Genomic DNA, 72,089 nt, shown 5'->3' on the forward strand with positions numbered 1-72,089 from the left:
TTATACTCTCAAACATTACTGCATTTATATCTTCTCAACAAGTCGTTAGTGACATGATTACGTTGGCAAACAAAATGTTGGCACATTTTACACGTTACATCGTTTTTTAAATGTTACAAGTGAAGACCTGTTTTTATCTCCTGATAAGGAACATAACTCCTGAAATATACTCATAAATTTATTAAAAACACAGTCATGCATGCAAAGCTCAAATTGAAACTCAAGCTCAAAATGAAACCAGATTCAGGATATAAATATAAGATATAACTGAACGGAGACCAAAACAGCACAACAAAAAAGATATTCCTCATAAACCATGGCATCAAACCGATTCATAGAGTAGAAAATTAAAATAAAAAACAACCTATACGAAATTGAGTAAAACGAGGTCAGGATTTGGTATCGGCGTTTTTGTTTTGTTGATATAGTAGAAAAAACTCTCTGATGGTAGGACAACATCTATTAATAAAACATTTGCGTGATTCTCTGTATAGCCTTCACTAAATAGCAAATACATTGTAAGTCGCGACCATATTAAAAAAACAATTCAATTCAGTTATGTTTCGTCGACGCACATATCTTTTTATACACATTAGAAAAAGTCACTGACATAACCTTCGTTTATCGATAGTATAAATATGTAGATGTGTACCAGCATCAATTAAAGGAAAGCATTCAGCTAGTAACTATTCTGCTATGGAATATCTATTTCTGGTGTATTAAATACATCTGAATTATCACTTATATCAATATAAATGTTTCATATCCTGTCATTTGTCAAGACAAGTTGCAACGGAGTATTTTAAGAAAGAATATTTTATGACAACTCCACAAGATATAAAAGAATGGTTCTTGGCATCTAACGAAACTATACGCAGTCGATAGGAAAAGAATTTTTTAGAAACGGAAAAAATGTACGACCTTGAAAGGAGGTGTTCTAAAAGTCATTTCAAAAGTATAGTCGTTAAATGTCTCTTATTTAAAGATAGGTCATCAAATCACCAAGACATATAAGAAGAAGAATAACTAATTATTAAATTCTATTGGGTATAAAAATGTAAATATCGGGTATACCTACATGACATCTTTACGCCGAGGCTTGTTCTAAGAAGGCGTCTGCAACTCCAGAATATCTTTCTTTTGTGGATCACCTGCATTGACTTGCAGGTCATGGGAACGTCTCCATCATGTATTGTTGACGATAGTCTTTCACAAGGCGAACTCTGTGTGGCATTGTCAGTCAATAGGATATGCCGATCTGTCAATGGATGGGCAACGGAATGCGGAAGAACTAAAGGTCGAATAATCTGATCGGGTTCTTCTGTCCATTTAAAGTTCAGTCAAGGTCATGCAAGCGAAGCATACAATTTTGAGAAAATAACCCCAATCAGTACCAATGCCAATATCAAATGCTGTTATGGCCAGAATGTGGTTCCGATGTTATCCTCTTCTTCTTGGTATCTTAACACGGGAAAAATGCGCCCTTATGAACGACGATCATGTTGGAGATTGGAAACTGATGAAATGATAATTACAATTATGAATAATTGCTTTCAAAAAATGCTTTGTTCAGAAATTGGAATTATAAGTTTAGCCCTTCTGAACTTGGTGAGTGAGACTTTCAATGAATAAATGTTTACATCAGTAAGCTACTTATCTTGGTATGGCTATAGCTACATATACATTTTAAAAACTGAATATGGTCTTTATTTACTGTGATTATTACAATAACAAGAGATTCCTTATTTTGATCGTTATTTTGGGTTTTAAAAGTCGGACATTTTACCTTCTTTTCCTTCCGCTTGATATTCAATGCATTGGGTCTTGCAAATAAGTCAATGTCATCAAAAACAAAAAAAATCTGGCATATTTACATGACCAAATAGCTAATGGAGAATAAGGCTTGGTAAGCAAAGAAAAACGTGAACTAATATCACACTATATCAAAAAAAACTTATCGAGTTGGATAATTTATGTAAGATATCTGGATGCAATATTACATGATAAGTCTATTTATAAAAAAATATCAGTTGGCTAATTTACTCCAGATACTATTCTGCTGCTGAGTATGATCAATGACACCCAAGTGGTGATATATACTGCTTCCGGTAAAATGGCATTAGTTCTGACGTTTTATATAAGGTTGTTTGTTTTAAAGTGTTTTATGAAAATCTGTGTGTATAAATGATAATCAAATAATTCTTGTTATGTGTTTTCTATACTTGCATCGACTTGTGTTTTCGTTGAGGTCATTTCAGATTTGTTTTAGTGCATGGTCACATCAGAGACATAACTTAGAAGCATACTCGGTGTCGAACTATTACTATTTTGGGTCATTAATTCAGAGTAAGGTGTATTCAAGACCGATCCCAGTAAATGTAGAACCCCGAAATTATCCTGTAGACATGTATATGTCCGAAAGATGCATAGTATTCGACAAGGATCGAGTAACAAAAAAAAAAAAAAAAAAGTAACCGTTCGATATTAATCAGTACATATCATTAAACTGATTACGTCAAATATTCCTTAAGAATCTGGAATCAAATTCAATCATAACTAGAACATTTACCTTTAATTGAGACACAAGATTTAACTGATTTATATAGTGACTTAATGACAGATAGCATTTCCCCCTCGAATATCAAACTTTGTTAGCTTGCACCATAAGCTTATTCTATCGACAAAATCAAACGTTTTGCGAAAGTCTACGAAACAACGTTAATGGATAACGTATAAAGCAAACGTTCATGTTTAATGGATAATGTACAGAGCTGACGGTCATGTTTACTGGAGAACGTACAGAGATAACGTTCATGTTTAATTGATAATGTACAGAGCAAACGGCCATGTTTAATGGATAATGTACAGAGCCAATATCATCTTCTTTCTTATCCGGATATCTGAGGCCTATATGACAGGATTTTACTTAATGCAATGCCGACCTGACATCGGTGAAATCTTTCATTAGTGGTACCGGATTTCTGATTCGTAATGTTTAGGAGTAAATACATTTTCAGTGTTAATGAAGGTAATAGTTATCGTTAAATTCTTTTAGCAAAGACGTTGTTAATCCTGAATGTGACAAGGGTCAAGATGGCCATATGTGGATCATACACAACTCATTGGTAGAAATCCGGTCTCAATATGTCTTTTGGGAGGGTTAGTAATAAGAAGACTTTCGCTATTTTGAACTTTACATGGGTACGAATTTCGTTTGTTACCAGTTAAGGGCAACGTCCTTTTCGCTTGTTGATATCTAGTTTTCTTCATCATCCTCCATTTAGGAGTAGCGATCTTCACAAACACTCGGACAGGCGGAGGAACGCTGGTAAACACACCATGCGCAATGACATAAGCTCTTCTACATGTTGTTCAAGCTGAAATGCAAGGGTAATTCCATAGCAATTCCTTACATAAAGCATGAACAAATTACACGATAACAACCTTACTGAACAACATGCAAAAGGTCAATCGCAACCTATCCAGAGCATCATTGGGTATACTAATTGACCCATGGGCACACTCTCGACTTCACAGGTCGGTCGTGTCATAGCTTCCTCAGGAACACAAACTGCCACGGTTATGGAGTGCCGAACCATACTCATCAAATCTTTATTAGAGATAGGCCAACTCTCGATCAGCTGCGCTATTACAACTAGAAATACCTGAGAAATGGCGTCAATTAACTCCGAAATTAAGAGTCCAAAATAACCTATATCACCAACATTTACCACAATCAAAGTATGGCATGTGTAACCTATCATCCGTACTAAACGTGTCGCGAAAGAATACAAACTTTTCTGACCAGTTCAATAACAGTGAAAGCAAATATTACGGATGAATGTTAGACAGCCGGAAGGACCGATTTTCGGACGAACAATCTATATAATGTGTCCGTATATTGTGACTGTTGTACATTTTAAACATATTTGATTATTTCAGACACATTATTGATTGCTTGATTGAGTCTTATCAAGATATTTGACATTATAGATATATGTCAAACAAAAATGAAATTTTAAAAGAAGCAAATGGTAATATGTCAGCCATAAATTCTGTACCGATATGTACTTCTTAAACAGTCAAAGAATAAAAACGCATAAAACATTTCTTGTTTCATATTTTTTCAACATAATTCGAGCATCATGCACTTTCGCCATGCGCTTCAAAAATATTTCAGAAATCATGTACATCTGTAATTGGAATAACGTACCTCTAAACATATTTTACGTATCATATATAAACGTACTTTTAAAAGTTTTAGATAACTATTTTCTTTTGAAATATTCAAACTAAAACGTAACTTAAAAAAAAATTTTTTTTAGAATCATTCACTTTTTAAATATATTAAAAATTTGGAGTTTTTCAAATATTTTAAGAATCACTTACTTCGAAAATAGTTTATGTTCTGAAAACATGACATAAGAATTATGTCATTTAAATTATTTCAGAACATTATACTTTTGAAATAGTTTACCATGTTTATCATAACTTATACTTCTGTATAAAGGAATTTTATTCCTTCAAAGTATTTTAGGAAGACATACCAACCAGAACATTATGTGATTGTTAATAGATCGCAAAACCATTATGCACTTTGAAAAAATAACGTGTTTATACATTTCTCTGCAAAAGTGTATTTTTATGATGATAATGAGTAAGTCTGTATAGATAATTATTACAAAATTACACCATTCATAACGGTAACGTAGAGGTCACCAAATAGACAGACAACAGAAACATATCAAAACTACTGTCTGTAAGCTTTACTTGTTCAAAAAACCTTCATTTTCTTAAATTCATTTTACATTATGATATCAACGTAAATAATCAAGCATTTATTTTCTGACAGATTTGTTAATACCAGTTTATGTATTCAAGTGGAAATAATTCTCTTATTTAAGGACATACAACAGCATGACATGTAACTATATTGGCGTTATGTGAGCTACCTTCTTTTATTCAGTAAACATTAAGCAATTTTTAAAGTCATGAAAATAATCTGATGGCATCCCGATTACAGATTATTCATTAAAATACAAATTAATTGTATATCTGATGTTTCAGAACGACAGTCTACCTTCCCCATGGCCAGTACTTCCGGTGTAATTCTGTTGGTTATCATTGGATTTTCATTTGGGTTCATGATAGCTAGTTACATGGGGTCCACCCTGACTCATATGCCAATGAAGAGCGAACCTCTCCCTATGGAAATCACACTTTCCAATGAGGACGGCTCTGATTATCCGGATGAGAGACAAAGTAATGAAGAGAGCAAAGAGGGGGATTCTAAAAGTATTGAAGTACCTGATGCCAAACATGTCAAACCCGTAAGTAGAATGAATAAAGGAAATGAAATACCAGAAGTTAAACATACCGAACAGACAACGGTGCTTAGATCGTCACATCCACCCCCGGGAAGTATTGAATCGTTTACGATTGAAAATTTAAAACGGAAAATCTCAAAGGATGAAGTTGGTATAGCGATACGTCAGGACATGAAGCGATATATTTGTAACGGGTACGGTCCTAGACTTGGAAACCTTATGTTCTTATATGCTACATGCTACGGTATCGCATACGATTTTAATATGACACTTGCCCTTAGTAACGGGGAATATATATATGGTCCCTTTGAAGGGATTCCCAAACCAAAAAAACCAAAATCGAAATACTGTCGAGGAGGACAGAGATCATTTAATGAAGCTAAGCCAAGATATTATACCAGATTCAACATTAAAGAAACAGATAAATATGTGAGACTTAACGGGTACTTACAATCTTGGAAATACTTTGCAAATTCTTTTGATGACCTGAAACAGCAATTTACATGGAGGAAAGGTATTCGGGACGAAGTGGAAAAAATTATCGCTCGTTTAGTGAAAACAAGTTACCCAAACGATGAATTTAAGTCGGTGACCACTGTTGGAATACATATCAGGAGAGGTGACTATGTTTCCGAACGTCGCCCAATGGCAGATAAACCCTACATAGAAAGTGCCAAACAATATTTCTTGAGTCGATACCCTAAAGTTTTATTCATCGTTGCGACGAACCCTGTAGCCGAAGCTAGGCAATGGTGTACAGCAAATGTTATCAACGGTACAGGGAAGTCTGTGTTTTCGGGAGCCAATAATGACCGCTATGTTGACATGGCTCTGCTGTCCATGACTGATCACGTGATAATATCTACTGGGACATACGGTTGGTGGGGTGCATTTTTAAATAAAGGAACAGTCATACATTATGACTGGATACCACCTAACCACTATAAATTCAACAGACAGGATTACATTTTGCCGTACTGGATCGGGATCAAAGCCACTAAAATTGATTGGAGCAATTCTCAGTTTAGGACACTCAAACCTCCTTGACTTCGATGCATTTTCTTAAAGTCGTGTTAAGACGAGTAATATCCTGTATGTCATATTAACATGCAATGTAGATGTAGATATTTGTGACTCTGTCTTTAATATAAAGTGTATTTGCATATCAAATTAGTAGAAAAACGTAGTCTCAAAAGGGGTAAGACTCCACCAACAGTCTTTCAGTGGTTTCTATATCAACCATATTTTATCCAGATTTCCATACATCCTTTTTCATTTGTTAATTATATTTTTCAATATTATTTTTATCCACATATTTCGGCTGAGATTACTAATGCTGGTGACTGAACTGTCGTGGCCCTTCATTTGCAACGTTATATATGTATATGTTAGATGTTAATCACGTTAAGACCCTCGTTACGCTCTACATGTTGTCTACCTTAATGTGTATTTTCAGTTACACATTTCCTATTCACTGTATACGATGATAATTTGTATATGTATTCTATTCTGTGAAAATAATACACAATTTCTTACATTGCTATATTTCAGCTCTATGCTGATATGTGAATACTATGGTTTATTTATATACATTATGTACAATAAAGATGTTTCATTGTAAATGCTGATTATTTAAAAAGAGTAGTTGGCCATGTGTACGAAAAAATCAGGAAAATACCAACATGGTAACATAATCATGACTCAAACTCAAATTCCATGAAATTAGGACAAAATATAAACAAAAGAAAGATTTACATGGAGACTCGTGAAAACGTACAAGGAGAATAAAACCATGTGTTCCGGAAGAGTAAGCGTCTTCTGCTGTGTCGACGACACCCGCAATGTAAACATTGGTCAATCCCAGTCATTGATGTAACTTTCTCAAATGAGAACAACGTATAATCAACAGACATACTTTATATCCCAATGAAATCACTATGACGACCGTAAAACTACCCCATAATTTTCATCAAATTGCATAATTTGAACCCCTGTGTTACAGGTTTGTCCGTCAGTGAACGACTTCTTGCACAAAAATCATGATAATGGGAACAGGTCCTTGGATATCGCGTCAACTGTGACATATAAATACCATATGTTGGAGACGCAGAGATATTATTGCGCTTTTATTATACAGCTAGGTAGCAAGCTTTACATGTTGGTATCATCGTAGGAAAAGATCGAGATAAGCAGCTGATTTAGAAGAGTCGGTCGTATCTTTTATTTCCAATTCTGGTTGACATATACGAAGAACTTGGTCAATAAATTGCTTGCTATTTAAAGACAAAACGTCATCAATATATCTGAAAGTGACATTGTAACCTGTTTTGATAAGCTCTTCAATAAATTTAGTCTCGTATGAAAAAAAAAAAAAACAAGTCAGCCAACAGAGGGGCGCAGGTAGTTCCGATAGGTATGCCAATAGTCTGTAGGAAGATTTTGCCACCAAGCTCAAAACTGAAACTGCTGCATCATTTTTATTACTTCGTCTTCTATATATTTCGTCTTTGTTTTGGACGTATGTTTTACGAAATACGCTTCAGTATAGTTCATAACCATCTATTTATACTGCACATTTCTTGGAGCAGAAATCTCTCTTAACAAGAGAACAAAGGTGTTCCGTCAGTTTATAATGGGGTATGATGGTGTTCAAGGTGGAAAAAAATCAAACGTTCTTATAGAAGAAATGTTTTTTAGATTTGAATTTGAGATTTGAAGATTGGTCAAAAGCTCTTTGGAATTCTTTAAAATCCTCATACCATTGATTCCTCTTCTTGAGTAAACAGTGTTACTGCAAGACTGTAACCCAGGTTTGACAGTACATAGAATTGTGATAAGTAGTTTTAACAAAGGCTTAATTGAGCAGCTATTAAACGGGGAAGGTCCGCATCCTTATCATTAATAGACAATCCAAAGGAATTGTAATACTGAAGCATGATTGGCTAATATTTCGTCTTTTAAAAATATTGCATAATAGGGTTTCCTTCATTAACAAACAAGCCCGAAGGGTTTTATAATGTAAATTTATTGTCTATAAAACATGTGGATTGAAATGATTTTTTGTGTGTGTTTGTATATAGCTTGTTTAAAACTTGAATCACCAAGATTAATTCAGACTTTTATGTTGTTATTTAAACATTTTCATTCCATCGGACAAATAGTTTGTTCTGTTTTTTTATCGTAAAGAAATCTTAAATAGCGACAAATTAATTCTATTTTTTAAGATTTTAACGGTTTTGGGAACTTCTACCTGCGACATCTACTACAACATTTATCACATGCACTCAAAAATTATGTCAATATTTTTATAGACTTAAATGATATCTGTAAATGCATGTCTTCACAATGTAAAGAGTATACACAGGTTAAATTAACACTATAATCAAATAGGTGGGTCTAGTATTGATTTGATTGTTTTAAATTAGCTTAATAATAATGAGTGCACGATTTACCTACTTACGTAGTTAGTTAAAAATAACTTAAAAGATTTTATTGAATGCATGTCATGTTTTCAAACGTTTGAATGGCTTTACGTGTTTTTGTTTTGAATATAGTTAAGATTGTAATGTTATAGTGTTGATTTTATGTCGTACATTTGTTTTTTCCCTGACAAGTACTACATAACTGTTATGATATCCTGTAAATAGACCCTGGCTGGTGTATGGCAAGAAAGCTACGGTGAGTTCATAATGATCATATAACTTAAGCAAGTACGCAAAAATCTCGACCATTATTTTGATTTTTGCAAGACAGACTGCTTTTTCATATGTTCTTCTGCTTTTCATTATTTTGTTTGTATTATAAGTGACATTTCACACATACAAGTTATGATATCTTAATCATAATATTGAAGTAGCTACTGTACATATATCGTTTGATAGTCTACTATACATGTTTAGGCAGGACTTTTTAGCGAAAGAAATAAAATAGCAACAAAATAAACACAAACAACAACATCAACCCAAAATAATCTACTTAAAGAATGGGAAGGCTTCAGCAACGTGTTCCTTTTTTGTTGTAGGTTTGGTTGAATGCTGTTGCCGTGGTCCAGTCAAAACATTTATGCTTCTGGCTATTGGTGTAACAGCTGGAATTATATATACAAATGAAGCAGACAAATACAGAGTTCTTAATGAAATAGAATTATCAAATAGAGTTAAAATTAATAAAACCTCAACACGTTTGATTGCTACAAGCGGATCAGCGGTAAGAATAGACAGAAATCGGTACGTGTGTCCATCATCGTTAGGATACAGACTTGGTAATTTAATGTTTCTGTACGCCAGTAACTATGGAGTAGCTTATGATTTTAATTTAACACTAGCGATGGACGAAAGAGATGCTATTTATGAACCATTTAGAAATATACCCAAATCTCCAATTGACAGATCTACAAGGTGCCGAGGATTCAAAATGAGATTAATTCAGGAAAAAGCAAGATATTATCAAAAATTCAAAATTCCGAGAAATGGAAATATTGCATTGTTTGGATATCTACAAACCTGGAAATATTTTTCACATTCTTTTGAAGATTTGAGACGACAGTTTAAATGGAAATTAAGCATTCAAAATAAAGCTTTACGCATCATACGGAAACTTTCCAGCAATGCCTACCCTTCACTTAGATCAATATCAGTTACAAAAGTTGGTATTCATATTCGCCGAGGAGATTACGTCAGAGAAAAGCGGCCCCTGGCGGACTGGGAATATGTAGAAAGTGCCAAACGGTATTTCTTAGAAAAATATGAAAATGTCCTGTTTATCGTTGCAACCAATGTTGATGAAGAAGCTAAGCAATGGAGTGAAATTAACGTTATAAATGGAAGTGGGGTGTCATCTTTTAGTGGGTTCAACGATAGATTTGTAGATATGGCCATACTTTCATTATGTAACCACCTCATCATATCAACCGGAACGTATGGATGGTGGGCGGGATTTCTAAACAAAGGGACTGTACTCCATTATGACTGGATACCTCCACATCACGTAAAGTATAACAGAGATGATTACATACTCCCTAACTGGGTTGGAATCAAACCGGCGCAGCATGTTGACTACTGAAGCAGTGTTATTTGTTTTCCTTGCTTGGATTCAAACCGGAAGTATGACGTCAGCGAATAAAGCAGAACGAACTCCTCTTGGTCGGAATAAGGATGCAAAAGAAAAAAAAAGAGTTTTTGTTTTCTCACTTTGCCTCTCTGACGAGTCCTGGAGGGACAAAACAGTTGTATGATGCAGTTAACGGTATTATTTGGTATAAGCTGTTTCAAATTGTAACCTTATGTAGAAAGATGCTGCGCATTTGTGTGCTTTGTACAATCATATGTTTTGAAATCTAGGATGACAAACATTAACTGTCTAAATCCATGTTGGCTTCCTGTCTGCTACTTATTCGAGAAATACTCAAACTGTTATGTAAGTCCTCAGATGTCAACAAAATGAGATGGACACGTGTTGACCATTTCGTTTTATGATCCGTGAGTGTATCACTTGGAATAAAGCGATTCATCCATTACCTCTGGCAACAACAAATTTTAATAATGAAAAACTGGCAGTCACATAACCTATTTATATATATATGAATTTTAAAAAAGTTTGAAAAGATTTGATTATTACTGAAAGTTCTGGACAAAGTTCGTGAAATAATTCCTTGTCATGGAAAAAAATTGCTTTATTGAGAGGGAAATTATGACCTGAAATATGAATTAGACGTAGAAATTCCTTGTGACGTTTACCATAGTATTGTAAACCCGAGGTATGCGATACTCCCCTTTTTTCAACCATGAAATTTCAACAGGGTTATTACTGACCAACGTCCAAATATGGCTGAAACGACAACACTAAAACAACAAAAGCAACGATACTTTCGACAATTCTGAACATTTCGTAAACATAATCTTACAGATAAACCATAAATAGCTTGTGTCTAAACCAATTGAAAAAAAAATACATTTTCTGAACGGCAAAGTGTATGCTAAAACGAAAATCTAAGTCTGTGACAAATAATAGAAATATCTTAAGAATAGCGACTCTAACAGTTGTCTGTCTGATGCTGGTTGCATGGCATTCATGCCATTAATCTATATAAAAATGATCTACAAAAATGGATTGGTAAAAAACGATGATTTTAACACTATGTTATAATCATCACAGAACAAAAATGTTTTTAGACAGACTCTTTTTCATTATGCAAATATGCATTATTTGTTTATTTTCAATGTTGGCATTTAAGAAAATATCCGTGAATTATTTTCATCAAAAAAATTGAATTCATTGACCTTTGTTGCTTTTCACCTTCCATAATTCGTATCTGAAACAAAATCCCTGTTCAAGTGTCAAAAGACAAAACGATATGTTTATAACTAGAAATTTGAAGAACAGGTGTACCGGAAGTAAAAAAAATTCACAGACGCCCAATCGCATTGGTTATAATCCGCACATGCGCTCTCACATCACGAATAACTAGTCAAAGAATTGATCGTTGTTCTTATCATTAAAAGATATGATACGTTATTCTTTCATCTACCGAGATGTGCCACATGTGTGTACACATGTGTATCATGAGAAAAATCTCCTGTCAGCTCCAAGCTCTTAATTCCAATATGACAATATCAAATCAAGGGCATATTTTACAATTCGCATCAGTAAATCAAGAAACAACAGATTAACATTATCATGCAAAGCAGTAACTTTGATTGCAACTCCCAAATTCAGTCTCCACAATGGTACATTATATAGACATTTATCCGCATAATAATCCATTATGCATAAGTAGATGGCGATATACACAATCCTCTACAGTCTCCGATATCTTCCGTACACAACATTTCATGCAGTTTAAGTACAATCGTACGTACGATCATGACTCACACCACTGTCCATTTTATCAGAATTGTATGACATACATACAGAGATACACCACAGCTATTCTTTGTCAGATCTCTGTATGACATGCATACAGATACACCACGGCTATTCTTTGTCAGATCTCTGTATGACGTACATACAGAGATACACCACAGCTATTCGTTCAATGGCAGTATTCCATTTACTAAGAGGATCCTCAGACCACTGTGCTGACGCCCAATAAGCCCTGCATGCCCCGTGATAGTCCCCGAGAGTCTGGTAACAGATTCCAATGAGAGTGTGAACTATCCAGAAATTTTTTCCTCCTTGTTCAATATCATACTGGACCTTTATCAGGCTTTGTAGTGCTGCATCGCGTTTTCTGGTATGTCCAAGCTCGTGACAGCACACGAAGGTCAGAAACAAGGCATAGGGCAGTGGTGGAATTTGTATACATCTATGTTCTCTGAACAACTCTAGACTCAAATGAGGAAGATACATCCTATTATGATGAAATATCAGGAACTGTGTATATATTTTCTTCAGTCTTTCATATAATTCTCGTTGGTGAAGACTCTCATGTCTGTACATTTCTCGTAGTTGTGGATGGCTGTCAATATAACCAGCTACATAATATGATGCCAGTGTCATCACTTGTTTGCTCACCTCCAGAGATTTACCGAAAGCACCCGTAAGATAATGGAAAGTTGCCAAATACAACATGTCCGTACCCATTACAGCTTGATGAGTCATCCAGTGTTTACATTTCCTTAATCTCTCGTACTTTGTCTTGTTCTGTTGGGCAGCTAAGTGGTATGGAAAAATCCGTTCTGTTGCAAATATTTGTAGGCCTTTCATTGCATAGAAATACGTGTAATTGTCATCAAAATCTGTTCCTGACGTTGGTAATAACTGTATTGCTGCCTTCACCGACTTTAGCGTGAGGCGTTCGATCCACATCGAGATTGGTAGGACCTTTGATGTTGTAATATCCCGTCTCAATACAGTTTCCCAAAGAGGTGATGGGCGTTCAAGATGAGCTTTCATTGATGAGTCGGACAGAATCTTTGATACAGGTTGGAAGTAGCTACCTACGGACAAACACATCCATTTCATCTGACTGTATCGGTTTAAAACGTCCAGCAATATTTGTTGATGCTGCCCATGTATTTTTCTTTGGAACAAGTTGTTGTCAGGAATGAAGTAATTGGGACAGAATCCTGCCTTGACCGAAGCGATCAGAATATTGAAACAAAACCAAAAACAGTAAAACAGATTTTGGTCTTGCCAAAACCATTTTTCGGTTTTCTCCAATACGTGAAAAAGAATCGTTTTTAAGAAATAGGAGCATAAGATGTCGTCATCCCCGATGGTATCTTTTAATGTGCCTTTTATTTGTTTTAAGAAATATTTCAGCAGACCGTAAACTTTGAGTTGGACATGACTAAATGAGTGCACTAAAGATCTTTCTGCTGGTGCAAATGAAATTTTCCATTGTAGAAGTGTGTCTTCAGAACATTTATCTCCAACTGGAACAAGATGACATCCATTCTGAACAATCTTGTCTATTAAGGTTTGACACGGCCATCCATACAGACGTGTACGTGTGATCCATTCTCTCGCCTCCCTTGGCCAACTGTTACATGGAAAGCAATGAACGGAATCCAATTCTCCCATTAACCTCGTGGAAGAGCTAGGCCCATTCGATTCATACGCAACACCAACTACTGCACCAACGCTACGCACATGTTGCTCTCTGTAGATATCACTTGATAGAAATATTGAACTACCGACGCTAACAAGTGAATTAGATATGGATTTGTAATGGATATGTCCTAGCTGATGCAGCTCTAAATTCACATAACCTGGCCGACAATCCCCCTCTCGTATAAGCAAAATGGTTTTGCCTGCCATGTGTTTAGGAATATACTGATCTGGATATATTGCCAACACCATCTGGTCTACTATCATTCTGTCTCTGTCAGAACCTTTTAAATGAAGTCCTTCTCCGTAGCTTCCAACTTCAATGGTAAAAAGAGGATAATTGTCTATGTTTCTCAAACGCTCATTTAACAATATTGCCTTCCGCCAAATATTAATTTCCTCTTTCGTTCCCATAACGTTTTTATCCAGGTATGTCGAAAGGAGCTGGGATTTCCTCTCATTCTCTGTAGGTTCAATCATTGCTGCTTTCAAGAAGAAATCTGTAAAAAAAATTGGATACGGACTTAAGACTTGTTTATTGGTCTTTTCCCCCATCTGAATGTATAGGGTATTATCTCATAAATACACGCATTTTCATTATCTACTTCTAGATAAGGTTGAAAAATCCCTCTCCCAAGAAACAAACAAACAAAAACTACAAAGTTAACAATGTTTCAATGGTAAGGTCAAATTTCCTAACTAATTGGTTCAACTTATTTATTTGAACTGAAATACTTACCTGTCTATCAAAGGAAATAATTTGTAACTCCAATCGTCAGCTGGGATCTAGCTTGCATGAAGAACATGTCTTTACCGTAAACAGAACAACTCGTAAAACACGTCGCCAGAACACTGACATTCGTCAGTGAGACGATACCAGGACACGGGAGGAGTCACGGAGACGGAAACCCTGTCAATCAAACAACTCGTAAATGCACTTGACTTATGAAGGCAGCCATGAAATTATTTCCCGTTAAGGAAGCAAACAGATCAGTAGCAATTTATGTTTATGCACCATCAATGAGCTGCGGTTATATTTCTACAGAATACGACAACAAATGAGGTTAGATTGACCTCTTATTTGTTTTATTGTAGTGGTAGATTAATTTATAGAGAGTACAGTGTGTCAATATATCCCAGTTATGCAGTAATGACCTTTAATTTTGATATAAAGTTTTACCACTTAAGAAACAAGTTAATTAAAGTAATGTTGGTGGGTTAGAAATATAATCTACATAATTATATCCATTTACATCATTAGTCCAATGCATAAGTACATTTATGTAATCATCAAATTTGTTCATTACAAACAAGTTCATTCTCAAGTGATAGAAATACATATATAGCCATCGTTAAACAAAGCACAACAAGCGATAATGAAAAAAGATAATTCTTGGCAAGATGTTGAGTACAATGTTCAATATTTCAAAATAATCCATACAGAACAAACTGAAAAATCAACGATTTATATCTGGTAAGTGATTCAGGAGTAATTGAAGGGAATTGAAAGAGAACTCTGTAATTTGAAATCGAAATGGACTCATTGCAGGAGCTGGCTAGTTGATACCGGGTATGTCCCCATTCGCTCTCTTCACAACCCCGATTCTCCTAGGCATGGAGTTCAAGAGTGAGTTTATCCTCCTCATTGGGATGTTGGCCCATTCCTCCGTGAGGGCTGCTCTGAACAAGGCCAGAGTAACAGGGGGAGGCTGGTGTCGTCGAACCTGTGTATCCAAATGGTCCCACAAGTGCTCAACAAGGGATAAGTCGGAGCTGTATGGCGGCCAGTCCAGTGGGTGGATATTGTTGTTAGTGAGAAAGTCGCGACAGATCCTCGCTACATGGGGCCGGGCATTATTCTTCTGGAATGTGAAGTTGTTCTGCTGCAAGAATGTGACAACATGGGGTCGGTGGATCTCATATCTATACCTAGCGGCACTTAAATTACCCGGTACCGCAATCAGTGGTGATTTTAATTCATGTGAGATTACTCCCCACACCATGACCGATTTCCCAAACCTATCCGTCTTTACTAGGCAGTAGTCGGCAAAACATTCTCCATGACGTAGGTATACACGGCGTCGACCGTTTGCTCAAAGCAGAGTGAACCGGGACGCATAAGTAAACAAGACCCATCTCCACTTCCTCAACGGGAATATTCTGGGGGAATGAGCCGTCACCCTTGCCATACGACGCTGGAGACGAGCAGTGGTAAAGAGCAGACCTACAAACGGGTAAAGTGCCCGCAGACCAACTTCCCGCATTCGTTTCCTTACAGTTTTTACATGGAAAGGAAGGTACAGATTGCGGAAATGCACGAGGCGAATAAACCTGTCCTGACGTTGTCATGTCACACGCTGATACCCAGATCTGAGTCTGTCAGCAACCCGCCCAGTTTCCCTTAGACATCTAACAAGTCGTTCTATAGTGCAAACATGGGCATCGAAATGTCTAGCAACCTATATTCGCCTTTGACCTTGCATAATCATCGCGGTAGCCTGACCCATTTGAACTTCCGTCATCTGTGCCACTGTTTAATGCTATCAGAAATTAATCAATATATCGGAAAATGAAGCGTTTCTGTGTAACTCAATGTCACAACACTGCTGTGCACGAGATTTTCACGTTTCTTGCTTTCCTCGTATGAGTTTATTAAGAATGCCATGATAAGTACATTTAATACTAAGCTGCCACATCCAACTAGAATATCGTGATGAAGATTTTAAATCATTTTGTTTTTAGTTTCGTTATATCCTGTTTTAGCTTTAGAGAAGAATGTTCATATTAATGTGACTGATTGTTACAAGTATTTAAAAAGTGAACAATGTTAATTAGTCACTATATATATCACTGAACAACACAGTTCATAGAATCATAGCAGTTAGGAAGATGGTCACGGCAGCAATTATGATGGAATCTTCAAACAACTGATACTGATTTGGAGACCACAAGATGATGGGGTAAAATTTGTTACCTGATACACTGTGCTGATATTTGGTATGAAACATGATGGGATGAAGTTTGTTAAAATGAATAAACCTAGCCCACTTTCGAGGCTGTAACAGTCAAGAAGTCAGGCACAGAACCAGTGAGTGATTTATGCTCATTGGGCCTATTATTTCACTTGGCACTGCATCACCTATAGTCCATGCTGCAAGGTTGACCGTCACGCTGGTTTCTTTAAAATATTAGTTGCTGCAATGTACTATTTGCTTAACGTTATGCTAGTGTAACGGCTGGTTTGCTCGGCATCCTACTTCATTGTGGTAGCAACATCACAGGGAGGCGTACATGGACATATCGCAGCCTCTCAACATATGCACATTTCAAATGCACTCCTTAAATGACCCTTCCTGTTGAAAGGGCGTGAAAGAATCTAAACCAAGCCAATATCTAGCGTTAAGCATTAGAAGTCTAAGGTTGATTGAAAAGTTTGTATCTGTGTTTAATTACATGCAGAAACTGTCAACATAACACAGTCTCCCTTAGTGTCCACTTGACTGAGGGTTTAAAGGCACTGGCCAGGGTAAAGGGTACGGCCTTGCAAAAGGAAGTAAGGCAAAATAATTTCGAGACGCATTGGGGGTCTACAGGAAAGGCCTAACATGCCTCACAAGACGCCTAAATATCTCGATTGTCTATAAGACTTGCACTGCCCTCAACATGGTTAGGTTAAATCTTTGTTTTACGCATAAATCGTCTAAATGCACATGTACTCAATTTCACGGCTCTCGTAGAGTGAACTTTTTGACATTTTGCACAAGTATTAGAGAGGTCGATAAAACAATTATTAAGCACGAAAAATTAAACACTAATTTTGTGTCGTTATCTTCTTGTGAATACTGTAAATACCATCCGAAACGTATATCAAATGTATTTAATATTGAAAAAGTGACTTTCGTCTGACTACCTACTACCTGCACCTGTGTGATATTTAACCGTCAATGCTAATCAATCGATGCAACACTTGATGGATAGCAGCAGCAATAGCATTCTACAGCTATTTCGTATTTTCGGGATTTCTCTGTGACGCTTTAAGTTCGGGTGTAACTTTATTCGACCTCAAAAACGAAACGTAAAGGACGAATTCTAACTATTCAAATTATTTTACAAATCGGCCATGTTTGATCATTGTAAAAAAGAAAAACTAAAGAGGAAGTATTTCGATTTCTATATCTAAATGATCATAGTGATATGTAAAAATTAAGTGGTTTTTCCTATAGATATACCAGATACAGACTCAGAATACTTCCTTATGCATTGTGCTGTGATGTTAATCATTGTGAATGATTCACGTTGTACACAGGGCGTTAAGTATCTGTTTCCTACAGATTTGTCAGATACATACACCAATTCAAGTACGTCCTGTTGCCAGCATGTTAAATTTAAGAATAGCTATCAAGTGCGGTTATAAACAAAGAGTAAACAGTTGATATAAATCCAATACTCAGTCGATTTTTACCTTGTCATATATAGACGTTTGGCGGTGTCCATCCGTCCGGTCATGTAAATGGTAAAAAGGAACGGCCATGTTCAAAGCATATTTATAACTTATCGAGCTGTCATCAGAATATTTGACGATTTCTTTCTACTCGATATCATTATATATATATACTCAAGGGATAAAGAAACGTAGGGTTTTATTATTTGCAATATCTTGCGAACACGTTTTTCAAACACGATAAATATCGGCCAAGCAACTCCTAGGTTACGTGGTCCTGTATCGAATGTTGCATTATGGTATTGCGTAACAATGTCTACTATGTATTTTATAAATAAATTATGTTAAGTCTATTATACAGAAGTTGGTAGTATTGACATGTACAATAATGCACATGGACCTTTGTTCAAAGTCTGCTTATATCCGTCTATAGGTACTAGTATATGAATACGGCTCAATACCACACACACATTCAATCACACAAGAATATGTATTAGTGTATTAACACAACATCATACAAACATTTACACACACAAGGATATGTGTTAGTGTATACACAACATCATACAAATATTTATACACACAAGGATGTCAACACAACTCAACGCCACACACATATTTACACACACAAGGATATGTGTTATTGTATTAACACAACTCAACACCACACAACACCACACAAACATTTACACACAAGGATATGTGTTAGTGTATTAACACAACATTATACAAACATTTACACACACAAGGATGTCAACACAACTCAACACCACACACATATTTACACACACAAGGATATGTGTTAGTATATTAACACAACTCAACACCACACAACACCACACACATATTTACACACAAGAATATGTGTTAGTGTATTAACACAACTCAACACCACACACACATTTACTCACACAAGGATACGTGTTAGTGTGTTTACACAACTCAACACCACACACACATTTACACACACAATGAAAGCAGATATCTTTACCTTCTGCTATGGCTAAGACTACGTCTTAGGAGACTGATCTGATATAACATTATCCAAGCATGCTACTTGTCCAATATCAATAGCTTGAGCCGAACGCACCATTGAAGCCAAATTGCGGCATAAGCTTTCCATACTTTTTGACATGAGAGCTTTAAGTATTACTGAACATTTTCGTCAGGTTGGAAAGTAAGGATTATGTAAAGATTCTTTATACACAACCAGGCATTATCTGAGGAAGGTGACAGCGTATGGATCGTACTGGTCACCGAAACGTCACATATTAAAATTCCTGGTTGTGTATAAAGAATCTTTACATAAGCTTTAAGTATTTACTTTCAAAAAGAAAAGATAGAGTTCCAAAATTTCAAATTGTGATTTCAGACACATTGAAAACCGAACATAAAATCATATTTATCTACATTTTGAAATACACAGCTAACAATCCGAGTACTTTTCCAAAGGAAATCGCAGAACCGTGATCTAAGACGTGTTTGAAAGATATATCTTGTTTTGTTATCTCATTATAACCTATAACTTCGATGGTGACATTCTACTCCTCAATATTTTCATTCTATTTGTATACTACATTGTACCTAGGATTGATCTTCCTACTCAGGTAGAGAAATTAGGAAAATAGCACCAAGAAGTTCAAAAAATAATTACAGAGGGAGATATATAGGATTCTAATTTCATGCTAGCTTCATTTTTGTCAATCTCTCAATGTCGCTTGCTTGGGACATATCTGTTTAAAAAAAAACTATGGCATTACCTTCAGATGATAAATGGAAGTCGCTTTGAGGTTTAAGATATACCTTCGCAATAAACAGTGAATATTATCATTGCTGCAAACTGTTGTAACTACATTCTTACATTTTAAATATCGTATACCGCTAGTTACAGATAATGTTAATATATCTTGCAAAAAAAAAAAAAAAAAAAAATGCCGAAATTTCTTATCGGTTCAGCTAAACTGAAAGAAATGTGACCTTATTTGATCAATCAGCTCTTGTCGAGAAAAGGGGAAAAATATCATAAAACAACAGCAATGTACAAATAATTGATAAACATAGTCAATAAGCAATCACTTCTTCTTAAATCTTACTATAAACGAAGATAACCATATAATACAGAAAGCCATTCTTAGATGGATATTTATAACTTTGTACAGTATTTATTTTCCACATGTAACGGAAGTGCATCGATACTGTTTGACACATATAATGGCCTTTGTCGTATAGCTTACGTGATCAATGTAAAACAACACAACATGACGCTAACCAATATCGTAATCAAATTGATACCTTTTATGGAAATTAAAGATATCCGTCAACCCTTGCGAATGTAACATGCAGGAACTCACATTGATTATGTAAAAATAACAGCATCTAAATACTTATTTAGCACAATTTTTTGTATAAAGCATTTAATTTTCTCTGCAAGACCTTTTCGAAATAGGCAAAAATTTCATAAATGTTTCTATCGCAAATTATACAGTCGTGCGGCAGGTATTTTTCTTGTCCTACTGTACATTTTAAACATAACCTGGGAATTTGTTATTACATAATAATCTCAAAAATCCAAAGCCATCCAGATATGGTTTTCATGGCATTGCAGCTGATTGTGCTAAGCTACAAAATAATTGATTATCGGTAAAAATTAATGAATTCTGAAATAAAGTTTGTTTTCTATTTATGAGTATTGGTATTATACAGTATATTCTAATGTACGTATGTATGTATGTATGTATGTATGTAGAAAGTATGTATGTATGTATGTATGATATATTGTATGTATGTATGTATGTATGTAACTTTCACAATATATTGCATGTATTATGTATTGTATGTATGTATGTATGTATGTATGTATGTATGTATGTATGTATGTATGTATGTATGTATGTATGTAAGTGTTTATGTATGTATGTATGTATGTATGTATGTATGTAGAAAGTATTCTTTCTTCTAGCGATTGATATATTGCGGCGTCCAGCGTCCGGTATCTGTCAACTTTCACAATATATTGCAATTATTCATGAACGACTGAGCTGATTTTAATCTACTTTGGCCTGAGCACCCTTGGGGAAAGCATAAGTAATTTTGTGTAAATGGTGGGTCTGGTCCTATCCCAGGACAGATGATTATTTTGAAGCCATTGAGATTGCTATTTCTTAACTTAATATTTAAGATACTCTCATCACTCTCAGACATACAACCACAGATACATCACAGCTGTCGTCTGTCATTATTCTCACAGACATACAACCACAGATACATCACAGCTGTCGTCTGTCATTATTCTCATAGACATACAACCACAGATACATCACAGCTGTCGTCTGTCATTACTCTCACAGACATAAAACCTAAGATACATCACAGCTGTCGTTCGTTATTACTCTCACAGACATACAACCATAGATACATAACAGCTATTCTCTGTCATTATTCTTACAGACATACAACCATCGATACATCACAGCTGTCGTCTGTCATTATTCTTACAGACATACAACCATAGATACATCACAGCTGTCGTCTGTCATTACTCTCACAGACATACAACCATAGATACATCACAGCTGTCGTCCGTCACTATTCTCACAGACAAACAACCATAAATACATCACAGCTGTCGTCTGTCATTACTCTCACAGACATACAACCACAGATACATCACAGCTGTCGTCTGTCATTACTCTCACAGACATACAACCACAGAAACATCACAGCTGTCGTCTGTCATTATTCTCACAGACATACAAACACAGATACATCACAGCTATCGTTTGTCATTACTCTCACAGACATACAACCACAGATACATCACAGCTGTCGTTTGTCATTATTCTCAGACATACAACCAGATACATCACAGCTGTCGTCTGTCATTACTCTCACAGACATACAACCATAGATACATCACAGCTGTCGTCTGTCATTACTCTCACAGACATACAACCATAGATACATCACAGCTGTCGTCTGTCATTATTCTCACAGACATACAACCACAGATACATCACAGCTGTTCTCTGTCATTACTGTGAGAGACATACAACCAGCGATACATAAATAAACTGTCCTCTGTCATTACTAGGGAGACACAGACAGATGTATCAAATCTATCCCATATCAGACCTCTGTAAGACAAACATGCAAAGATATACAACAGCTATCCTGTCAATGGCAGGATTCCATTCATGAAGGACAGCTGTTGATAGTGATGATTCCCAGTATGCCCAAATTGCTGCTTGATAGTCTCCAAGAATTTGGTAACAGATCCCAAGAAGTGTGTGAACCATCCAGAATTTCTGTCCACCCTGTTTATCATCATACTGGATATTTATTAGGTCACGCAATGCTGCTTCACTTCCTCTGGCGTCTCCAAGTTCATAGCAACATAGGAAGTTTAGGAAAAGGGCATAGGGAAGCGGAGGGATCGCTATAGGTAAACACTTTTCATGGGACAACTCTAGACAGAAATGAGGAAGAGACATCCTCTTGTGGCGAAAGATAAGTTCACGTCTAAATATTTTTCGCAATCTGTCTTTTGTGTGCATTAGGTATAGTTGTTCCTCTTTGTACATTTCTCGTAGCTTTGAATTTCCAGAAATGTTGCTTGCGCCATAATATGATGCTAATTTCATAATTTGTTTGCACATTTCTAGTGACTTCCTGACATTTCCAGTCAGAAAATGGAAGGTTGCCAAATACAACAGATCTGTACCCATTGAAGCATTTAGAATTATCCAGTGTTTACATTTCCTAATATTTCTGTATCTTTTTTTGTTGTCTAAAACAAATTTCTGGTCTGGTAAAACTTGATTTGTTGCCAGCTTTTGCAGAGCCTTTAAAACATAGTGGTAACAGTAAAACTCGTCAAAATCTGCCTGTGATGTTGATAATAACTTCATAGCCTTTCTTATAGTTATTATTGTGCGGTCTTCGAGTTCTAATGCAACTGGAAAGTTCTGACAGGTCTCTTCATCCAGTCTCTTATACACTTCCCATACAGGTGTTGGACATTCAAGATGAGTTTGCCATGATGGGTCTGACAAATCCAGCCATATTGGTTTGTAGTAAGTTCCAACCGACAAACACATCCATTTCATCGCGCTGTACTGGTTTAAAATGTCCAATAGTATTTGCTGGTGTTGTCCTTGCACTTTCCTTCTGAACAAATTGTTGGCAGGGATGAAGTAATTGGGACAAAAGCCTGCCTTTACCCAACCGATCAGAATACTGAAGCAATGCCAAAAACAGTAAAACAAGTTTTTGTTTTGCCAAAACATCTGACAAGTATTCTCTATTGCATGAAAAAGAATTGTTTTCAAAAAATAAGAGCATAAGATGTCGTCATCCCCGATGGTATCTTTTAATGTGCCTTTTATTTGTTTTAAGAAATATTTCAGCAGACCATAAACTTTGAGTTGGACATGACTAAATGAGTGAACTAAAGATCTTTCTGCTGTTGCAAATGAAATTCTCCATTGTAGAAATGTGTCTTCAGAACATTTATCTCCAACTGGAACAAGATGACATCCACACTGAACAATCTTGTCTATTAAGGTTTGACACGGCCATCCATGTAGACGTGGGCGTGTGATCCATTCTCTAGCCTCTTTTGGCCAAGTGTTACATGGAAAGCAATAAACAGAATCCAATTCCCCTATAGCTTTTGTGGTAGAGCTAGGCCCATTTGATTCATATCCTAAATATGATAATGTACAATTTTTACTCACATATTGCTCTCTGTAAATATCACTGGATATAAACACTGAAGTCTCTTTTTCAACAAGTGAATTAAAGAAAATTGGGCTGGATTGCTGTCCTATCTGCCTCAGCTCTAAACTGACATAGCCAGGGCGAAAGTCTCCATCTCTCATGTACAGAATAGTTTTTTGTTTCATGTTTTGAGGAATGTATTGGTCAGGGTACATAACTGACACTGTGTTGTCAATCATCATTTGGTCTTTATCTGAACCTTGTATACAAAGTCCTTCTCCAATACTACCACCTAGAAATTGTGTAAAGCGACGAAAGGCAGGATTTGTTAAAAGTTCGTTTAAGAATTGTGCTCTTCTGCGGATATGAACCTCCTCTTGTGTTCCTGTTAAATTTCTATCCAGGTATGTGGACAAGAGCAAAGACATCTTTTCACACTCTTCTGGCTTCATCATGGTGATATTTAAGAATTATTTCTGTAAAAAGAAAAAAACAACACTTTAAACGATGGTATTGCTTTTAACATGAAATATCATGACCATTTGATCAGCTGTGCTACTTTTGTTTATACATGTACCTTATCAAACAGATACTTAAGAAATCCTATTCATATGTGCAATATAACCTATAAAATGATAAAGAAAAAAAATCAAATAGAAAAAATATTAAAAACGAAAGTATCGTTTTTCACCTGAAGTAATCACTAACCTCCTCACAAAACGAAACCTTCGTTAACAACATTTGGTATAACGATAGCCAGTATCTTGGTTTGTGAAGGGCAAGCATCCAGCACTCTACCTTACACACAGAACACTTGTATGTCTATAATGTGTTTATATTCCTCTCGTAAGTCTATAAAGCATATACATGCTACGTTACACTTGATATCACTTGACTAAAGTGTCCTGTTTAAGAAAGCGCTAAGGTCCATGTGTCATAAGTAGGTAGTAAGGTTCAAAATACATCCATATCACTATCATTATACATTTTAAATAGAAATAAGCATGTATTTGATATCAAAATGTGGTCACTCATAACATTTTTATTGACGTAATGCAGACAGTTTTAGTCGTAGTTAGGAAAAGAAAATTGATCCATACCAAAGAAATACTTTCAACACTTATCATATCTAAAGAAATGAAGAGGATATACAAATTTTGCAGTTGATTGAAACAAAGAAAATAAAATAGTTGTGTGTCACTACAGGAAACATATGGTTCAATGGTAAATAATATGCATTTGAAATGAGAAATTTGGACAAATTTTATATTTTTTTTTATTTTTTGAAAGTATATATATCATTGACATTCCTGCAGTTTAATCAACAATATTGAGAGCATGGCTTCTGCAATGGCTAAATATATTCATATCCCATAGATGGAACTCATGTATACCATATCAAACTGGCTTGAGAACTTCTCTTTAACGGTTGAGTGTCAGACGTCCAGGCATCGGATCCCAGATTTTACAATAGACACACAAGTGAATATCATCTTAATAACATAGAGTAAGATACAGTAGAGCCAAACCATGAATTAAACTGCATCGTACAGCTATTTCAACTTTCTAGGAGTCGTCAGTAATGCTTAGAGTGTATGTGTTGGAGAGAGGATGATGGACAGAAAGAGAAAGAGCAAGATGGGAAGTAAGACATTAAGAGTGTAGGTGTGTGTGAGAGAGAAAGTGTAAGAGGGAGAGAGATACAGAAGATAGAGATGTATACTGGCAGAGAGACATCAAGACAGACACAGACCAACAGAGTTAGGGAAAAAAACAGACTGAGAGACAAAGACAGTCTGAATGACAGATAGAATAAAAAAAAGATGCCCAAAACATGTGAAAGGTCAGACAGATACAAAAACAAATATTTATACAAATGAATATAGATAACGGTTTACTGGACCATACAATTATTACTGGTAAAACATATGGGAAGGGAGACAATTCTGTTTATCATTCCCAGTCATTGAAGAGCTATGATTGATGTCAGAGAGCTGTGCACTTGGACCGAGACCAAAATTAATTTTACTTTACGTTTCATTGTAACATTAAAAATCATATTTATGTCCCGAAGTTTCATCTACCAATTTCCATCTTACCTGGCCAAGATCAACATCTGAGAAGCAAAATGTAAAAGTTTCAACCCATCATGCTCGGCATTTTCTGGAGATACACCTCCATGATATAATAAATGCCAGTACAAGTCTTCACTGTACAAGCCATATATAGAGGCTCACAAGGATAAGCCAAGACCAAAGCCAGCTCTGGTGAACACATACCTTCCTTCACCTTTGTGTGGCCTGGCTGTCAGCACCAAAGGAGCAAGGTTACTTCTTGGACACCTTAATATACCAGGATAAGCCAAGAGTGGAAAGCAGAGACAGACAGTCAAGTGTCCAAGGACATTACAAATCTCAACAAAAAGGAAATGTCAGAGAAAACTAGACTGGTGTTGGAGGCCAATACCCTGAGAGGGGATGATTCCCCAACACTATCGGTCTAGCTGTGGATGTATGGTACAACAGCACATCCTTTGTAAGAGCTAAGAACCCGGGGAAGAACGCTTCACAGGGAATAAGCCTGAGTACTGAGACATCTACCCCTAAGAAGTGGATGACATGCCCTCAACAACAAACTTTGTTGAACAGGTGCATGGCTGAGAGGGAAAGGATATGATGTCACCTGTCCATCCTAGTAGTCATCCTGACAGCACAGCCAACACTGACGTGTATGATAGCTTGTCTGAATATGCTACAGGAAAGGACATTGGGGATGAACTGGTCAGACAAGGTGCCCTTATTAAATATGCCACAACAGATGGAGATGGGACTTGAGCCCAAGGCCTAGGGGAAGCCATGAGAACCTTACATCCAATGTGGAAAGTGGAGAGACTGGCTGACCCAATGCACTTAGGCAAGGTACAGTTTCCGAAATGTAACAGAGCTAAGTTCAGTGAGTCAATGTTTCCAGGTCATACTAGACTAATAAGGTCTCATGCTCAGAAGATATTTTTTGGGGACCTGAAAGCCCGGAGCAGTCTGATTTTCAAGGAATTAATGAAAATTCACTCCACAGACATGGAGACTATCATGACTTGTTTACCTGCAGTGTTAGATGCTACTGTATCCTTTTAACAAGCAACATCAATTTCAAATGAATTTGAGGTTTTATAATACTCTAATCAAATGTAATGTGTTACCATCGGGTACCAAAAAATGGAATAGTATATTTGATAATATAGATAAACAAACTTGGGATAAGTACTATTTAATGCCATTCCATGTAACAAAAAATACAAAGTTCCAGTGGTTCCAGTATAGGGTAATCCACCATGCATTAGCAACAAATTCCCTTCTTTTTAAAATTAGATTAGTTATCTCCCCTCTTTGTGTGTTGTGTAACTCTGAGCGCGAAACAATCATTCATCTGCTGTGGGAATGTCAGGAAGTACAAAGACTATTACAGAGTCTTGATATTTTGTTAGAAGCTCTATTTATCCCTTTTTCAGTAAACAAGCAAACTTTCATTCTTGGTCTCCTACATCAAAACTTCCTTCCGAGTAACAGAGTAGACAATGAGATTATAATAATTATTAAACAGTATATTTATAAAATGAGATGCTTACACCATTCACTAAACTTGCATGCACTAATTAATACAATCAAAGATAATTATATGATACAAAAATATATAGCTAATGGTAAGGATGATAAAGTAAAACGTAAATTTGAGAATGAATGGAAAAAATGGGAAAAATTAATACAGTTTTGATCTACACACTTTGATCTATTACCCATCGCATTACTAGTTTTTCTTTTTTTCTTTTTTTTCTATAATTTTTTATAATTATATACATAACAGTCCTTGACCATACCGAGTAATCAGATATAAAGAAAGAAAAACATTAAAAGATTAAATTACTCTAACCTATTTTACCATCTCACCCAACAATCCACTTTACTATTTCTTCATTTTCTTCAATTTCTTTCTCTTTAAATTTCTTATCCCTAATAAAGTTCTATTTCATTTCTTCATTTCTGTATGTTGATGTCAATTTATGGTTGTGTGTGTGTTTATGCATGTGTGCATGGGAAGAAATGCAGAAGAGAGGTTGGACAACACCATTCTAATCCTAAACCATCCAACAGAAGGTTGATCACTTTGATGGTAGTCTGAGTAGGGCGGTCAAACATAAACTTGACCAACTCAGTTAAGAGGATGTTAATCAATGCCAGCACCAGTACAAACCTGCTGTCAAGAAAAGAAGTCTCTCATTGTTAGCAGAACCACACAATCAGCATGCAAAGAAATCCCGATCGACTCGAAAATCCGACTACAGGATAGTTCAGCTAGATCCTACCGTCAATCAATGTAGGGGAGACAACCTGCCTCAGGATCACCTGTATTGAGAAGAGGTGAAAACAAATTTATTTGAGACATGTTGACAATCCGAAAAAAAAAATCAAAAATAAGTATGTAACACGAACAACAAAAACAACAACAAAAATATTTATGACATCCTAAAGAGGGAACCTCCACATGGTGGACAATGTTGTATACATTAGTAAACAACAACTAATACCCTCAAATCAATTAAAACTTCGATTAAATTTTCAAATCCAACATGCAGTCATTGAACCCTACATGACCATAACATACATTTAAATCTAAATAGTACTGCCTATTTTTATCAATAAGATGAGGTTCTTAACTTATGTGCTTTACATTTACATATAAACTATTGTGACAGAGATGGGAACAGTCCAGATCACTTGACAAGTCTAAGTTTTCAGTACAACAAATAAAAGCATGTCTGTGTGCATATTTCTTTTTTCCACTTTAAATCCCTGGGGTCCATAAATGACAAAAGTCCATATTTTCCTAGAAGCCATTATTTGGGCTAACCACAAAAACAGATCTTGTACTTGTAAATTTTGAAAATTTCTCCATCTTAACTTTGAAATTTAGGTGTAGGAATATAACATGATACAAAATATGCTAATAAGATGTTGTTTATACTTGTTCTGTTCCAGTAAGAAAATAAAATATGGAAGAAAATAAAAAAAAATAATATAAATTGAATTTTTAATCACAGTTGAAGTGATTAATTGAAAATGACTTCACTAAGTATTCAGTAATAAAATATAGAACAACCATGCCTATTTGTATATGAATCAGTTGAAAACTTGAATCTGAGAAATAAAACCATGGATTTGCATGGCATTTAATATGGATAATAAAGAAGAAATTGCCATGTTTGAATCACTCTAGTGAGGCGTCTAGTATGTATCAACATATAGGTTTGTCAAGATTTCAACTATTTAGACACTGAGGGATGTTTCTGATTGTTGGCTCTGTCGATACACTGACCTCTCGGATGTACGCTGACAGATAGTTTTTTGCCCTAGCTTTAATCTTAATATTTTTTCAGTCATGTCAATGACATTTTGCTGTAGAAAGAACAAATATTTGTAGAATGAAACAATTCGTGGATTTTGATTAGCTCACCGGTGAGGTGACTTTGTGTATTCCGTCTCAGGACCTGGCCTGGATATCCATACCAGGATCATCAATTTCTCGAGAACAAAAACTCTAATAAGTCTCATATTTTCTACATAAATCTACTTAAATGTTATCAAAATATGACACTTGGAAGCGAAAACATGTACGCCACACTCAACTGTGAAATTTTCCGATAATTTTGCAAATTGCAGCAATTATACATTTTGATTTCAGATTATTTAAAATTCCAAATACTGATTTTATCTACCTGATTGTAAACACACCATATTTACCCAGAAATGGGGTGTAATTCACACCTAATCTTCCATTTAATATGATCATTTGTATACACTTGATCTGCGGACCTGGCCCAGTTCTAGGGGGAGGTCATTCCTTCAGTATGTGCTGTAATTGAAGATTTTGATTTGTTTTCATCTTGATTAGTGTAAAATATTTATTATCTGAACATATTATCACAACTCAATTACGTCAGTAATATATTATTATATATAGAGTGTACATGTATTTCAATTTTCACACGATATCAAGTACATTAAACACAGTATGTATCCATAACTAAGCCTCACTCTTAGTGTTTATTACAGGGTCACTGTGTTTTGATTATTTCACTTCATCAATAAAGAAAGAAAACCTGACGGACTTGTGCTGTTGTGTTGTGTGACTATGTGTATCCAACATCTGAAATATTTTTGTCTTACATTAATATTTAAAAATTTTATACATTTGTAACATGTCTTATCCTTTTCCATATAAATTCTCTTCAAATGATTTAACTATTTAATTATAACATTATTTAGTTTAGGATTAATGACAAGATACAAGTTGATAACGCAATGATTAATTGACGAGTGTGCACGAGATCATAAGTCGTATCATAACATACACAGGACTACCAAAAATGCGGAAATTAACTTATTATATAAGTGTGGGGAATGGTGATACAAATGGGTCAAAAAATTTTCAATGTCACATGAGTGTAACATCTGGGGAAACATTTGTTTTGTTTTTTTGTAATTCTTTTATTTTTCATTCATTTTTGCCAAATTAAAACAAAAACAAATAAATGACAAGTCATACACGCAACATATAGACACACTCTCTCTCACAATTGCACACTTGTATGATTTGCTATATCAATCATCATCATACTCGGTATACAAATCATCATCATGAAGATCATCATCTTGTCATAGGTCTTATCCTTGATGAAAATCATCACCATCATCATCATCATCATCATCATCATCATCATCACCATCATCATCAAGTGCTCAATCGTCATCATCATCATCAACATCATCATCAAGCAGCACTAAATAACTAAACTTGACCATTAACCCGAGCAACCATACAGTGAAATCAAACCTTTTTCAATAGAAAATGCAGTTCTTGCTTGGCACTCGGGGTATCGATCAACAACCGGGAAGTAGCAACCGGAAGCAGAGAGTGAAATCTAAGTCGCGGGTGAAAAGCGTCAACGTTAATCCGGAAAGGATTGACGCTTTTATAGAGCGGAGCCAAACCGTATGCTTGTCCATGTTATTGGGACATTGCTGATATTTAAACACACATACAAATAGACCTTTAAACACAAAAAAAAAAAAAAATGAAAATATAACACACTGTCAAGAAATTGCTGATCGGTGCCAGCTAATACTGACGTATCCAACCGATCACAACGCACATGTTGTACCATAAGATTTCATCATAAAGTTGGGGTCGTTCAACAAAAAAATGAATATTTAAAATTTAAACATAATAAGATGTTATTTTAACCAAGTCTTGAAACTCAAATATAAATACATAGTACAGGGCAAATCTCGAACTCATAGAACTCATACATTTTATTTCTTATCAAGATTTATGACTTACATTTATAAATAGCAGTCAATAAGTCAATTCATTTAAGTAATCGATTTGCTTGGTTGTTACAACATCAATCCGTGTTCTTAATTCCCAAGCAGCAAGTCCGTAATTTTTTGCAGGTTCATTATAATGATATAAAATGTAATAAAAGCGATACTGGCCCGCCAACATAATTAGATAGTATTATATTTTAGTTCTTCCCGCTTAAAATGTTAACAATGAAGTGTGCTAATTATCAAGCCATGTTATTTCTGAAGAGAAGAAATCGCCGGGCGCTTTTCCCATTAGTCATAATATATACTTATAAGTAGTCATATAATTTGGCAAAGAACTTGCAGTACAATCATAGTTTTCTCCCCGGAGATGCATAACAAAACTCCGGAGTTATTTTATTTGATTCGATTTCTGTCTAAATGTTTTATCTAGATACGTTTTGTCATCCTTAGCAACCAAATCCAAGACGTATCATAATTAACTTTACTGTGACTATATATGTACAATTATTACCGTCATAAGCAATGGATACCTTGTAGAACACTCATATCGAACCCAGGGTATATTACAATGACAGCAGAATTAAACACTCGATATCTATGACGAGTCCTAGAAGGGGGAAACAGCTATATAAAGTAGTTCGGACATTCTTGTCGACTCAGTTGGAATTTCCTATATCGCCTGCAGGGTGTCAACAATTTTGGTTCTTATGATCCCTGACAGGTCCTAGAACGACGAAACATGTATAGTATGTTGTTTTCATTAGTTGGCTTTACTTTACTGAATATTTATGCTGTTCACTTATGTATATTTTGTACAATTTATGTATAATGATAACCATGATATTAAAAGTATTCCTTGTTAATTTAAAAAAAAACTAGATATATTACGTGTACATCGTTGTCTGTGTAGGACATTAACACAGCTACACTATGGTTGCCCTGTTATTGTATAATTCATTAAAACTTTTTTTCTTTTGCAGTGTACAACCAATTAACTATAGTAACACACATATACTGCATTTACCAGGTTACTGTATAACTATAGATTAATGAATATCATTTGCCAACGAACTACCTATATATGGTACTTACCTAGATATATTGCAGTTAGCGTGTTATATTCCTTTCTGATCTTAATTCTTACTTCATCATATATGTACCTATTACAGCATCTCGTTATTCTGCCGCTACACGCGACATGTGCTCAAACAAACCGCACATTCCTGCCTCAATATCTCAAGAAGTTAGGATATGCAACTCACGCGATGGAAAATAAGTACAGGCAACGATTAAATGTGTGAGTTGTATGAATCAAGAGTAAAATTAAGTAAGTATTGAAATCAGGGTGACAAGATAAAGTAAAGATAAATGATTAAGTCAGCACGAAGGAAAAGGTAAATATGAACGCTGAAATAAGAACGACTGATGAAAGAAATGTAAATGATAAGTATGTATTAATAACGTAAATATAAAATAAGACACTAAACAAATTCAATAGATATAAATGGTGATGGCAGTACAACAAAAAACGGTAGAATATTCAAGGTAAAGTTATTTTGTGTATGATTACAAGTGTTCAGGTTGATAAAGGACGGATGATGGATGAGTAAGTTAGAAGGAATACTTGAGGTGGACAGAAAATGAACTGATGCCTTAATCGTCTAGGATTAACTCATTCATATAAAGATATAAGATGAAGTGAAATACTTCCATTAGCTATTTTCGCATTGTTATTTCAAGGTGGCAACCTACCGTGGATTTGACTCGTTCTATGGCTATTATTACGGGCAGGAAGATTACTACAACAGATCTGTGGGTAATTATAACTTTAACGATTTGGATTTTCCTCAGTCAGCTCCAAGGTTTCAATAATAAGGCCCTCAGCATCATTGAGAAGGAAGGACGAAACGGCTGTATGAAGTAGTTTAATTCATTATTTGACTCGACTGTATCTATCTCGAAATTTGTATTTAAGGCGTTATTCACTTGTGTGACGATAGAAGATCATTAAGCCTGTTCAATTATAGCTCATACAGTGTAGTTGCTCAATGTTAAAGAGACCAATGTCAGTGCAATACATACGTACAATTTGATTTTAGCAATGTTCATGAATGATTTATTTGCTAGAGAAAAATTAAGAACTGATTAAAGCCGGATCAATCCTGTGTTGAAAAGTTACCTATTCTTATTATGAAATCAATTCGTTTCTTCACTCTATTTTCTATAAGCGGGCGATTTTGATTTCCGTGATAACAAAGAAGCTGTTGTCCCAGATGTTACGAAATATTCAATCGTAAGTATGGCAGGACATTGATCTAAATAAAGGTAATTAAATCCTTGTACAATTTTTAAACCCTGACTTTATAAATGCATTTTCCTTTTATCACATAAGAGGAGCTAACCCAAAAGTATGTTAATTTGTAAATGAAAAAAACATCTGGATGGAAAACATACACATTGTTTTAGTGAATCTCGCTGGATCATGCCGGACATTAAACATTTTATTTCTGCACAAAAGACATGCTTACCTATCAAAAATTGAATTTCATTATTATAAGCGATAAAAAGTTAATTGATGGACGGAGCTATCACTGTACCAGCAAAAGCCTTATAGTGTCTATTTTTTTGATAGAGTTACACCAACAAATCTCTCAAAACATACTAGGTTTAACATAATTACCAATTCAATGTAAATTAAAAGGAATATTTGTCAGCTGACCAAAGCTGAAATTCATAGTGAAAATATACGAAAATGATGAAATGACAATTATGAAGTGTTTAGAATTGCATATGACAATCCCATTATTACGACACCAAATCAAAGAACTAAACGATTATGTGTAGAGGATAGTAAATTGGTCAAATAACAAACATATAACGAAGTGTGTTAACGCAAAATCGATTTTTCTTTTCTTTTTTTTCTAATTTTCACGATATTATTTATAAATCAAAGGTACCTGTTAGCTATGAAAACATGTATAGCAGTATTCAGAATGAAGGAAGGAAATACTGTGTTATGTATGATAGGATTTTTATAATAAAACCGTATATTCTTCAGAAAAGAGTGGTTTAAATATTAAGATTATTTGTAGAATGTATTTGTTTCCATTTTTTTGTCTGTTATGTTATTAAAATACAGGCGCTGATATTGGATACTGCATGGAAGTGTTTTGATGTCCGAAACAGTGTAATACGAATTTTAACAATACGGAAATCAATATGTTAAATTGAGATTTTTTTGTAAGATGAGTGATATCCACAAAATTTCGTTTCTGACAATTTGTTTTCCCAATCCCATACGATGAGTGACAGAAATAATAGCTTTACCAAGAAGGAGAGGTCGTCTTTGTGTATCTTTTAACGAAGGAATCATAACCTCGCGTTTGTTTAATATGTATGGTGACGGCTATGGACGACCTGGTGGGGAATGTGACGGCCGCCCTGAAGGAGAACGGAATGTATGATGACACACTCTTCATCTTCACTGCCGACGCAAGTGAAATAATTCTGACACGTGAGTTACAAAATCTGTTTTCGCAGACATAAATAAAAGTTACACTCATACAGTGTAAGTCGATCAATATTGCTTACGTAAGCCAATCTTAGCTGACGGAAGTCTTCGTCGATTCAATTAATGTTAATTTACTCATCAATTTTGAGGCTTTTACTTATTGCATATACTATTTCAAATGTTTGATCAGAATGGCGGAAGGCCTATCTACCGACTACCGTATATGAAGGCACTACCCGTGAAACAGCCTTTATTAGCGGTGCTGGACTAGAGAACACAGGCTATACATACGATGGGTAATTTATAGACTTTTCTAATGACCTACAGAATTTGTAATGATCATATGACGCGAAACATAAAGTCTATTTCATTGGTATAAGGAAATTGTAATACAGATATGTCGGGTAACATGTAGTCTACTTCAATGGTCGCCGTAAAAAATATGAATACTATTTCAATAGTGACATATAGCTGTATTCCTAAAGTATACAGTTAAAATATAATATAGACATTAGACAGTGCGTGTATTAAATCCAGCTGAAATCACAACCCTTCTCTGTTGTTAAAAAACAAACGGTGTGACATTCCACAAGATTCAGTCTAAAAACAAAGCTCGAATGTTTACGTACTGATATTTTCAAATCTTCCAGTATGATGCATGCCGTTGATTGGATGCCAACTATACTGTCTGTGGCAGGAGGAAAACCTCGTATTAACTTACTGTCATTACCAAAGGATGTTATTCAAGAGATTTTATAATTTTGTAAACATAGTTCGAATATAATGTAAAGTAAATGGAAGGTCGATTATGCAATTATTCTTTGGAATACTACATAAACACTTGCAATCTCGTGTACAAAACGGCAAAAGTGAAAGTCGTATGATTCATTTTAGAAAACAGAACAGTTTTTAGCAAAGCTTTCAAATACTAATAATGGTACAATTTAAGTATGAATCAATTTCAAGATTTACAGATGACACAGATCTGGATGGCATTGACCAGTGGGAGAGCCTGAAGACTGGTGCTCAATCAAAAAGAACAGAATTTATCTATAATCTTGACGACATGAATCCGCCTGTATGTGGCCACGCTGCCATTAGGTAAACGAAGGATACGAAACTACTCCTCACATTAGGACACATTAGCACATACAATTGTCCAATGAAAACGTTTTGGTTTTGCATTTTGGTTTTGTTTGTGACTTGATACAGGAAATGCAGTTCTGATTAGTTGGTTGGTTGGTTGGTTACAGGTTTTCCGTCTCAACGATGAACATGATACGTGAGGGGGTGACCTGCATCCCCCTCAAAAGGGGTTGAACCGTCTGTAGCAGTGTGTGTATGATCATCGTCGGCAGTTTTAGGAGACGACTCCGGGGCCTTAAAATGCCTTATCTGATCTCTAGAAGTTTAGGGACCTATATAGATTTGGTTTAAATTAGAATAATTATGATTGCCTTAAAATTGTATCGCCTAACACTATCCCTAACCCCATGGACCGGCGTTATCACGCCTACTCTTTCTCGTAAAGCCACAGAGGGAAATTTATCGAGAATGGACAACCCTTACGTTACACTATTTCTCTCATACAGAAGTTAATTTACTATGCAAGTATTCTAAAAAAAATCATCTGTTCCTTTTGGTCAATCAAACACAGTAACGAGGTGACTGCAGAGACAACTCTGCTTCACTTAAAACAATGGTTTGTTGATCGTACACACATATATATATATATATTTGCTTTTATTTAAACTTATACTATATATATACATTGATGAAACGCGTTTCCCCCTCACTTTCGAAGAAAGTCTAGATGTTGTGATATATTTATTTTTTGTTATCTGTGTAGATGATCCGTATGACCACAAAGACCTCTCGCTATCACACAAAGACATAACGGATCAACTAAGTAAAAAGATCGCTGAGTACCACTACAATGGCTTTTGGTTTTGGACCCTGGGATGGTGCTAACTATTAAATTTGTTGACGTATGAGTTACCGAAATCCAATGACATAGCTAGTTTTTCATTCTCGAAATAAGATATATAACAGTTGTGATATTTACATTTTTCAATATACTTCACTTATAAATCAAAGGATATGACATGCTTGTTATTTATTCTTCGAAGGAGAACAGTGAAGTACCAGGAGACTATGTGATATAGAATAACGAAAATCCGTGAGGGATTTAGGTTTTGTTTAGCATTCTTGGTCCTTGAAATTATAGTCATGTCAACTGATCATTATATTATTTAAACTTTGACATATAAATATACATGTATTTATCATTTTGCGTGGCTCTCATTTGGGGGTACATTTCATCCGCAAAATCAAGGCCAAAATTTTATTTGAAAATAAGTTTGAAAAACTACGAAAGTTGAGTGCCTTGAAGATATATCATAAACAGTTCTTTAGTAGAAGTCTAATAAACATCTTACAATATGCTGCGTTCTTTCGTCAGCAAACAAATATATCGTAAACATATGACGTCAACAACCTAACTGAAATGCCATGATAGAAGATATATCAACATTAAATCAACTTTTGGTATGAACAATTCGAACACCTTCGGAGATAGGAAAAGAAAGTAATCGATATGACCTATATTTCCAATAACTGTGTCACGCCTTTTCAAGCATATGTTACCGTTGCGTACGTTTATTTAATTGTTAAATACTGTGAATTGCATCTTTTATCTGATTTCATTTCTATATTTGCTCATACACTTTTCCATGAAATGACCTAACTTATCAAATTATCAAAATATGCAAACACTCAAAAGAAATCTGGACAATGAGTCAGTGAAAGTGCATCATAAGTTAATGGAGATATGTTTTATCCCTTTTGTGAAAAGGACGATGTACTTAATATCTGTATTATGTTATTGTAGTCAGATTCTGTTGTAACAACACTTAACGATGACAAAATATCTTTCTATATTCCCTTATAGCCATGGTCAAAGCGGGCACTTAGTAACTGGTTATTTAAGCAATATTCAAAGTGTTAAGTCACGAGAGATTTCACGAAGGGACCTTGATAACGAAGGGAACCCCACCTATGCATTATGCAATCTGTCAAAAAACATTATTAGAAGCACTACAACTATAGTCACATTAACTTTGGTAATGCGAAGTCGTCGGGGGTGCGAAAAGATATCGAGTAATACAAGCATTCGAATTAAACGAGTTAACGTTTGCTATAACATTTGGTAAAATATACATGTATATATCACTTTTGAGCAGCTAGTAGTAATTACAATTGAAGGGAAAAATGATTGACCTATTAAACTAATCTGTGTTTTATTCTTTATACATATAAAGTGATCAGTTTTTGGCTATATATCGATCAATTCACTTTTAAAATCATACGATTCGGATTGACAAAGATTTACATGGCGGCTGTCGTCGACGAAGCATAAGGCGCTAATTATTCCGGACCACCTGGTCTTATCCTCCTTGTACTTTTTTCAGGAATCTCCGTGAAAATCTTTCTTTTGTTCATATATTTTGCCTACTTTTACAAATTGATATGAATATGTTGGTATATTGATAATTTCTTCTTGTTTTTTAATTCCAATTTACAAGGAGATTACATTTCAAAATTGCAGAAAAGAGATTTCGACCGATCTTCAACACCTTCTTCTAAAAGCATTTCTTCGATTAGTGCTATTGATTTTCTTTATCCCATTCAAAACTTAAGGAACGCCTTCTTTCTATTGTTATGAAGGGGTTTTTTAGAAGAAAGGCCAACGGCGACACTAATATGTGGTTACAATACACCTGGTATGCTAAACGACGTCCCTCTCTTGTGTGACTTGTTTTTGTTTTCATACGAGAATATAATTTAGCATAAAGTTATTTATTGTCAATGCCTGTCGTACATACCCGACCGAATAGGAAATCAACAACACACAAGGCGCGGACCTCGATCTTTTCTTACAACAAAACCAATAGAGAAAGATTTCGACTAAGCTGCATCCTAAGCGTGATGAATTTAATTTCCCAATTGTGAATATTCGTGGGCTCCTTCCCGATATCTCATTTTTCTCGGCAGTTGACGGACAAACTCTCGACACAGAAATGCAGTTTAAGGTGATAATTGGAAATTTTGTGGCCATCATAATTATTTCAGTAGAAAATGTTTTTTGAGTCGGACGTCTCGATGATTGCTGTTTATCGTGTTCTCATTAGGAACGTGACATTACCATTACTTATATGTGGATGAAGCAAAATCAGTTTACTCTTCGGGAACACCTGGTCTCATCCTCCTTACACTTTGTCGTGGGCCTCCATGTAAATATTTCTTATGTACATACTTTGCCTTATATTTATTGAATACCTCTTCTTTTGGAAAGTAGGAATATGATTATGAATGACATGTTTCATTTGAAAGTTGAAACATCAAGGCGAACGAAGTATCTATGTATGTATCAGGTAACAGCTGGGTAGTAGAAATCTCTATGTATCGGGTAACGGTTGGGTAGTAGAATTATTATGCAGCAGGTAACGGCTAGGTAATAGAAGTATCTATGTATCAGGTAACGGCTGGGAAGTAGAAGTATCTATATATGTATCAGGTAACGGCTGGGTAGCAGAAGTATTATGTATCAGGTAACGGCTGGGTAGTAGAAGTATCTATGTATCAGGCAACAACTGGGTAGTAGAAGTATCTATGTATCAGGTAACAACTTGGTAGTAGAAGCATCTATGTATCAGGTAACGGCTGGGTAGTAGAAGTATTATGTATGTATCAGGTGTTCAGCGACAAATCTCTTTATTCATACTGACGAATTAAGTGAAACTGTAAACAAACAATGAAATACATCAGCTCGAGTATGACTGACACAAAATGCGTTATTTTGCAAACTGAGATGTACAAAACACATAAAACATTATTTACTCAGTAAACAGGCATAACGCTTAACCGATTATGTTACAAAACTTACAGTGTATGGGGCCACAAACCACATTGAACGGAATGTATGCATTATGCATGGAAATGTGCTTCATAGGGTACTAGCAACGTTTTTATATAACTGAAGAGCAAACCAAGGGGGGTAAGTAATCGACACTCGTTATATTAAGGCTGCGTATCCGTGACAGCACATCAGGTAACGACTGGGTAGTAGAAGTATTATGTATCAGGTAACGGCTGGGTAGTAGAAGTATCTATGTATCAGGTAACGGCTGGGTAGTAGAAGTATTATGTATCAGGTAACGGCTGGGTAGTAGAAGTATCTATGTATCAGGTAACGGCTGGGTAGTAGAAGTATTATGTATGTATCAGGTAACGGCTGGGTAGTAGAAGTATCTATGTATCAGGTAACGGCTGGGTAGTAGAAGTATCTATGTATCAGGTAACGACTGGGTAGTAGAAGTATCTATGTATGTATCAGGTAACGGCTGGGTAGTAGAAGTATCTATATATGTATCAGGTAACGGCTGGGTAGTAGAAGTATTATGTATCAGGTAATGGCTGGGTAATGTATGTATAATGTATCAGGTGTTCAGCGACAAATCTCTTTATTCATACTGACGAATTAAGTGAAACTGTAAACAAACAATGAAATACATCAGCTCAAGTATGACTGACACAAAATGCGTTATTTAGCAAACTGAGATGTACAAAACACATAAAACATTATTTACTCAGTAAACAGGCATAACGCTTAACCGATTATATTACAAAACTTACAGTGTATGGGGCCACAAACCACATTGAACGGAATGTATGCATTCGATGCATGGAAATGTGCTTCATAGCACAACGTACTAGCAACGTTTTTATATAACTGAAGAGCAAACCAAGGGGAGTAACTAATCGACACTCGTTATATTAAGGCTGCGCGATCCGTGACAGCACATCAGGTAATGGCTGGGTAGTAGAAGTATCTATGCATGAGGTAACGACTGGGTAGTAGAAGTATTATGTATGTATCAGGTAACGGCTGGGTAGTAGAAGTATTATGCATCAGGTAACGACTGGGTAGTAGAAGTATCTATGTATGTATCAGGTAATGGCTGGGTAGTAGAAGTATTATGTATCAGGTAACGGCTGGGTAGTAGAAGTATCTATGTATCAGGTAATGGCTGGGTAGTAGAAGTATCTATGTATCAGGTAACGACTGGGTAGTAGAAGTATCTATGTATCAGGTAATGGCTGGGTAGTAGAAGTATTATGTATCAGGTAACGGCTGGGTAGTAGAAGTATCTATGTATCAGGTAACGACTGGGTAGTAGAAGTATTATGTATCAGGTAACGGCTGGGTAGTAGAAGTATCTATGTATCAGGTAACGACTGGGTAGTAGAAGTATCTATGTATCAGGTAATGGCTGGGTAGTAGAAGTATTATGTATCAGGTAACGACTGGGTAGTAGAAGTATCTATGTATGTATCAGGTAACGACTGGGTAGTAGAAGTATTATGTATCAGGTAACGGCTGGGTAGTAGAAGTATCTATGTATCAGGTAACGACTGGGTAGTAGAAGTATCTATGTATATTAAACGTTTTGTCCCTGTTGTGGATGTGTGATCTCGACTTTGTGGTACCTTGTCTTTTCATCGGGATATTTAAATGAAGCATAAAACGATAAAAACAAAAAAGAGATCAAACAAAGAAAACAAAGAAAGAATTTCAAAAATACAATTTAGACATTTAATAGAAATTTCAAACCAAATGGAAAAAGATGAGTTGCACAAATCATGTAGTGATATATAATTCAAGTGACTGTAAAGTGTTTGTCTAGATATATGAAAGATAAACACTTGTATAACACGAATCACCGTTTAAGGTCTTTTGTGGTCAGTTTGTCTTTGATCTAGATGGTAAACATTTCGCTTTTTCATACCATAAATTCTTGTATTCATTACTTAACTTCAGTTTGACATGGTATGTGCCCACGTTTCCGATACTTGAATTTCTGTTGTTCCTGATGTTAGATATTGTATTCGAGATAAAATTATCTTATATGGCGTATAATCATGTTGATGTTTTACAATGTTTTATCTTTGTCTAAGGTTTTGCTTGTCTTTTAAGTTGTCGATGTGGGAGTCTTTATCTAAGACATCCTTTTTGTGTCATGATTTTTTTTGTCTTATTTTGTCATGGCGTTTGCTCTTTGGCGTGCATATCGCAATAAAAAACTTGTTTTAGTTTGTAAAAATTGTTTGATTTCGATAACTGAAATTTCCAAGGTATATTTCAAGGAATAGCGGCAAAAAGAAACCTCTCGAAAAAAATCTTATTTTAAAAAGTCTACAGCTGAAATTGTGAATTATATAGAATATATTTAAATCAAAATATTCTATATCTCGTGTAGGTTAACTTATTGGACAACAAAAATGATCATTGATCCTGTGTAATACTGAATTTCTTCAACACCAGCCAGGTGTCCAATATCCGTTGTAATTCTGAGGATTAGAAGCAGGAGAATTTCCTGGAGCATTGGCGGGAATCATCTGTTTATGATATTCTGCCATTTTTGCGCTCAGTGTATCCGCAATGTCCTTGTGTGACAATGACAGGTCGTGACGTTCATATGGGTCATCTAAAACAACAATATAAACAATACACCAATAACGTCGTAAAAACCCTACATATCTATATCAAGTTGGTTGTTCATGTTCATTATTAATTTTGGTACAAGTGTATGCTCAAGAATTCTTTTCTTAAAAGGTAAACCTTTTTACAAAATTTGAGAAAAAAAGACTGCAGTTCATATCAAATTTTAGTAATATTTATAATCGACAACATTCTGGCACCCAATGCAACATAAATGACCTAATCAGACATTAAACCCAATCCCCATGAATGGAGCTAACATGTTACACATTTCAAGAGTCTTCGTGTCATCAGCAGTGACAGCTCTAGATTGCAGCCATATTTTCAGCTGCGTAGTAACCTGTCACAGGTTAAACTCTCTAAAAGTTTTACGGCATATTTTGTCTTTTATTGACATGAATAAGGAATATTTTCTATGTAAATATACAAATAAATTAATATCGATATTTATTTTTGTGTTAACATATTTTGAACGATTTTGTAAAAACGGACCATATTTTGTCGCGATATAATCAGTATGTTATACCCTAAAAGCCTAGTCAGCTCTCTCCTTTTACATCTGATCTAAATATTTTCGCTATTTTGTGAAAATGTAATGAATAGAATATCTTACAGTGGCTCCGGTAATTACACATATATTTCGTAAATGTGTCTACTATTTTAGTATCTTTCACGAGTGCGCAGAACAGAAGACATGATTAAATATCCTCTATATAATACCTATAAATGTATGTCCTTATAGAATAATCGAATACAAAACATGGATCGAATTAAGTGATAAGTGCACACCTTTTGAAATTTAACTGTCGATTTTTTTTCTTACAACTTCATTTTCGTATTTCTCTTTTTGCCAATTTGCATTAATGAATGATATCTGAAACCACTACATGTAAGATGAACTTTTATCATACAGTTCAGTTTATGTGTTACTGTTTAATTCATATTTTATATACATACTTGCACTCAGCTCATGAAATTAGTATATGACCAACCGTTTTTACGTACCCTTCAGATTGTACAGCTCTCTCCCCAGCCATTTAACTTTATCAGGCTTATCATTTTGCTCTTTATCTGTCGTGTTAAATCCACATTCCTTCGGGTTAGAGCTTACTTCCACCGCCACTTCCTCCGGTTTATACCATCCTGGATAAAGTCCTGGGAAGCCTTCGATCAGTTTGTAATCACCAACTCTGTTTGAGAAAGACCGTGATACAAACCAACTCAGTTATCGAAAATATTTAGTTCATCAAAATGTGTACCGAATGAGCATTAACGGTGATTGAATTTTTTTTGAAGTTTTGAAAATGTCAAAACGAAGATTTTTGTTCAGTAATGCGAAAGCAAGATGTATTCAGGCGAATATATTCAATGATGTAGAACATCCGGACATAAATAGAATAAGGAACCATTTGCCACAGTTCAAAAATTGTACAACTCATATAAAATAATTCAAGAAACGATAGAATTCATATAAAATTATTAATTCGAGTTAATCTACGTCCTTTCATCAAGTCTGTATTTTACATTAATCTACGTCATTTCATCAAGTCTTTATTTTACATTTACTCGTTTATCGATTTATTTCGTTATTGATTTATTTTTGAAAATGATGAGTCAGTTTGATTTTATTCCGTATGCAACGACACATATGATTGAAATACACACACATAAGGTAACATAGTTCAATTAATACACAATGGTAACAAACATCAGCGAAACAAAGACGATTGATAAAACCCCAGATATAACAATATTCTCTGGAGTTTTTACAATTCACGAAATATAATTGTGAAGTACCGTCTTTAAATAACTCATACTTCTATCCAAAAGAAAATGGCAATCAATACATAATCAATTAATTATTCATTTACGTTTGTGTTTTGTTGCTTGCACTGATTACCTGATAGCCGCATGACCTTGCAAAGGGGGATTCTTATCGTCCAAATTATAGATGAACTCGGTTCTACTGGAATCGGCACCAGTCCTCAAATTATCCCATTGGTCAATGCCGTCGACTTCCGATTCTGTGGCAACACGATTGTATAACTTTATTTTTGACGTCTAGCATGTCATAATTTATCATCAATATGACACATACCTCCACTGGCGGACCAATTTCATTGAAATGGTGAAGGAAGTACAAAACCATACGAAACACGAAATTCTTAAAGTTATATTCTGAAATTTATGAGAATCAACTAGTTTAAATTACACTCACATCCCCTATACACACATGAGCACACAAACAACAGAAAAGAAAGAAAAAGGTAGAACTTCATGAAAACATTAAATCTATAAACAAAACATTCTCCAATTAAAGAAACGACAAGCGATTAGATAATGATATACCTATGGTAATGTTTATACCTACCAACTTTACCACCTGCAGCAGACAATATGGTTGGCATCCAATCAACGGCGTGCATCATGCTTTTTAGAAAAAAAATAAACAGAAAATTTTCAAACAGATATTGAGGATATTACATTTCATATAAGAATTAGAAATTGTTTTAACGAGCCTCTGTCGAGGTTAAATGAATTAAAAAATCAAAACCAATTTCATAATAAAGTAGATTGAATTGTACGAATGCTGGATTCTGTTTATCACAAACCTTACTACAAGATGTACGTCTGTAAGTTTTCATGAAAAGAAATCATATTACAAGACTGTCATTAATCCAAAGGACGATATTTTCACTTCATATTTCTGCACAAAGTGACGTCACAATTCATTTGACGTAACAAAGTCATGACAAAATAACAGACAATTTTAGCCGTTTTGGTTTGGCAGAGTGTTATACATGTGTGTAAGTAACAAAACTGATGCAATAAATATTACTTCTTTGATAACATGGTGGCTGTGTAATTTACGATATCATTATTTATCGCCGAAATATGCAGGTGTATTTCGCTAAGGTAAGTTGACCACAAGATTATTTAAAGTAATATTTGCTTTTTTCTCACGCTAGAACTTTTCAGGAGATCTTCACCGTTTGGAACAAATATGAATGGATCTCTTTGACTCTATACATCATTAAAGCAAGTTTTATACATATTGCTATACAATTGATCTATGTAGAGATATTTTCATAAAGATGACATACGATAACTCATATAACATATACATTATTATCTTGTTCAAGTTTATCAACTATTGCGGATATTTCTGAATAAATCTAAGAGAGTTATCATTTTGTGTTAGTATTGATTAAGAACGGTTTTCCATATTGTGAACGTTTGTTGATAAATGTTACGCATTATGTGGGCCTCATCCTAATAGATAATTCAGAGCTATTATCTCTGTTACACTTTACTATGATAAAGTTTTCTGTGTTTCTTGTTTATGATAGATAATCTGAATATCATCATTGAAATTATGAACAAAATCACCGAACAACTGATTGATCTTCGGAAACACATCAATAAAATTATTTTGAATGACAGAATATTGTATACAGAGGTTAAATGACGTATAATAAAGTAAATTTAAGCAGAAAGAATATAGACCAAAAAATACTGAACTGTATCAGAGAACAGCTTTAATGCTCTTTAAAACTTTAAAACGAGTTCACGTTCGGAAAATTTCTGATCTTTTTAATCCTATTACAATATGTAAGGTAATCTCTCACCCATTGTAAGTGTATCCTGTTTTCTCTAGCATTTTACCATTAATGAATGCTGTTGCCCGAGTGCCTCCCTCATACACGGTGACTTTTCCACCTCGTAGAGGGTAGTTGTTACCATGGAATATTGGCCATCCTCCATTCTAAAGTGTGTCGTAGAAAGACAAAGAAAAAACAAGGTTTAGTAAATAGGGGAATTCTAGAAGTGACGATATACATATCTCTATGAAAAGTTTGGTGTAACTATCTCACAGTATTGCGTTGGCCGTACAACGAAGTTTACTATTACAATTAAGTTCCTGACTTGAGAAACCCTGACTGCAATGTTGTATATTGCCTAATTTAAATACCGCACCATCGAAATCAGGATTTATAATTTCACTTACGTCGGCAGTGAAGACGAAGAGTGTGTCATCATACATTCCGTTCTCCTTCAGGGCGGCCGTCACATTCCCAACCAGGTCGTCCATAGCCGTCACCATACCTTGACAGAAAAGTTCGTTAAGTTAGACTTATACCCATCCTTTTCTGTAACTACCTGTTTTGTACAGCTATTTTACTGAGTAAAGTGTAGTATTCCTATGAAACTGAGCCTGTTGTCATAGCAAATGATGATGAGGCAGTTAATGAGAACTCGTTTCAACCTCGTTCGAAAACGTAAAATACAGGTAAAGCCTTTTTAAATGACCTGAAATAAAGAGTAATTAACGTTTCTCATAAATTGTTTTGAAAATAACGACATTCGATTGATCTGGATAAACCAAAGTATGACAACATTACAGTTTCTAAAAACACCCAAAATGTTATTTGATATATATTTATATAACTGTTACAAAGACAAACCATATGAGAAATCATAGGATTATGCATTTCTGATAAATACTGAATATTCCTTAAAATAACTTCCCTGCTGAAAATTTCAATAAAGGGAAGATAGATATGCCAAAACTAAGACAAAGTATATACACATTTTGACAAAGTAAGTAACCTAAGTGTAGGCTGCCTCCTTTTTTCCATCACAAAGTTTTAGTTTACATTACTTACCACAGTATTTTCTCCTTCCCTCACTTTTGATTTTACTATACATATTCTCGTAACTCACAGGAACCTGAAACAAGAATATTTTAATCACATTATTGATGTCTTTCACGATACAAATCTATGTCTCTTCTAAAACAAGTTCAGTTCTAAAATAAATCTTTTCCTACAATGAAACCAACATGGGCGTATTGATTTCAATTTCCCTTTAGTGAATTTTTCATCTCCTGATAGCAATATCTTGCATCCTCATCCTTTCGCGTTTACATGTCGCAGTTGTTGCGATATTCGAGGGCCTGTTCCCTTTATTGTGATTATCGTCAACTGACGAACAAATGCGTAACACAGGAGTTCAAAAGATGAAAGTTGATAAATAGTTTAGAGAAGTTTTATGGTCTCCATAGTGATCCCGTTTTGAAATATTCTATTTCTTTGTGTGATATGAGCTGAAGGTGTTTTCCTGTCGGTTCCGTTGTTTTAAACCATGTTCTTATTAGAGAACGTGACATTACTTACACCTAGTTTTATTCTTCTTGTACTTTTTCAGGAGTCCTCGTGTTAATCTTTCCTTTTTTATGCTTTGCTGTAGGTATGGATTTTGAGTATTTTCTAGGTATTATTTATGATAACAGAAAATGTCACCACATCCCCTCACCGCCACTCCATCCCCGCCACCCCATCCCCGCCACCCATTTCTCGATTCCCTATCCCGCTGTTTCCTCAGGGTTTAACAATGTTGTAATACATGTAAGTCTCTATGTAATGTCGATAATTATTGATAATATTTCATGGCAAGCAATGATTAATGAATTTATGTAAATACAGAACGTCACCTCTATCGGTTCGTGGACAGACTGAAACGGGAAATACAAGTAGAACGGCTTTGTCTTGTCGTGTTGGGATATCAACTTTTTGGCACGATCAGCATAGATGTACTGAAAAATATAACCATACAAATATTAAATATAACACTCCGAACAATTAAAGACAAGCTATGAATTATTAGAAACGATTGCTCAATAACCCTTGAAAACGTAACGATTTTTTTATCATTGTGATTTATTTCGTTATGATTGTTCAAAAACATTATAAACATTAATTCTGTTTTCTATTCTCTTTATGTTAATATCCTTCATTGCAACACATCTAAACAAAAAGAAATCAATTTTTACTACAACTGCATACGCAGTAAGAGAGATAATTATGGGGAAGTTTTATGGTCGCCATACTGATCTCACTGAGAAATATCCTATTGCTTTCTAAGCTGGACGTGTTTGACGCTCGTTAGTTTGCCTGTTTGTTCCACTGTTGCATACATTGTTTTCCTTTGAGAACGTGACATTTCTTACTCGGATTGACCAAAGTTAACATTACAGGTGTCAACGATCAAGCAGAATACGCTTTCTCTTCCAGAACACCTGGTCTTATTTTCTTTGTGCCTTTTCAGGAGTCTCCGTGTAAATCTTTGTTTAGTTCATATTTTGTCCTAGTTTTATGGAATTTGAGTTTGGATTATAATTATGTTGCCATGCTGGTATTTTCTTGTTGTTTTCTTCCATATTGAAAGCAACGTATATACAACGCGAGTCGATTATGCATTACTCTTAAATTGATACTAGCAATTAATCTAAATTTTAAAAAAGTAATTCAAGAAATAAGAAAATATTAGGGGAAGTATGGATAACCAAAACTGGTACGAGAGGAAAAATATAATCTTTTACCTCTGTGCGTTGCAGTTGCATTGTGCCTTTTAATAAAATTATATGTATTTTAACATGTTTATTTACTTACGGTTGAATATTTCGTGACATCGGGCATAACGGCTTGTTTATCGTCTCTGAAATCCTTACCGCCGGCTGTTTTAAAAATATCAGTGCAATTTGAGTTGCATAGCAGTTCTAAATTATTTCAAGTGCACAATGTAATACCGCAGTCTTCTGGGTCTCATACCCATATGCATATGCTATTGAATTGACATTCTTCTGAAATCGTTCAATATTGAACATTATGAAATTTCTCTCTCTATTCCCTCTATCTGGTTTTAATATGTGTTTGGCCAATAACGATTCACCTCAGTCACCTACTAAGTTTTCAAAAATTCAGTCTATCAGATTCGTGACAAGTCCTGTAAATGCGGTCCTGCTGTGTAATGCATTTTAATTAATAATTTTGCATCTACAGTCTCTTATTTTAAAGTATTGAAAAGTGCTAATCATTTGTGCTTTTTTGGCCGTCGATACTGTAATAGTATAACCAAATGATAATCCAAAATCCATTATACAATTCCCTTCCTTTAACACGTCACTGTTAGATACGATATCATGTCAAAATATATGGAACCGTAAACAGTGAAAACGATAGTTACACCCTAGATACGAATATAAACGAAGTACATAATTTTAAGCAAGATGCTTGCAAAACGATAGCTCTACATACATCTTAGTTATCTATAAATTTTGAACTGATGATAACAGCGAACTATATTTTGAACAGATAGGTCTTTTGTAAAATTTACCAACCTACAGTACGGTTATAGTAATGTTCTTGGCCCTGGTAAAACCCATAGAATGAGTCAAATCCTCTGTAGGTTGGGGTACAATTCCAGTTACAGAATCCAAGATGCCACCTGAAACAAAAAGAAATTTGAAAGCGTTAAAAATTAACAAAGGTACATTGCAAAGTACAATAAGCTATCCAAGACAACAATGATTATATATCGCCTAGATATATTCAAATTAACAACCAAATATATATATACTAATATGTTGTACCAATGCGCTGCATTAAGAAAACCACCAAATATCAAAGAAACACTTAAATGAAATGATATATCAGACATACAAACAGGAGAGTTGAACAATGAGTAAACAGCATCATACAGGTGTTTCGTAATTCTATGACGTGTCAGTAATGTTAACGGCCTACATTTTGAAACCAAGAATGCTAACTAGGAAAAAAATTATCAAAACAAATGTCAAATATTACATTGTAAATGGGGAAGCGCCGTGACGTCATAAATCAATCAATTTTGTAATTGCAATATATATCTAATAATTTCACACAAAAGTCAGGTAAATATGATTATTCTGAACCGTGTCGTGGCACCATTCGAATAAACAAACTATGGAGTCTAAATGGCATCCGTAGAGTATACTGCCTAAAATCTCTAAGATTGTATGAAAGACACACAACTGCAGACAGGCTCGTTATGATGAATATATACAAAAATACGTAAAGCTAATGTTAATGAAGTAACATTTACAGAATAAATACAGAACTATGGCAATATAAACAAAATTTAAATAATCTATAGTAATTGAATATAACAAACAAAACCAGGATTTCAACAGAAGCTGAGAGTACTTGGATGTTTCTAAAGAGATGAAGTTTTACATATATACAATATTGTAATAATTTCCAATATCGATTTCGATGAATACCGGTCTGTGATCGTATTTTCGAATGCGTTAAAACACTATCGAGGACGTGTCTACGTCCAGTTGCCTAAAAGTCGGTTAAAGTTAGCCAGTGGTTATTGAGCATTTCAAATGTAAATTAAACAAGACTTCAAACTTTTTTTAAAATTTCGTTAGCAGGTAAAATTTATATTTTTGAATGTTCATTTAGGTTTCAAAGTATATTTGCAGGATCAACAATCTAAATTACCACTGAAAAATTCACACAAAGCTTTGAACATCTGATGACAGAAATTGAAAAAAAATATATAGGTTTCAACATATCAGTATATGATTCTGGTCATTAAGACGATTATATCAATCTCAGAAATACGGTAGACACGTAGAAGCAATATTTTCGAATCATACTTACTTTCCAATAGCATGAGTTTCATAACCCAGTTTCTTCAAATATTCTGGGAGAAACGGTTTATTGAATGGTGAACATACAGCTTCTCCAGGTAATAACGCACCATGCTATGGAATAAAAAGAGAATTACTGATAGAAGGAGCTTGTGCCATATTTAAGAGAGAACCAGGATATTTTACCTAACATGTAATAAATTCATGATTGCTTTTTCATTTTTTTTTTTGTTTTTTTTTTTTGTTTTTGTTTTTGTTTTTTTTTTTTGTTAAACAAATTCAGATGTGTTTGAAATTCTTTATTGTGTCTGTTGGTTCTGTTGTTGTTTCCATTTTATCATCCGAGAACGCAAAAAAATCAACCATTTTCTACTTAAACCGACAAGAATTAAATGGCTAGGTTCGCCGATAGAGATGAACACGCTTCTCCTTCCGGAAACCCTGGTCTTATTAACGCCTTGTAAGAGGATTCCGTATAAATATTTCCCTATGGAGAAGCTGAATCATTTTTTTGCCTTTGGATTGGAATTCTGCTAACTTGTCGCCACACTCGTGGTCGCTAGAAATATCCTGTTTATATGCTTTGAATTGGTGTAAATGAGTGTATATGATTGATTGTGGTCAACCCTAAATGTCAATTCAACTGCACAAATTACTTCAGGATCTTGGAAGTCGGACTCGACCATACTCGGGAATGTTTCTAAGGAAGCTGATGTTATGATCTTCACTGCGTTAGTGGTCTTATGTGGATTGTCTATAAACATCGAGCAAATACTGAAGAAAGAAAGATTTACATGAAGATTCCTGCAAAAATGAAAGAATAAGACCAGGTGTTCTGGACGACACCCGCCTTGTAAATCTTGGTCAATCCAAGTAAGTAATGTCCAATGAGAGCAAGGTATCGGACAAAGAAATAGAATATTTCTCAATGAGAAAAACTAAGCCACTTTATACAAGATGTCTCAATGTAAAGAATCATATCAATCATATCAAATGCTTAATTTGTTGATGTAATTTTTACTATTTTTAACGCACATGTGAGCCTTAACCAATTTGGTGTTTGTCCAAATCTATGCTTTTAGAATAAAGACACACAATTACCGGCAAGTTTGTAAAATCGATTTAAAACTAAATTACAATGAAAACAGCTTACTCTTGCTAAGCCATAAGTGAAATATATGTTTAACATAAAGGCCGTGGTAGGTGTGAAAGGTAAGCGTCTTCTGCTTCATCATATAAAGACAGAAATGTAAGCAAAAACGAAACCACATCACATATTATCACCGTGTTACTAATATCCTACACAGTGTGTACATTACCTGCAGTCCAGCTTTGAAAGGATACACTCCCGTCATGAAAGCGTTCCTAGACCTATACGTTAGAGACAACAGGATTTATGAATGATTTACATTGTAGCATTATAATGACACAAATTACGCCTACACAATAGTTCTAGTATATGTTCATGTTATCGTGAATGATTTTACAGTTTAATAAATAGGCCATTTATAACATGTTGGAATATTTCACCAGACACGTATAATTTTGTTTCGAATCAAATGTAAAGTCATTTGCACCAAATGTTTTTAACATCAGTTTTGTTTGTTGCACATGTTTTACGTATCAATTTGTTTATATTTGGAATTAATTACTGACAAAGTAAGAAATATGATGAATTCCAACCTTATCAATGGTAGAAGTGATTTAGAATTTCCTATAAGATTGTAAGTGTGAACGTATTTTCTGCTCAAATAAGCAGTAATATCGTGAAAGATTCACGCGCGTACACTAACAGGTGTCTTCTAGGAATATTTCACCGAAAATGACAATGATGATGCTTATTAAACAACATCAGAAATTAAAATCGATCCCCCCCTAGATTAATGAAACCATATTAGAAATCAACAATGCATTGTTGAAACATTACTGTTTTCACAGATACAAATACTGTATACCTGTATATATTTACAGTTTTACGGAGGTTTAACAGATAAAGATACAGTATACCTGTATATATTTACAGTTTTACGGATGTTGAATAGATACAAATACAGTATACCTGTATATATTTACCGTTTTACGGATGTTGAACAGATACAAATACAGTATACCTGTATATATTTACCGTTTTACGGAGGTTTAACAGATAAGGATACAGTATACATGTATATATTTACTGTTTTACGGATGTTTAACAGATAAAGATACAGTATACCTGTATATATTGACCGTTTTACGGAGGTTTAACAGATAAGGATACAGTATACCTTTATATATTGACCGTTTTACGGAGGTTTCCTTTATCTCTATATCATAATAATAAACACCATACTCACGTGTGCATAATGGCTGTACATAGGACTGATTCAATATTAGTTAAACCACCAACGGTCTACATATTTAATAATGTTACATGGTATCTTTATTTTTATTGAACTTACAAAAAATATCAGTTGATTTCTAGACCCCTTAAATCTCGATAACAACTCTCTCACATAGTCCCTAAAATATGTGAAGTGATACTCACGGTGTGCATACTGGCTGTACATAGGATTGATTCAGTATAACTCCCTCGTATGCTAGCTTGTCGATGTTGGGTGTGATCATATCGGGGTTGCGGAAGCCCACATCATTCCAACCTGTAATAAATGTGTAACTGACAACAACGAACTATCATGATATTACATGTACAAAACTATCGTTTCCATATATTGGAAATATACTGTCCTGATAAAGTTATAAACCATTTTGATTGCAAGAATGAAATTATAGACTCTGAAGGTCACTCGTTCTAAAAATTGTTCTTCTAACTAAGTACATACAATGCATTTATAATTAATATTTCATAAAGGTGTTTGATATCGTAGTTAGCTTTTACATATCCATATCTTTTGTAAGATTATATTTGTAAACAAGACGATTTAAAGTTTAAGGAGTCATCGACCAGTTCAAACTTATTACAGTATGAAACATTTACATATATCTACAAATTATCCGGTTTAATTAGGGATAATATCGTTTTGAAATGATACAAAAAAGACCCATTGATTGGAGAGAGAGAGAGAGAGAGAGAGAGAGAGAGAGAGAGAGAGAGAGAGAGAGAGAGAGAGAGAGAGAGAGAGAGAGAGAGAGAGAGAGAGAGAGAGAGAGAGGACACATCGTCATACCCTATCTTTATTAAGATACATGAACAGAGATTACATATCTTCTACTTAAACTAAATCTTACCGTAATCATCAGCGACCATGAACACTATATTCGGTGGTTTGGCCTCCCCACAGCAAACCAACAAAAGAAACGCCCATACACATGACACGAGCAATGATAGCACCCCGTCCATGTTACGTCTGTATCGGAGAACAGACTTGTCTTCCTGTGCTTTCTTTGAGTATCGCTCTTTTTAAAAGCCGACCCAATCTTATCCAGAACGAATCATCATGTGATGTCTAGATGGTTCGCTGACTATACGTCAATAATGTTCATGTGCCGCCGTGTACACAGATTTTGACCCCGGTCATAAACTAGCACGTTCTTCATCGCATGTTTTTGCGGAGCTCGTGTCGTAAAATAGCACACTTCATTGTTAACTTTTTAAAACGGGAGGAACTCAGGTAAAATAGTGGTCTGTTCACCTCACCGTCTATGTTGTAAGTTTACCTGTACACGTTCTAGTTGACTTATCACACAGTATTGGTTATCCTTTGTCGCTGTGCTTGTTAGGTGTACCGAGAAATTCTTCAAATAATAGTGCAGAAATCGAATATTATAAGAACCATGATTTAGCAGTGATTGATCACTGGTCGAAGGAATGGAATTAAGTTTTAATCCCAATAAAACGGACCTAGTTGTTTTACTAGTTCGGTAGAAAGACTTGATTTTCTGTTGAATTTTAATAATACGATGTTGACAAATAATGTCACACACAATCATCTTGGGGTAACTTTAAGGGTAACTCTAAACCATATATTATATTTATCAGATGTATTTTGGAATATGCAAGTGAAATGTGGGATGGTTATAACATTTTACAGATTCTAAACAAAAACAAAAACAAACAAACTTGAATCTGCCAGAATAGTCACAGGTTTGCCTTTATTCGCTACTAAACAGTATTTACATTATGACACTGGCTGGGAAAAACCTGAAGACAGACGGAAGCAGAAAAAATGTTATATTTGTGAAAAAGCACCATAATCTAGTTCCTTAACGACACCGTATGCAACAGAGTAAATGACATTAGTGCAGATAATTTAAGAATTGGTCAAGATTATGTATTTCCAAAGTGTCGACAAGTTTTGTATCAACATTTTTTATACCAAATACTCTGAGAATATAGAATTCGTAATATATGTCAACTATAACTTTAGAAACAGTGCCAGAATTTAAAAATAGTTTTTGAAGACAAAACAAACTTGTGCCTAAACTCTCTGTAGGCGACAGAAAATTAGACCTGATTCATACTAGACTCTGTCACGTTTGTTCGGCTTTGAATAGATATCTTTTTAAATGTAATTTAATCTTATCACCAGCATGTGACTGTTCTTACTAAATAGAAAACTATCTAGAAACAACATAGACGTTGATCTAGATGTACTGTTGAACGGGTCTGCTGATTTGAATCAGGCTGATAATGATAATTTACGTTTGTCCAGACCAAATTAAAGATACGAATCGACTTGCATAAAGTTGCTTTAGTATCAAATCATTAATATTGTTTAATAAAATGTTGAAATTAATATACAGAAATTGATTCTAAAAACTTAATTATGAATATACATGTATCCATTTATACGTATTTACATGTGAACATAATTTATATATTTATGTCATATCAAGTAAATCCTCTGAACTACTGATAAAGAGAAGATGTAATCCTCCATGTGTATACAGCTTTTTGTTTTCTTTATATATATACTTATATAACATAGATTTACTTATATCATGAAATGCTGTCATGATGTTTTTTTACTCTAATATAATTGTTTACGGACGTTCCCAAGTTGAAAACTTGTGTCCAACCCATTTTTTTTCAACTAATATATGTTTAAACTAACCTAATTACCGATATTCCAGATCACATCTGTATACTAGCAGACGACACAACTTTCCCGCCATTCTATACTGAGTGAATACCTAATCTTACAGTTGACTCATTGCATAAATATGTCTTTATAACAGACAACAAACAGTGTATAAAACTATAATAAAAATATGATATTAAATTCCCAAAACTATGTTCATAACTTGCCGCTTATGAATGTAGATTTTTAGGCGAGATAAAATGGCATGCATTTCGTCAGGTACGGTACAATTAGTTTGTATTCGGACAGTTAAAAGATATAACAACAGTTTCAGTGTTTGTTTGGTAAGGCCGGGAATAGTTGTGTTGTTATGACTTCATTTCTTGGAAAATAAACCACAAAGAAGCTAAACTGAAAACCAAGTTAGAGAAACCATAAATGTACCAGCAACTCTTTATAAGGAGTGATTCAATATGATTAATCATACAAAAGTATTCCAATACACAATCAGAACTTTTATTCTTGTTTATACCTGTATACTGCATACTTAGACAGAATTTAATGGTGTGAAGCCGTTAACATTAACAGTTATGTCAGTAACATATTTTGTGAACATGCTATTTTTGTCGATCACTAATGGTTTTATCACTCAATACAAAATAGGCTCATTTCACTCTGTATGCCGGAATATACTGATATGAATATGAATTTTCCCCATAAATGTTTGACTATTTATCATGGTTTACAATAAATTCTGATAGTGGACTTCCTGTATTAAATGCTATTCTCATTGCACTAAAACATAATAAAACAGCTATTCACGAGTTATCTCCCTTCCCTCCGTGTTGATAGTGTCATACACTACAACATAATCAGCTTTGAACTATGCATTTTTATCATTGTAACCCCATGTTGGGTCATTAAAACTACCATGGCTATATATGGATGAGGTGACTGTTCAGGCCTATAGGCCTTTCGGTGGGGATTTTCTCATATTCTGGAAAATAATAATAATAAAAATAAGTTGTATTGTCACATTTCACCTGTTTGTATAGTCACATTTCACCTGTTTGAACGGATGTGTCTTCATCTCCATGCATCTATTTCCTTGCCTCTGCCATAGTTTTCTTTCCTGCTTGTCTGATGTCCACTGATATTGTGTGTGTACATTGTTTGTAAGCGTTTCTACAGAAAGTCATGGCTGGCATGTATAGTTTGGTGTTATCGTGTTTTTTTGTTTGTTTGTTTCAATATGTAGTCTTGCTGTGCATATGACGTTTAAACCTAACATATATATATATATAAAGGTTATATATATTTACAACATTTTATTACACACATCTTATCTGTAAAGAATAACCAACATCAAATAAAGAAATATCAATCTAACTGGGACATGTAAACACCATAATTGTGGATGCAAGGATTTTGCTGTCCAGAAACGGAAAAACAACTATAAACAAATTGATATAATCATGTTTATCATATTTTCGCGTATAGTTGCAGTTTGAATCTTTTAAAACGGCACAAAAAAATTTTGACAGAAATTCGACAGGATTGTAATCTCCAAGTGCACAACCTCAGGTGGGTGTAGTATTTGAGAAAACTTGAGTGGTCTATTTTTTTTTTCTCTCTCATCCATCTAGCTGACCCTGATAAACGCAATATTTGTTACGTTATCTTCAATTGTTTTCTCGCCTATAACACCATAGACAGCTAATATAATTGATTTTTTCTTAACGAAACTGGTTGGGAAAAGTTTAAGTAATTTTGACAATGTGATGTACGAGTTGACATTTGGCTTCGCTCGAATGAAATTTTAAAGATTAAGTATCTGGTAATGCTAATTTGTTAATCAGAATGAATTATTACAATATGAAGTCAACAATTTTTGTTTTAATATCATTTTCTTTATCGTTCATGGTTGTACCAAATCTACAAATACTATCTTCCAAGTGAGCTCTGGATGACCTTATATGGTTTTCACCATCCGTTCGTGCCTTGATAGTAAGTCCCTCACAATTTTGATATCTCCTTCAAAAGCACAAAAACTATTTTGATGGAAAATTCAATGGCATTAGATTAACCCAAATTGTGAATCATATGATCTCACTTCCCCTTCTCCCGTACCTCAAGCACACATTTAAGTTTGTTATATAAGAAGACACATTTATGTGTACCTCAGGTACTGGTTATATATAAACAGTGCTTAATATAGTTTTATTTTGCTCTGGACATATTTTGTATCCATATTTCATGTCAATATTAAACACGTTTGAAATTCATGTATCATTTTGAATGCAATGCTGACTAATAAAGATTGAGTTAATTACTGAAATTTCACATGTCAAAAAATACTTGAATTATGATCTTTTAAACTTTGTTTTCATATAAGATGGGCATGCCTGATCTTGAACATGAAGGAGGGTTTATGCTCACAAATAAGTATGTAATTTCAAGTTTATAACTGGAATTTCATGAATATAAATTTGCGTTATTTTTTTTATTTGTTTCACTGTATTGGGTTGAAAAAATAATTCCTTTTAATGATTCTATATTGAACTCGAACTACAAATATGATGTACCATATCTATACCATATTAGGTCAATAATACACTGTGTAAAAATTGTAATATTGTATCTTACTGAATTGCTCTTAATATCGAATTTTTACAGAAATTTTCATTTCAATATATAAAATGTTCGATCATGCTAAACATAATATATGAACATAATCATATCTTACATGCATAATAATGATATTTAGTTGTGTATGAATTACTGAGAATGTATAGAAAACAATCAACACATGTATATATCATTTGTCCAATGACATTACAAGAAATCGGCAGGTTAAAATTGATAATGACTGCATTTTGTGCTTAAATATGCAAAGCTGATATGCTTCGTTGTAATGTAATAAAAATCCTATAGCAGAAGTAAAAAAAAAACCCAGGAAAATCAAACGAAGAAATATACCTCCACGCAGAAGAGCATAACAATAAAGCTGTCAATCTAAAAATAGATAGCACTTCGATCTCCCGATAGCCGCATTGGTATCGATCCCGGTACCTCTCACATACTTAGCGAGCGCTCTACCACTTGAGCTAATTTCCCTACATAGTAGATAATATTCGTATCAAGTCCCTGAGCTTTGCGATAGAAGTTCGGCCACAGGCACCGGTGCCTACGATTCGGCTCAAGAACGTATGCGACAAATTTATTTGTTCTGTTCTGAAGGAAAGAGTGCATACACATAGGCACTGATAAATAAGAACACAAAAGTGCATGCTTAATCCTTAAAAATTGATAATTTGTCTTAGTTGTAAATATTTTACATTATTGAACACTTGCAGACAGAGATGGCAGGGAAAAATTGAAGGACGTCTCTATATAGGTTTACTAGCATCCCTGTTGACAAAGTACAGTATACGTCATGCAGTAAAAACACGTTTGTATATACAAATTTATTAATCACACGAAGACTTTTTCTTCTTGAAAGTATACGATAACTACATATTTACAAAGTGTACTGTGTGTTATAATCGCTATACCATCCCAGCTGATTATTTATATAGTATCTTTCATTTTCATTTCTGTTATACATGTCTTGTTATTTTCAAGCATATCAAAAAGACTAGAACGCTCTTTGAGAGAGAGAGAGAGAGAGAGAGAGAGAGAGAGAGAGAGAGAGAGAGAGAGAGAGAGAGAGAGAGAGAGAGAGAGAGAGAGAGAGAGAGAGAGAGAGAGAGAGAGAGAGAGAGAGAGAGAGAGAGAGAGAGAGAGAGAGAGAGAGAGAGAGAGAGAGAGAGAGAATTAACAGGCCGACTGAGAGAGTGTGTTTTTTAGAAAAAAAATACAGACTAGAGAGCTCAATATAAATGCTGGAAACATATTTTTTTTAAAATGTCAAAATTCGTGTTTGACTTTCTTGTTGCATTTTAAGCTCTTCGATAAACTCAGTCTCGTATGAAAACAAAGAACAAGTCAGCCAATAGGGAGGAGGTGTACAGTTAGTATGTCAATAGTCTGTTGCAAGACCTTACCACCAACGAAGATGTCTTCAATCATAATCTTAATTATTTTCATGATTTCGATTCCGTCCTCCATGTATTCCTTTTTTGAATTGGACATATTTTTCACGAAATTCGCTTCAGCATAGTTCACAGCCGTATGTTAAAGAAATCTCTCATAAAAAGAGAGTGATTTAGAATTGGTTATTTGGTGTACATAATAGAAACATCCAATATTCTTTGAAAAGAAATGTGTTTTAGAACAGAGTGTTTTACATTGGCCAAGAGCTCTTTGGAGTTTTATAAAATCTAAATACTGTTAATTCCACTTTTTGAATAAACAGTATCACAATAAGACTGTAACCCAGATTTGATAGTACTTAGAAGAGTGGTTATATCGAAATATTACATATATTTTTCAAATTAAATTTCTCTATTATATAATACTTCCGCTAAGCCTCATAATAAACTGTTTTTGGGATGTTCTGTCTTTTTTGTTTTATTTGCATATCCCCATTGGCTCATTAAAATGTATACTACTCAAATCTGGATTAAAGTTTTTAATTCATAATTTGGTGTTACCATGGTTACCCAAGTTATTTTTCCATGTCTTTTCGTGCTACCGTGGTCACCAATGTCCCACTATGTTAATTTTCACTTCACTTATCATTTATTTCCCTTCTTATTTAGTGCTGACCTGGTTACAACATTAAGTTATTGTATTGTCTTTGTGCCGCCAGGGTTACATTAGTTTGTTCGCATAGGTAGGGAAATTGCGGTTACCTGTCCTTCCAATGAATCACGTGACCTAGAAATAGAGCAGCGTTAGCACTGTGGAGATGTTTCGCCGGCGCAACCTCTTATATTATATATTACACCACCTTATTATCAATTAACTTGGTAAATTATTAGAATTAAGGCACTGCTATAAGTGGAAGCTGTTGTAACTGTAGTTATTATTTAAATCATACTCAGCCAGACTTACAGTAGAAACACATTTTTTTTATGTATTCTATAGTTGCGAAATAGGATTGGGTGTTAGTCATTCCGACACGATAGAACTAATGCCGTTCTATCTATAATTCTATCATATCATTTCGATTATTAAACACAATTACCTCCAGGAATACAGCATACCTATAGGACAAGTCTCCCCAAACAATGACAGCCTATGTTGTTTTAGATGTTGAACCAAAGCCAGCAGTAAAAGTTGAAGTCTCATGTTAGATGTTTTGATTGTTCATAATAAAACTACATTGAACTTTCGCATCGCACGGCCGTTGACACTGCAACAACTACCTTTTCTGAAATACAATAATAGCTCTTTATACCATATTTTGTAGTTGCCTTGGTTACAATAGCTAGTTATCCTATATTTTGTTGTTGTCTCAGTTACAATGACTGGTTATTCTATATTTTGTTGTTGCCTTGGTTACAATGACTGGTTATTCTATATTTTGTTGTTGCCTTGGTAACAATGACTGGTTATTCTGTATTTTGTTTTTGCCTTTGTTACAGTGACTAGTTATCCTATATTTTTTGTTGCCTTGGTTACAGTAACTAGTTATTCTATATTTTGTTGTTGTCTCGGTTACAATAGTTCGTTATTCTATATTTTGTTGTTGCCTTGGATACAATAGCTAGTTATCCTATATTTTGTTGTTGTCTCGGTTACAATAGTTCGTTATTCTATATTTTGTTGTTGCCTTGGTTACAGTAAATAGTTATCCTATATTTTGTAGTTGCCTTGATTACAGTAACTAGTTATCCTATATTTTGTAGTTGCCTTGGTTACAATAGCTAGTTATTCTATATTTTGTTGTTGCCTTGGTTACAGTGACTAGTTATTCTATATTTTGTTGTTGCCTTGGTTACAGTGACTAGTTATTCTATATTTTGTTGTTACCTTGGTTACAGTGACTAGTTATTCTATATTTTGTTGTTACCTTGGTTACAGTGACTAGTTATTCTATATTTCGTTGTAGGCTTTGTTATATTACTTTTATGGTACTCTGATAATTGTGTATTATGTTTACTCTCCGCTAATTCATCTTAAACAAATTTTGTTGAACCTAACATCTATTGTCATACAATGAAATAATATATTTTCCTAGGCCCTATACCACAAATCTCGTGATTTCTCAAAAGTTACTTTTTTGTGGACATTTGATTTCAAGGAATCTGCTTATATTTACTTTTTAACAGTTCGTTGACATGTGGAGTGATTGATTGAGAGGACCCATGATATCACAGGAAATAAATCTCCCACGAAAATCAATGACTTCACAGTATGTAATATACTGCGTGTTTTATTGACAAGGACATAAACATCACATTACAAATATTGTTGGTGAGCTGTTATACTCGACACAAATCATTCACACCGCCACTTTAATCGTATATACAAACATCCTAGCATAACATAATGGTAATACATATCATACTTATATATATATATAGACAAATTGATCTACCATCATATTATATACTATGTAATTATATTCTATTGTTAACGAAACAACTTAGTACTGTCATTATTTGTTTTCGTCAAATTGCAAAATTTTCACAACAAAGGCAATTAACATCTAGAACCATACTTATCACACTTGTAAATTATCGGATATACGTATAACCACCGATCTGACATACATATACATGGTGGTGCGTTTTACCATTGATCTGACATACATATACATGGTGGTGCGTTTTACCACTGATCTGACATACATATACAATTTTTTGGTGAATGGTGCGTTTTTATTTACTGTTATATTGAGTTTTTACATGGTGATGCGTTTGGAAAAGTTATCTGACAGACATTGGATAAGAATGGCTGATTGCTTGTACCAACGTTTTAAATCTATATAACTTTGAATTTATCAGTTTTCTTTTTTTTCATACATAGCTACATCTAATCTGACTGTCATATGATCATACATATAAATGTAACTGTACCCAAATTTGTATTATTTAAAAAATATACATTAACGAACATTTTAATAAATTATTATCATATACTATCTTGGTGCAGTCATTGCGCCATACTGTATTAACAACATATACTAGATGATTTGTTGTACCACTGATTTGACATAAATATCAATTCGTTTTACCATTTTTCATACATTTCCGTACCGTTTTTAACGTGGCCATATATGCACGTTGTTTTGCCATTGATTTTATATCAGCAGCATCAGGAGAAACGTTTTTCCACTGATTGACATACATATACAGGCTGTGGTTTTACCACTGTCTTGACATACATATACACTGTCAGATGCTTTCCTTTTGAAAAAGTTTGTTATCATACTATATGTGGCGTTTGCACATGATGACATACATATACATGGTGGTGAGTTTTACCACTGAGACAACTTTTTATTCGGTTTACACTATGACAGGGAAATACATGGTGGTGCGTTTTACCACTGATACATACATATGTCACTTTAGCGTTTGTAACCTATTTACATATATATAAAGGCAGACAAGAGAAAGACATTTTATGGCAGATGTATCTGTCAAAAATAGTGATTACAAACACATCATTTCAATGCAAAATTTTGCTAGTTCATTATTTTCCAATATAAAAATTATCACTATTTTTGGAATTTTGCTAGTTGTATATAGTTAATTTCGAACCCTGCATAGTGGTGCGTTTTACCACTGATTTGACATACATATACATGGTTGTGCGTTTTATCATTGATCTGACATACCTGTACATGGTGGTGCGTTTTACCATTGATCTGACATACATTTGCATGGTGGTGCGTTTTACCACAGATTTGACATACATATACATGGTTGTGCGTTTTACCACTGATTTGACGATAACCATAACTATAAAACAAGGAAACTAAATTACACGGCTGTTTCACGTTTGTGGGAATCGTCAGTGATGTTTAGGGTGTATATTACATGTTGACACGACAACTTACACGTTAGTTTAACCCTTTTTAGCCAGAAAAAGGCAACACCTATCATTATTTCGGAACATTTTCTACAAATAAAGTCAAATAAAACGTAACCGAATTATCTACAGTACATTGATAACATTTCTGCCATTTCGTCACAGTGACCTAGGCCTTAGTGTACACAGGATTGTAGTAAAGCCGAAAAAGTTAATCGATACCTTACCATCTCGTACACTTCGTTCGCCAGTACTTGCATGCTCAACACTGGCCAGTTGTCTGATGAAGGTGACCGTGTTTAATAACGTCTATTCTAATATCATCTATTACCTTATAATAATGTACAGTATCGATAGATTTCGCAAGGATGTTATCTACTCGAGACAAAAACACCCTATTCCTAATAAAAAGGTTTGAAATTGAAATTTTGGACAAGTAAAAGAAGTGTGAAAATGATAATGAAAAAGGTGCTGTTTACACGAGAGGAAGAATTTGTGTTATGATTGTGTGATAGTGATGGGCTTGCATCACAAAATCGGTTTAGAAGGATATGACCCACAGGTAGAAAAGTTACAGTACACTTCCCTATCGCTGGACAAGGAAACTGAGCGAATTCGTCAATGGCTTTCTGTTGGTCGTCGTTTAGTGGTTGATAAAACAACACATCAATGTATATTTCCACACACTTTTTCTTTTGCTTCGTCAGTCCTGGGACAATAACATAATCGCTGGAAGTGTAGACAAGTTCAGGGTGATCTACACTGAGATAAAACTGGTTCGTGACTTCTTTGATCATGTCTTCCTTGATACCATTAAGAGTCAATATCTGGTAGATAAATCTGTAGTTTACCAAACATACGTTTGGCTGGAATAGTCTTCTGCATTCTCCATTGACCTTCACATAACCATAACCACAATCCCTCCATTTCGGCATCCCATTTTTCTGTAAAACATTATATACGTTCAATTAATCATTAATTTTCATTTACTCATATTGATTTGAATATGGTCTTTCTCAAGAGGTTATGAGCCAATATTTAAAAGCATTATGTATGTCTTGGCATATATATTGTCATTGTATTTTACAAGAACAATAAAAATACGAAAGTAAAATTAAATAAATACTCCAAATTGCGAAGTGCTATGTCAAAGGCAGATAGAGAGTCGGTTAGTTGTGAGTAGCCTCCCACTACATTTACTGAAGCTGCAATGCTATCTAGCAATGATTATTAGGGAATTAAAAGCATGTTTGGATCCACGAAACACACACAATCACATAACGGCGGTGTTTACATTTATGAGAACTTTCAAATACGAATATTACAGTACTTAGTTTACTAGGCACTATTTAAATGGCTTCATTACGTCATGACGGGGATACAGAACCCAACAGAGGATGTAAAACATTGGAATTAAAGTACAGAACCCAGCAGAGGATGTGAAACATTGTAATTAAAGTACAGAACCCAACAGAGGATGTGAAACATTGAAATCAAACCCAACAGAGGATGTGTAACATTGAAATTAAAGTACAGAACCCAACAGAGGATGTGAAACATTGAAATTAAAGTACAGAACCCATCAGAGGATGTGAAACATTGAAATTAAAGTACAGAACCCATCAGAGGATGTGAAACATTGAAATTAAAGTACAGAACCCATCAGAGGATGTGAAACATTGAAATTAACGTACAGAACCCAATAGAGGATGTGAAACATTGAAATCAAAGTACAGCACCCAATAGAGGATGTGAAACATTGAAATCAAAGTACAGAACCCAACAGAGGATGTGAAACATTGAAATTAAAGTACAGAACCCAACAGAGAATGTGAAACATTGAAATTAAAGTAATAGCGGAATTGTAACGATAGGAACAATAGTAAAATACAATGCAAACGATAACAAAATAACAACTAGGGTTGTGACAAAGAAATGTTACAACGAAAGCAGTAAAGATTTAATCTTCAATGAAATGATAAAGTGATAAGGGAAAAAATGACGACCATAACTCTCCTAATACCTGAAATTACGTAGGTATAATCTTATTTGAATTCTTTTACCAGCCAAGACAAATGTCTATACCTTTGTTCTTTAAGCATAAAAGTGACTATTAATTATAAATACCTTAATTTTTGGACATTCCAGATTGGGTGATGAGTTGGCCGACTCGTCTAGAAATATTTCAGACAACACGTCCTGGTCAGTCGGCGGACATGGACAGAATGTGAATAGATCAGTATCGCCTGTAAATACATATATATCACATTGTTTTTCTAGAATGAATGACCTGATAGTGTCCGTGATGGAGATGTTAGTAAGTGAAATACTGTTAAAGAATTTATCTATATTACAATCTTCGGCACTCACGATGATAGGAACTGTTTTATAGTGTAGATGGTCATGACAAATGGCACAGAATTTGTTCCTGAAAGTCACAGACAAAACAGTACTATTTACTGAAGCAGTAACCGGTATCAGTTCGTCAAGTGAGTTTTGTATTGGGTTTTCACACAATTGACGGATTCGCTCGTCCATCCATCTGTTAGGACATGTCATGACGATCATGTGAGATGCATGTATGCGACTGTCACACCCGGTTTTATTTACAAACGGAAACACATCAGCTATACCTACGTTGCTCTCCGCACCACACAAGTCCGCAGCAGTTTCCAAATCAAATAAACGAGCTGTGTAATCATGTGACTTGTCGATTTCACATATTTCTTCGTTAGCTGTTTGTTCTCTGGTTGAGAGAAACTCGATGTTACATGCACAGGAATGAAACACTTCTTCGAGTTTCAGCATTTCTTTGTCATCAGGCCGAGCGAAGATGACATTCGAATAGACAGCCGTACAATTGTCACCAGACTCTTTGTTTCCACGATAGGTTTGATATTTCAGAAGTCCAAACACCAAATATCCTAATCCTCGCTCATGTAATGTTTCGTACATTTTCAATAGAGCATTAACTACTTTATTCAGAATTTCGTTCAAGTTTTGCAAATATCCATTAGCATACACATCGAATGTCGAAACAAACGTGAAGACATCAAGACATCTGTTGACTGCTATTACCTGGTGGCATGTGTCGTTCACTGTTTTGATATTAGAATCACATTCTTTGACTCGTTTATGCATCATCTAAAATACAGGAAAAGGAGCGATTAGAGAAACACAACATACATGTCTTTTATATATAGTGTGATATTTAGTTAATTGACATTTACTCAACAAATACCATTTTAAACAAATGCTACCGATTGAAGTGATTTTATCAGTCCAACTGCACCAGCTCGAATGCTAATTGAACGAAGGCTTCACGAAAGCAGAAAACACAAGGAAATACTCTCTCGAGTGTTGTATTCGAGGATTTTTGTTTGGCGCTATTGTCTGTAATAAATGAAAAAAGTATCTTTATATTGATTGTGTAAACAATCCTTTTTAAAAACCGCATAATATTTTGGGGGAAAATACACCGCTACATTAATTTTGCTTCAACGATTTCTAAACACGGGCTAATGTATCAAATTCTCGGGATATGATAAGAAACCATGCTTTCGTGATAAGTTTCTATAGTTACCATGTGATAAGTTTCTATATATACCGTGTGATAGGTTTCTATATATACCGTGTGATAAGTTTCTATATATACCATGTGATAGGTTTCTATATATACCGTGTGATAAGTTTCTATGTATACCGTGTGATAAGTTTCTATATATACCGTGTGATAAGTTTCTATATACATCGTGTGATAGGTTTCTATATATACCGTGTGTTTCTATATATACCGTGTGATAAGTTTCTATATATACCGTGTGATAAGTTTCTATATACACCGTGTGATAAGTTTCTATATATACCGTGTGATAAGTTTCTATATATACCGTGTGATAAGTTTCTATATATACCGTGTGATAAGTTTCTATATATACCGTGTGATAAGTTTCTATATATACCGTGTGATAAGTTTCTATGTATACCGTGTGATAAGTTTCTATATATATATATACCGTGTGATAAGTTTCTATATATACCGTGTGATAAGTTTCTACAGATACCGTGTGATAGGTTTCTACATATACCGTGTGATAAGTTTCTACATATACCGTGTGATAAGTTTCTATATATACCGTGTGATAAGTATATCTATATATACCGTGTGATAAGTTTCTATATATACCGTGTGATAAGTTTCTATATATACCGTGTGATAAGTTTCTATATATACCGTGTGATAAGTTTCTATATATACCGTGTGATAAGTTTCTATATATACCGTGTGATAAGTTTCTATATATACCGTGTGATAAGTTTCTATATATACCGTGTGATAAGTTTCTATATATACCGTGTGATAAGTTTCAATATAAACCGTGTGATAAGTTTCTATATATACCGTGTGATAAGTTTCTATATATACCGTGTGATAAGTTTCTATATATACCGTGTGATAAGTTTCTATATATACCGTGTGATAAGTTTCTATATATACCGTGTGATAAGTTTCTATATATACCGTGTGATAAGTTTCTATATATACCGTGTGATAAGTTTCTATATATATCGTGTGATAAGTTTCCGTGTGATAAGTTTCTATATATACCGTGTGATAAGTTTCTATATATACCGTGTGATAAGTTTCTATATACACCGTGTGATAAGTTTCTATATATACCGTGTGATAAGTTTCTATATACATCGTGTGATAAGTTTCTATATATACCGTGTGATAGGTTTCTATATATACCGTGTGATAAGTTTCTATGTATACCGTGTGATAAGTTTCTATATATACCGTGTGATAAGTTTCTATATATACCGTGTGATAAGTTTCTATATAAACCGTGTGATAAGTTTCTATATATACCGTGTGATAAGTTTCTATATATACCGTGTGATATGATAGTTTCTATATATACCGTGTGATAAATTTCTATATATACCGTGTGATAAGTTTCTATATATACCGTGTGATAAGTTTCTATATATACCGTGTGATAATTTCTATATATACCGTTGATAAGTTTCTATATATACCGTGTGATAAGTTTCTATATATACCGTGTGATAAGTTTCTATATATACCGTGTGATAAGTTTCTATATTATCTATATATACCGTGTGATAAGTTTCTATATATACCGTGTGATAAGTGTCTATATATACCGTGTGCTAAGTTTCTATATATACCGTGTGATAAGTTTCTATATATACCGTGTGATAAGTTTCTATATATACCGTGTGATAAGTTTACCGTGTGATAAGTTTCTATATATACCGTGTGATAAGTTTCTATATATTCGTGTATATATAAGTTTCTATATATACCGTGTGATAAGTTTCTATATATACCGTGTGATAAGTTTCTATATATACCGTGTGATAAGTTTCTATATATATATACCGTGTATATCTATATATACCGTGTGATAAGTTTCTATATATACTATATATACCGTGTGATAAGTTTCTATATATACCGTGTGATAAGTTTCTATATATACCGTGTGATAAGTTTCTATATATACCGTGTGATAAGTTTCTATATATACCGTGTGATAAGTTTCTATATACACCGTGTGATAGGTTTCTATATATACCGTGTGATAAGTATATACCGTGTGATAAGTATACCGTGTGATAAGTTTCTATATATACCGTGTGATAAGTTTCTATGTATACCGTGTGATAAGTTTCTATATATACCGTGTGATAAGTTTCTATATATACCGTGTGATAAGTTTCCATATATACCGTGTGATAAGTTTCTATATACATCGTGTGATAGGTTTCTATATATACCATGTGATAAGTTTCTATATATACCATGTGATAAGTTTCTATATACATCGTGTGGTAGTTTCTATATATACCGTGTGATAAGTTTCTATATATCACTTAGATAATCACTCGGCGAGTACCTCTATAATTTGTAGGAAAGATTTATTTTCCTAAGGAGAGGGAGTCTATGAAATTACACACCTAAAGGATACATACCTACTCATTCCACCTCCTCTTTATGACAAATTGAAAATTAATCACATCGGACTTAAAGATGGAGGAGCTTTTAACACTATAAACAGAAAACTAAACTATATAATGAAAACTCAAATATATAAGAAAAGTCAATAAAATAAAAATCTTATTATAATTACATAAGAGACAATATACTTACCAAATCATTTGAACAGTTGGGTGTAAAAAGTGGGTTTACATCGTCATTACTATCATATATCATATGAACACGCACTTCCTGATTAGCGAAATCGCCCAGCGGATGGTGACAGCTACAGTGATTCGCGACATTGCTTGTACTATCAGGAAGGTATTTGTCACAAAGAGCGACGTCATTCCACAATAATTCCATGCCGAATGAGTTTCTCAAGTGTGGTAAAAATAAAGTGACAATTACTGGACACGTTTGAGGTATGACGTAAAACGCAGAATATGTATACGTCATCTGTGAATGACATATTGCGCAGTACTTGTTTCTGAATGTTATTTCGGACCCGAAAAACTCGATATTTACAGGGTTAATTTCTTCTGGTGTTGATGACGTAGGTTCCTCACAAAGACTGCGTATTGTTTGGATAGGCCAATCATCTGGACATTTCGTAACGATCAAAAATGGTGAAAACATGTGTGGGACACAGCTAAAATACTGCTGGAATTCTCGGGTTGAGTCCATGTTAACATCATTAGCCTTGCAACAGATATTCGGATGTTCGCATTGGTCAACACATGAGCAGTTGCACTGACGGAAAAACTGTTGTTGGAAACACATATCTGAATCGTAGTCAAATGATTTTGTACATGTAATGATTACTACAATATACCAGATATTGTGCGGTAATATTGCCATGCTTCACGCTTTACTTATCAGGAGCAGTTCTATATCACAGGCAAACTTAGCGCCGCTCAGTATCTTTATAGTCCAACCTTTTTACGTATAGAAACAATAAAAACAGCTTTGGATTCAATTACACAAGGAAATGATTTTTTTTACTAAAAAGACCCTTAATTTTTATGAAAGGATAAATATTGATATAATGCCATCGCGAAAAAAAAACTAATTTCCTCACTTTGCAGTCCTCTGTATTCAATGGCTGTGTATTAATAACAATTGTGACATATTAATGAAAACAGATACAATTCCAGAAACTCGAGAAACCAAATTTTAGGTAATGAAAATCCATTTCACGGTGACAAATGACTGGTGAGGATAAAGAAAACAACGATGTATCAGTCTTTACAATGATTTGTTATAATGAATATTCTCTTTATTAACACGTCTAGTGAATTTGAACCAATAGTAAAACTAATATTGTCCACAAGATTTATTTCAAGATAGAAAATATAATTTCGGACCCAATTGGTGAGCGTATTTTTCTGGATCAATTTGAGTATTTTGCTGTTTTGTGGGGTCGCATTAAAATGATCCTGTCCTTAGATGGTATACGACCTTAGATTAAATAAAATATGAGGGAGAGCTACATTTAAGTGTGGAAGTCCAGGCAATGGCTCTTTAGGGTTTGTTAACACATCTGATTGCTAACCTTGTTCACTCTCACAGTATATAACTTTATTCTCATTACGTTTTTTCAAGAACCTCCGTGTACATCTTTCTTTTGTCAATATATTGCCCTCGTTAAATCGTTTCGAGTGTGGGTTATGATTTTGTAATCATTTTGTGATTGTCCGTGATCAGAGAGCAAAGAAAATCCCGATTGCACTGACAGCCTCATTGATGTTGTCTACTACAATATACAATACAAAAGGGTGCAGCACGTCAGTCTGATTAGATAGCAGTTCCTAAACATTGCTGTAATTTAATAATACATATCACCTTGTTTAAGACGGGTTTGATTATAAGGTGATTGAAGACATTGGTTCGTTTTGTTTATTCTAGTTTCTATATATATCATGTGATAGGTTTCTATATATACCGTGTGATAAGTTTCTATATATACCGTGTGATAAGTTTCTACAGATACCGTGTGATAAGTTTCTATATATACCGTGTGATAAGTTTCTATATATACCGTGTGATAAGTTTCTATATATACCGTGTGATAAGTTTCTATATATACCGTGTGATAAGTTTCTATATATACCGTGTGATAAGTTTCTATATATACCGTGTGATAAGTTTCTATATATACCG

General features: G+C 34.5%; 3 protein-coding genes and 3 pseudogenes across 4 annotated transcripts; 2 read left to right on the forward strand and 4 right to left on the reverse strand.

Moving 5' to 3' along the window:
* The first annotated feature begins 9,389 nt into the window (after nucleotides 1-9,389).
* LOC132565627 (galactoside alpha-(1,2)-fucosyltransferase 2-like) lies at nucleotides 9,390-10,448 on the forward strand (annotated as a pseudogene).
* Nucleotides 10,449-11,970: 1,522 nt separating this feature from the next.
* On the reverse strand, nucleotides 11,971-14,752 carry LOC132565417 (uncharacterized). Its single transcript, XM_060230060.1, has 2 exons — nucleotides 14,617-14,752; nucleotides 11,971-14,377 (listed from the first exon to the last, which is right to left on the reverse strand). The coding sequence occupies exon 2, from the start codon at nucleotides 14,355-14,357 to the stop codon at nucleotides 12,300-12,302; it is 2,058 nt and encodes a 685-aa protein (XP_060086043.1). The 5' UTR covers nucleotides 14,358-14,377; nucleotides 14,617-14,752; the 3' UTR covers nucleotides 11,971-12,299.
* Nucleotides 14,753-21,173: 6,421 nt separating this feature from the next.
* Nucleotides 21,174-30,991, reverse strand: LOC132565315 (uncharacterized). 2 transcript variants are annotated; one of them, XM_060229957.1, is made up of 3 exons: nucleotides 30,925-30,991; nucleotides 28,285-28,436; nucleotides 21,174-24,512 (listed from the first exon to the last, which is right to left on the reverse strand). In XM_060229957.1, the coding sequence occupies exon 3, from the start codon at nucleotides 24,489-24,491 to the stop codon at nucleotides 22,434-22,436; it is 2,058 nt and encodes a 685-aa protein (XP_060085940.1). In that variant the 5' UTR covers nucleotides 24,492-24,512; nucleotides 28,285-28,436; nucleotides 30,925-30,991; the 3' UTR covers nucleotides 21,174-22,433. The 2 variants fall into 2 exon arrangements, with proteins under 2 accessions (XP_060085940.1, XP_060085948.1); XM_060229965.1 differs by lacking the exons at nucleotides 28,285-28,436; nucleotides 30,925-30,991 and adding an exon at nucleotides 24,745-24,825.
* On the reverse strand, nucleotides 26,270-27,838 carry LOC132565633 (uncharacterized; annotated as a pseudogene).
* LOC132565636 (arylsulfatase B-like) lies at nucleotides 30,940-36,252 on the forward strand (annotated as a pseudogene).
* A 5,376-nt stretch (nucleotides 36,253-41,628) lies between these two features.
* On the reverse strand, nucleotides 41,629-54,368 carry LOC132565377 (arylsulfatase B-like). The gene is made up of 14 exons (XM_060230017.1): nucleotides 54,201-54,368; nucleotides 53,500-53,611; nucleotides 52,292-52,343; nucleotides 50,983-51,086; nucleotides 49,674-49,780; nucleotides 48,946-49,010; nucleotides 47,988-48,089; nucleotides 47,161-47,224; nucleotides 46,503-46,600; nucleotides 46,123-46,259; nucleotides 44,865-44,923; nucleotides 44,394-44,517; nucleotides 43,499-43,683; nucleotides 41,629-42,479 (listed from the first exon to the last, which is right to left on the reverse strand). Exons 1-14 carry the CDS (start codon nucleotides 54,310-54,312, stop codon nucleotides 42,307-42,309), a joined length of 1,494 nt encoding a protein of 497 aa, XP_060086000.1. The 5' UTR covers nucleotides 54,313-54,368; the 3' UTR covers nucleotides 41,629-42,306.
* Between the last annotated feature and the right edge of the window lie 17,721 nt (nucleotides 54,369-72,089).

This window comes from Ylistrum balloti, unplaced genomic scaffold (genome assembly GCF_031769215.1).
Source record: "Ylistrum balloti isolate Yb309-2 unplaced genomic scaffold, AGI_CSIRO_Ybal_v1 Utg369576, whole genome shotgun sequence".
Taxonomy (NCBI): domain Eukaryota; kingdom Metazoa; phylum Mollusca; class Bivalvia; order Pectinida; family Pectinidae; genus Ylistrum; species Ylistrum balloti.

Coding starts and splice junctions, on each gene's coding strand:
- LOC132565377 (XM_060230017.1), bottom strand. CDS start 54,312: ATGGACGGGGTGCTATCATTGCTCGTGTCATGTGTATGGGCGTTTCTT. Junction 53,612..54,200: donor CATGGTCGCTGATGATTACG/GTAAGATTTAGT, acceptor CATTTATTACAG/GTTGGAATGATGTGGGCTTC. Junction 49,781..50,982: donor GAAACTCATGCTATTGGAAA/GTAAGTATGATT, acceptor TTTTTGTTTCAG/GTGGCATCTTGGATTCTGTA.
- LOC132565417 (XM_060230060.1), bottom strand. CDS start 14,357: ATGATTGAACCTACAGAGAATGAGAGGAAATCCCAGCTCCTTTCGACA.
- LOC132565315 (XM_060229957.1), bottom strand. CDS start 24,491: ATGATGAAGCCAGAAGAGTGTGAAAAGATGTCTTTGCTCTTGTCCACA.